Source organism: Magnolia sinica, chromosome 15 (genome assembly GCF_029962835.1).
Source record: "Magnolia sinica isolate HGM2019 chromosome 15, MsV1, whole genome shotgun sequence".
Taxonomy (NCBI): Eukaryota; Viridiplantae; Streptophyta; class Magnoliopsida; order Magnoliales; family Magnoliaceae; genus Magnolia; species Magnolia sinica.
The window spans coordinates 675,661-736,986 of record NC_080587.1 but is presented as its reverse complement, the minus strand read 5'-3'; the positions used below and the strand labels follow the sequence as shown (position 1 = coordinate 736,986).

Below are 61,326 nucleotides of genomic sequence, written 5' to 3'. Positions count from 1 at the left end.
ACAGTGGAGATAATGATTTCCACCGTTGAAACCTTGCTAGGCCCTGCAGTGATGTTTATTTATCATTCAACCTGTTCATAAGATCATAAAGACATGGATGAAAGGAAACCACAAATACAAGCTTGATCTAAAACTTTAGTAGCCCCAAGAAATTTTCAACATTAAACATTCAATTCAATTGTTCCCGATGGTGTCGTCTATTTAAACATTTTACATGCTTTATTTTTGGGCTCAAGAGCTAAAATTATCCGTTAGAATGGATGGACGGAGCGGGTAAAATAAATAAATCATGGTGGACCTCACAAAGTTTACTCAGTACCAATCCGCTTAGGTGCGCAAGGATGCCGGAGGGGCACTTGAGTTCTGGATGCACCTCATTTTTCGTCGCATTTCTTAAAATGAGCACTCAAAACGGATGAACAGGGTGGATTTCTCACAAATATCTTTGTGGGCCCCACCTAGCATCCTTGCACAGGAACTCCTTTGGCAGGAAATCCGCGTCTCCATGCGCGGGAGTATCATCTTATAAACGGTCTGGATTATAGAACCATGGCCCCACATTCGGATAAAATGAAAAACCCGAGTGTACCATCCATATTTCCGGGTCGAGGATCGTAGGAGGGGAAAAAACCCTAGAAGTTTTTTCTCTTTATTTACAGCGCCCCTCTCTCTCAGAGAGACGAGTCTCTCTCTCGAGCGCTAGGGTTTCGTTTCTCGGTACGTTCTCTCATGATCGCAACCTCATCTCCTTGCTTTACTGTACATGGTCCAATGACTCTTTCTGGCCTGAAATCTTGTAATCAACCGCGAGAAATCGACGACATCTTCGTTCTCTCGTGTTTTGATCGTGTCCTGGTTTCTCATTTGCGTTTTTTTCATGTGCAGATCTTTGATATCAACTGATTCTTTTCTTCTTCGATCGATTATTATTATTATTATTTTAAAGTTACAAATTTCATTTCTGTCTGTCTGGATTCGTCATTGCAACAATCCTTCTGAAAGAAATCAGACAATGCCATTGACTGTTATGAACAGATTCGAGTGGATTAGGATTTTACATGTTGAATGTATGTCGCAGATCTTAGTTGATATTGAGCGTCCAGGGCCTGCCTTTGATGATTCATATAGTCCGTTCACAAAAAATGCCCTAGATTTAGGTGATCTTGTCCGCCCGCGAGCTCCATTGATTAAATCACAACCATTTAATGCCCCGTGATATCGGAATGTCGCATGATGGCCCACAGTAGCATTGGTTTAGGTTACCAGAAGGTGGGACCCGCCCGTACCATTTATTGGTTTAACAAAACGATCAAGCATCATATGGTACCCTGTGAATAACTGAGGTTTTGAGGGATATGCATGTTCTTTATTGGCATCGAGTTAGTTGGGTAATCTATTTATGATGCCGACATCTTGTTTTTGTGTAATTACAGCAGTGCTGCTTATATTTGGAATGCTAATGTGGCATTTGGATTGCTGTCTGGATCCCGTAATTATCCAATTTTGGGTGTTTTAGTAGGATGATTAGATAGGTATTCGGCATTGTTGACTCATTAATAATGTGCAAGAGTGGTCTTTGCAGGATTGTGACACATTTGAGGGATTATATGATCCTTGAACCAATGATATGCAGTTTTTCAGGTTTTATAGGTGGGGCCTATGGTTTAGTAACTAGACCAGTTGTTTGCTTGGGCCAACACCATGAGTGGACCATGGTCCAAAACCCCCCAGCTTGAAAGATTCTAGCTGTCACGCTCCAAACTCGGAAATCAGGCTCACAAAATTCCCGATCGCCGAATCCGGCGCCGACAGCCTCCGTAGAACCCCATTCTCGGCTCCCAGCGCCCATTCGCCAGGTTCCGATCCTGGGATGCTACGAGGAGGATTTTTAACATCAGTTTAATTCGTAATAAGCATAACCAAAGGCATAACCCACAACAACAACCAAAAACTTCATCACATTTCCCCCCTAATACATCAAATGGGCCTCAACCCATGGGCCTTACATATATATCAAAGTGGGCCTCAACCATGGGCCACAAGTAAAATGAGATGAGCCTCCCACCACCAGAAAATTATATATAATATAATATAATATATATATATATATATATATATATATATATATAGTACATACAATATTATATATATATATATCTATACACACACGTACACACACACACACGCACGCACACGAACACACCCACCGTCCCTGGACGGTGGGGATAGAACACCAACAACACAGTGAGCTCCATCGTCCGTCTGGACGGTGGAAGTGAAATATATAAATCACTGTGGGCTCCATGTGGGGCCCACCATAATGTTTATACTCCATCCGATTCGTTGACAAGGTCCTACGGACCCAAATGAATAAGGAGAACAAATCTCAGCTGGATCCAAAACTTCTGTGGCCTAGAAAAGGAGTTCCAAGGGCAGACGTTTATTTCCACTGTTTCATATGGTGTGGGTCACCTGAGCTTTAGATCATGTTGATTTTTGGATTGGGCCCACTTCAGAGACTGACCCACCCAATGAACGGCGTGGATGACAAATATACATCATGGTGGGGCCCACGGCAAGGGCCGTGGGTTGCAGCTCGCCCGCCTGCCCGTCGCACACAGCAGCAGGCGTTGCCTGCGGTATTGACAACGGCAGCAGCCTATTTATTATTATTTTTTTAAAAACATGATTTCTTACGGTTTTTCGGGTGTGCGGCCCGCATCGTGCAAATCCACTCCAGCCATTGGTCTCTACAGACTATGACAAGTCCATCGAGCCCAATATTGGACATTTCTTGGCGCGTAAGAAATTTTAAGTAAATTTGAAAGGTGAAAATCACCGTTTTTAATGCTATGGCCCACCAGATACTCGGATCAACCTCATTTCTCGGCTCAACGCCTAAAATAGTTTGAGGAAAAGGTTGGACGGCTTGGATTAATGACCTTCATCAAGGTGGGGCCTGAACAAGTGGTCCACCCAAAAAGCTTGTGAATCAAGCTAATATTTTTGTTTCCCTTACACGTCCAGCGTCCTTGGACGCTGGACAATGTTGCATAGCACTTTAAGGTGGGCCCTGTTCAGGTGGGCCACCAAATGATGGATGGTGGTCACAACATATATGAAAAGTGGGCCCCCACCTACAAATGGCTTGGGATCAAATACATGCTTAATGGTGGGGTCCATTCAAGTGGGCCATACAACCATGTTATGATCACACATAAAAAAAATGAAAATAGAAAGGGAGAGAGATATAGAGAGTGGGACCCGCGTGATGGAGGGACCTCGGCATATGGGCCCTCCTTTCAATGATCTACAACATAAATCAAGTGGGCCCCTTTAAATCGAAATCCAATGGTGGAGATCCATTCTCCACTAAAATAGATGGTCTAGATGACCCTAGGTATGCAAGGAAAATAAACATCATGATGGGGTTCATGGAGAATGGCCCCATCATAGAATAATCATGATGATCCAAGTGGGCCATCGGCCACATCTTAGGGTCCAAAGTGAGATCCAAACCATTGATCGGTTGGCCTCACTTGGCCCATCTTAAAAACATCAAAAACTACCCTATCAAAGCACCCACCACTTGATCTTCTTGCTCCCTTGGCTTCCTTAGTTCCTTGTGCTTCTCTTTGATGGAGGAAGATGAGAAATGGATGGCTAAGATGGGAGATCTAGGGATGGAAAGGTGGGCCACACTTGTAGCTTGGAAGAGTTGGAGAGCTCATACGTATGGAACTTTTTTTTTTGCTTGGGAGGGTTTGAAAATGAGAGAGAGGCTTGTAAAGGGAGAGAGAGAGAGAGGGAGTGATGGGTGATGGAATGATGGATGTGGTGGTGATGGGTGTAAGAGCCCCTTTTTGACTTTTGTGGCAAAAGTTGTAAGAGACGGTATGAGCTTGTAAGATCTTTTTGACTTTTGAGGCTTGCTTGGGAATGAGTGAAAGGTGATGTGTACTTGACATGATGGGATTGATGGGTTGATTGATTGATGTGACATATTGTAGAGATTCCCTCGGGATTCGCACGCGCGGCGTTTTCCTCACACCAAACGTTGGCCCACATCTCCCAACCAGGGTATCACCTCGGCATGCGAGTTGCGGCATCGGATCCCAACTTCTGTCACGCCCCAAACTCGGAAACCAGGCGTGACAGAAGGTGATGTGTACTTGACTTGATGGGATTGATGGTATCAGAAGTACACATCAATCAATCAACCTATCAATCCCATCATGTCAAGTACACATCACCTTTTGTCACGCCCCAAACTCGGAAACCGGGCCGCGAATGGGCCTAGCATTAAAAACGGTGATTTTTACCTTTATATATATGCGGCCCAGCAGGATCCTCAGTCATCTGGAGGAGTCGTTGAGGGTATACTTCCAGTATTTGCATGCATTGCACGTGTGTTGCTTGATTCTGGTGCATCGCATTCTTTTGTGGCTGAGAGTTTTTGCCGATTGACTGGTTTGCCATTGAAGTCTGCTCATGAGGGGTTGACAGTATCGACTCTCTTGGGGAAGACTGCAGTGTTGGGCCGATTTTGCTCGTCTTGCCCCGTTCTGGTTGGGGATATCTTTTTGCCTGCCGACCTGTTTGCTTTGCCTATGTCCGAGTTTGACGTCATCCTAGGCATGGATTGGCTTGCCGAGTACCACGCTATATTGGATTGTTCCGCGAGGACAGTCACGTTTTGTATACCTGGCTTGCCGCAGTTCTAGTTCATTGCTGAGCCCAGTGGAGAGCCGTTGTATTGTTTGATGTTATGTGCCATAGAGGAGCCCATAGCGGTGAGCATCGACCAGTTGCCTGTGGTTTGCGATTTTTTCGATGTGTTTCAGGAGATTTCGGGATTACCGCCTCGCCAACTCACCGAGTTTCAGATTGATCTCGTGCCCGGTACTGTGCCTATTTTGAAGGACCCGTATTGTATGGCACCGTTGGAGTTGCAGGAATTGCAGAAGCAGTTGGACGAGTTACGCGAGTTAGGCTTTATCCATCCGAGCAGTTCGCCATGGGGAGCACCGGTACTCTTCATAAAGAAGAAGGATGGCTCGTTGAGGCTTTGCGTTGATTACCGCGAGCTCAACAAGGTCACGATCAAGAACAAGTATCCGCTCCCGAGGATTGATGATTTGTTCGATCAGCTGCAGGGTGCACAGTTCTTCTCGAAGATCGACTTGCGTTTCGGTTATCATCAGATTCGGGTCCGAGAGGAGGACATTCCGAAGACAGCATTCAGGACGCGTTATGGTCATTTTAAGTTTCAGGTCATGTCCTTCGGACTAACCAATGCACTCGCGGTCTTCATGCAGTTAATGAACAAGGTCTTCCGCCCTTATCTCGATAAGTTTATTGTAGTCTTCATCGACGACATTCTAATTTATTCGAGGACCCATGAGGAGCACGAGCAGCATTTGGAGGTTACGTTGCAGACCCTCCTCGCACACTAGTTGTATGCGAAACTGAAAAAGTGCGAGTTTTGGCAGGAGGAGGTGAAGTTCCTTGGTCACGTGGTGACGAGGAAGGGTGTCGCAGTGGACCCCTCGAAAGTTGAGGCAGTGCGTTAGTGGGGACAGCCCATGACTGCGTCCGAGATCCGCAGTTTCCTTGGTTTAGAGGGCTACTACCGGCGTTTCATTGAGGGCTTCTCTCGTATTACAGCCCCGTTGACCAAGTTGACCCGGAAGGGTGCAGAGTTTATTTGGAGTGACGCCTGCGAGCGAGCATTTACGGAGTTAAAGGACCGCCTCACGTCCACTCCTGTCCTCACTCTTCCCTCTGGGAGTGATGGTTTTATTATATTTACTGATGCCTCGCATATTGGTTTGGGTGCTGTCCTGATGCAGCACGGGAGACTAGTGGCCTTCGCGTCTCACCAGCTCAAGGTCCATGAGCTGAACTACCCCACGTATGATTTAGAGTTAGCTGCAGTTGTCTTCGCACTGAAAGTGTGGAGACACTATCTCTATGGGGTTAGGTTCGAGCTCTTTTCTGACCACAAGAGCTTGAAGTACCTCTTCTCGCGGTCTGAGTTGAACATGAGATAGAGGCGCTGGATGGAGCTCCTGAAGGACTATGATTTCGATCTCCAGTACCACCCGGGTAAGGCAAATGTGGTAGCAGATGCCCTCAGCCGTCAGCCACGAGGCTTGGTGGCGCATATGATGATTCAGGAGTGGCGGATGCTCGAGGATGTAACAGAGTACGACTTGTGAGTTTGGCTTGTAGTCTTCTATTGTGTAGTTATCGAGCTTATCGATTCAACCCTCTCTTGTCACAAGGGTGATCGAGGCTTAGCAGCCTGATGAGTCGTTACAGAGTTATAAGGCTGAGGCGGCATCTGAGAGTCAGTCAGATTGGCAGATTGGTTCAGATGGTGGACTTCTCTTCAGAGGCCGATTATGTGTCCCGGATATTCCTGAGTTGCGCAGAGATCTTATAACCGAGGTACATCGATTGCAGTTTTCTATCCACCCTAGCTCGACGAAGATGTACCGTGACATGAGGCGATATTTTTGGGTGAGGATGAAGCGCCAGAGCCCGCTTTGTGGCCGAGTGTGACACGTGCCGGCGTGTCAAGGCCGATCATCAGAGACTCCCTGGTCTATTGCAGCCGTTGAGTGTCCCGATGTGGAAGTGGGAGCACGTGTCGACAGATTTCATTATGGGCTTGCCGATGACTCAGCGCGGTCATGACGCTATCTGGGTTGTTGTGGATCGTCTGACGAAGTCGGCACATTTTATTGCTATTCGTGCGACATGGCCTTTGGACCGGCTTGCGAGAGTATTTATCGAGGATATTGTGAGACTGCATGGCGTTCCAGTCTCGATCGTTTCTCACCGAGACCTGAGGTTCACGTTTCAGTTTTGGGGAAGCTTCCAGAGAGCGATGAGGACTGATTTGTAGCTCAGCACCGCATACCATCTGCAGACCGATGGCCAGACCGAGAGGGTCAACCAGATCCTTGAGGATATGCTTCGGGCCTGCGCGATTGATTTCGGGGGTAGCTGAGATTAACATCTGCGATTGGCTGTGTTCGCATACAACAACAGCTATCAGGCGACCATCGGCATGGCTCCTTTCGAGGCACTATATGGCAGACCACGCAGATCACCGAGTTGTTGGACCGAGGTTGGAGAGCGTCGTCTCCTAGGTCCCGAGCTTGTGCAGGAGACGTCAGAGGCTATTGATATCATCAGGCAGAGGATGCGCACAGCTCAGAGCCGGCAGAAGAGTTTTGCTGATCGTCGGTGTCGTCCCTTGGAGTTTGATGTAGGGGACCATGTGTATCTCAAGGTCTCGCCCATGAAGGGTGTAGTGCGATTTGGAGCAAAGGTCAAGCTTGCCTCGAGATTTATAGGACCTTTTGAGATCACTGGGCTCGTTGGCGCCGTGGCCTATCGGCTTGCCTTGCCATCTCAGTTGTCTGGCGTCCACAAAGTTTTTCATGTCTCCATGTTGAGGAAGTGTGGGTCAGATATCGTTCCTGTTATCGATTGGCAGCCGTTAGAGGTTCGTGAGAACGCTTCTTACATCGAGCAGCCAGTCCGTATCCTTGATCAGAAGGAGCAGGTCCTCCGGACTAAAGTCATTCCGTTGGTGAAGGTTCACTGGGGTCACTATTCTGTTGAGGAGGCTTCTTGGGAGCGCGAGGCTGAGATTCGAGAGCGTTATCCCCATCTTTTTGATGATTGATTGCGCTGTATGTTGTATGTTATCTCTGATGTTGTATGATGATGAGTATGTTTTTTCTTCCTTATAAGTTCTGCTTAGTTGCGATGATTATGTAAATTTCGAGGACGAAATTTCTATTAGGAGGGGAGAGCTGTAAGCCCCGTATCCTAGACCGTACCGTTCCTTAGGCTTCCGCGGTCTTTCCGGTCGAATTTCGGCAACCTTCGACCCTTAACCGGTATTTGCGCGCGACCCTGATTCTCATGCCGTCAACCCGAGTCGACTCAACCCAGGACTTGTACCTTAGCGACCGCGTCGTCGCCGCGGTTCCGATGCCGCGACTCGCGCGCCGAGGTGATACCCTGGTTGGGAGATGTGGGCCAGCGTTCGGTGCGAGAAAAATGCCGCGCGTGCGAATCCCGAGAGAATCTCTACAATATGTCACATCAATCAATCAACCCATCAATCCCATCATGTCAAGTACACATCACCTTTCACCCATTCCCAAGCAAGCCTCAAAAGTCAAAAAGATCTTACAAGCCCATACCTTCTCTTACAACTTTTGCCACAAAAGTCAAAAAGAGGCTCTTACACCCATCACCACCACATCTATCACTCCATCACCCATCACTCCCTCTCTCTCTCTCCCTTTACAAGCCTCTCTCTCATTTTTAAACCCTCCCAAGCAAAAAAAAAAGTTCCATACGTATGAGCTCTCCAACTCTTCCAAGCTACAAGTGTGGCCCACCTTTCCATCCCTAGATCTCCCATCCTAGCCATCCATTTCTCATCTTCCTCCATCAAAGAGAAGCACAAGGAGCTAAGGAAGCCAAGGGAGCAAGAAGATCAAGCGGTGGGTGCTTTGATAGGGTAGTTTTTGATGTTTTTAAGATGGGCCAAGTGAGGCCAACCGATCAATGGTTTGGATCTCACTTTGGACCCTAAGATGTGGCCGATGGCCTACTTGGATCATCATGATCATTTCATGATGGGGCCATTCTCCATGGACCCCATCATGATGTTTATTTTCCTTGCATACCTAGGGTCACCTAGACCGTCTATTTTAGTGGAGAATGGATCTCCACCGTTGGATTTCGATTTAAAGGGGCCCACATATAATGGCCCACTTGATTTATGTTGTAGATCATTGAAGGGATGGCCCATAGTGCCGGGGTCCCTCCATCACGCGGGTCCCAATCTCTATATCTCTCTCTCCCTTTCTATTTTCATTTTTTTTTTAATGTGTGATCATAACATGGTTGTATGGCCCACTTGAATGGACCCCACCATTAAGCATGTATTTGATCCCAAGCCATTTGTAGGTGGGGGCCCACTTTTCATATATGTTGTGACCACCATCCATCATTTGGTGGCCCACCTGAACAGGGCCCACCTTAAAGTGCTATGCAACATTGTCCAGCATCCAGGGAGGACGTGTAAGGGAAACAAAAATATTAGCTTGATTCACAAGCTTTTTGGGTGGACCACTTGTTCAGGCCCCACCTTGATGAAGGTCATTAATCCAAGCCGTCCAACCTTTTCCTCAGACTATTTTAGGCGTTGAGCCGAGAAATGAGGTTGATCCGAGTATCTGGTGGGCCATAGCATTAAAAACGGTGATTTTCACCTTTCAAATTTACTTAAAATTTCTTACGCGCCAGGGCATGTCCAATATTGGGCTCGATGGACTTGTCATAGTCTGTAGAGACCAATGGCTGGAGTGGATTTGCACGATGCGAGCCGCACACCCGAAAAACCGTAAGAAATCATGTTTTAAAAAAAAATAGGGTTGCTGCTGCCGTTGTCAGTACCGCAGGCAGCGCCTGCTGCTGCGTGCGACGGGCGGGCGGGCGAGCTGCAACCCACGGCCCTTGCCGTGGGCCCCACCATGATGTATATCTGTCATCCACGCCGTTCATTGGGTGGGTCAGTCTCTGAAGTGGGCCCAATCCAAAAATTAGCATGATCTAAAGCTCAGGTGGCCCACACCATATGAAACAGTGGAAATAAACGTCTGCCCTTGGAACTCCTTTTCTGGGCCACAGAAGTTTTGGATCCAGCTGAGATTTGTTCTCCCTATTCATTTAGGTCCGTAGGACCTTGTCAACGGATCGGATGGAGTATAAACATTATGGTGGGCCTCACATGGAGCCCACAGTGATTTATATATTTCACTTCCACCGTCCAGGCGGACGGTGGAGCCCACTGTGTTGTTGGTGTTCTATCCCCACCGTCCAGGGACGGTGGGTGTGTTCGTGTGCGTGCGTGTGTGGGTGTGTACGTGTGTGTATAGATATATATATATATATATATAATATTGTATATACTATATATATATATTATATTATATTATATATAATTTTCTGGTGGTGGGAGGCCCATCTCAGTTTACTTGTGGCCCATGGTTGAGGCCCACTTTGATATATATGTAAGGCCCATGGGTTGAGGCCCATTTGATGTATTAGGGGCCCATGGTTTAAGGCCCATTTGATGTATTAGGGGCCCATGGTTTAAGGCCCATTAAAATGTGTTGGGGCCTATGGGTTGAGGCCCATTTGATGTACATGTGGGGCCCAATTGGCGAGGCCCATTTGATACACATAAGGCCCATGTGATTAGGCCCATTGTGATGTATCTTAAGGCCCATGGGCTATGGCCCATTGCAATGTACATAGGGCCCGTTGGTGGGATTCATTAATGTGGCCCATTTGATGAATGTAAGGCCCATGGGATACGGCCCATTTGATGTATTGAAGGCCCAATGGGATATACCTAAGGTCCATTGCAATGTGCAATCCCAACATAGTTTATGTAATGATGTTTATAACAGTCGTGCCTTGGGAGCAATGTTGGTTTGACGTCCACATTGTACGTTTAAATGTTGGTTAAACGTCCACATTACGACTCTCCCTAGGGCCCATTGATAGGCCTATACTCGTTGTGTGTAGGCCGTCTAGGCTATCTGCGTTGTAAGGATAATGCATTACTTTATAACATGTGTAGTATAGCTCCATAACTCATGATCATACGCATCATATGTATGCTTGATATGAGAAGTGACTGATCATGGCATATGCCTTCGGGCAGATTGTTTAGGGGCTCCCTGATAGGGGGTGTTGCCCTACATGAGCGCACGATACGCGCAGGACTACTGCATGACTGGATAGTGTGATCCATGCATTCGCATTGTATTTCCCTTTATGCTCATTGTACTTATAAAGTTTTTGATCATAGTGGAAATGTGATGGAGTTTTTGGTTGTTGTTGTGGGTTATGCCTTTGGTTATACTTATTACGAATTAAATTGATGTTAAAAATCCTCCTCGTAGCATCCTAGGATCGGAACCTGGCGAATGGGCGCTGGGAGCCGAGAATGGGGTTCTACGGAGGCTGTCGGCGCCGGATTCGGCGATCGGGAATTTTGTGAGCCTGATTTCCGAGTTTGGGGCGTGACACTAGCCACTAATCTTCAGCCTCTTTTCAGTTCAACGTGGACGTTATTTTTCTGGGATTGTCCTGTTGAGGAGATTTTGTGGTGCATGGTCCACCAAAGGTGGATCCCAACAAAACAATGGTCTCGACCACTGAAAGTCTGAAACATGTGCCCCTCTTGTCAAACAGAATGCAAGAGTCCCTAGGTACACTGAATATCCTCTAGTTGAGGATCATATAATTCACTGACATTTGTTAATTCTTTTTTTTTTTTTTTATCCTTTCCTTTTTGAAGATTATTGTATTGTGTTAGAATTTTTTCTTACAAGGTTTTGTTGAAGGCGCCCCAATTCCACATTTGGAATCTGGGCACATAAGCCTCATGGCATATCTGTTCGACCTCATGAATGGCCTGATGCTTTGTATTTTGTGCTGCGTAGTACTTTGGATGTAAAAAAAGTTGCTATGTTCAATCTTTCACACACACACACACACACACACACACACACACATATATATATATATATATATATATATATATATATATATATATATATATATTGAGGTTTTTTTTTTGGTTTTTGAGTTACTTTGTGATCAACCTGACATGAATGCTTGCACGTGCTCATACATACACAGAAGCTTTCCGTGAAATGGTAGGTATTTGGGATTTGATAAACTATTCCACGTCAACAGATTTTTTTGTTTTTGCACAAGTACTGAAGCTCCGTGGTGTTTATGCTCTCGGTTGCTTAATCTCAACGTGCCAAAATAATTGGGGATCCGCTTTGCAGCTTCAATTAAAAGTATTTTTGCTGCCTGTAATGCTCTGACACTCTTCCCTTGTTCTAGACAGAAGTTTTTTGCCATTCAACTAATGACAGTCTGGGTACATAAGCTTCATGGTATCCCCGTTATCTGTTGGATCTCATGAATGGATTGATGCTTTGTATTTTGTGCTGCATAGTGCTTCCATGTCACATACTTTGTATGCCAAAAAGCTGCTATGTCTAATCTTTCGTGTGTGTCCATATATATATAGAGAGGTTTTGTTTTTGGTTCTGAGCACTTTATGATCAACCTGACATGCATGCGTACATATATTTTGAGGTCTTGTTTTTGTTTCTGAGTACTTTATGATCAACCTGACATGCATGCGCACGCATACACAAACTTTCTGTGAATTGTAGGTATTTGGGATATATGATAAGCTATTCCATGTCACCAGTTTTTTTTTTTTTTTTTGCACAAGTACTGAGGCTCCATGATGTTTATGTTCTCGGTTGCCTAATCTCAACGTGCCAAAATAATTGGGGATCCGCTTTGCAGCTTCAATAAAAAGTATTTTTGCTGCCTGTAATGCCCCAACACTCTTCCCTTGGTCTAGAATCAGTTTTTTTTTTTTTTTTTGTTTTTGCCATTCAACTAATGGCATAGCATGCAAGATAGAGGTGGGAAGTTGAAGGATAGATCTCGTGGATAACATCACACCATTCTAGAGAGATACTTTCCGTCTCTAGATTCTTTTTTAATCTCTACAAAATACATTTTAGAGAAAACTCAAAATAGTTTTCAATTCCATAATAATAATAAAATCTCTAAAATTCACCCCTTTGTATTGTTCTATCTAGTTTTCAAGCTTGCCTAAGCTATGGACCCCAGATTAATAACTGAGGCTAACTTGCTCTACGTACCAAGCTTAATAACTAAGGCTAATTTGCTCTAAGTACCAAGTTTAATAACTGAGGTTAATTTGCTCACCAAGTAAGCAAAGAAAATTTTAGAAACAAAGAATCATGAGCAAAGAAAACTGTCACATTCGTGGCCAAGTAGCCTGATCATATGGTTTAGTTTGTTGGGCCAGATGACATGGACTGTGAGTTCATATGATATGGCAATTTGGACCAAACAATTGACCTATGGATTTTGGGGTCCAATCTTCTTCTTGCAATATGTGCACGCTTGGATCGGGATGTGAATTGCACCTCTAACTTCTTTGGCCCCTCTTGACATGAATGACTAATTATATTGGCTATCCTCTCATAAGGATTTTCTTGTCTTGGAATGGCACAGATTCATCCTATTAAATTCCTAACTCTTCTATACATAGGAGGGCTTTTTTAGTGGTCTCGATATAACTGTTGTTGCCTGCCATATTTTTGTATTTTGATTGCTTTTTTGCTCATTTAGGTTGAAGCAGCAAAGCCCTTTATTGCAGCACTGAGTTAGCTATGGTTCTCAAGTACGTGACCCTATTTTCTACATGTATATGTGTAGTTATAAACTTGCAGGAGGCAGCTACGTTTTTTTTTTCTTTGCTTTACGTGTGTGGATTGGGAAACCCATATAAACTAATTTTTATATGTTCATTTGTTACAATGGCAACTTGCATTTTAATATTGTGATGGAGAAACGGGAGCGGCTTGGGTGTTACCCAGGTAATACATAAGTGGGTTTCCCTGACTGTGGGGCCCACTTTGATGTATGTGTTGTAGATCCACGCCGTCCATCTGTTTTTCCAGCTCATTCTAGGTTTCTGGTGGAGCGGTGAAATGCGTAGAGATCGGAAAGAACACCAACGGCGAAAGCACTCTGCCCCAAAAAGCAGATCCAAATCTCAAGTCGACTACACATTAGGGATTGAATCCCAACATTGAAAACTTCTTGGGGTCGCCAAAGTTTTAGATCAAGTTGATATTTGTGTTTTCCCTTCATCCAGGTCTGTGTGATCTAATCAACAGGTTGGATGACAAATAAATGTTACGGTGGGCCCTAGGAAGTTTTTAATGGTGGGTATTCAATGATCTCTGTTTCCTGTGGTGTGATCCACTAAAGATTTCTAACTACTTCATTTTTGGGATCATGTCCTAAAGTGAGCTGGAAAAACTGATGGGTGGAGTGGATATACAATACATACATCAAGGTGGACCCCACGGTGAAGGAAACACCTACTAACATGTTACCCGGATAACACCTAAACTGCTCCCTGGGGAAACAGTTATTGTACTTGTAAACTATGAATCTTCAGAAGCCTGAAGCAAACTCCAGCACAAACAACCCATTTCTCCTACCTTTTTTTCTTAGTTTTTAAAAATTAAATTAAACTTCATTACAGAAAGGATGAAAAATGTCCAATGGTATAAGTGAAAAGTGATCTGCATCAAGGGGAATGGAGGCCTGAAGTTCTGTGCTGGAATCTACTGCTTGCTTTGCCTGCCAGAGCCCAGAGGACATGCATTAAAGCTGCATGTAAAACTGGCTTCTTTTTAAGAAAAATTTCTGCCCAGCTTGTTGTAAACTGGAATTTCAGGACCCCTATCATTGCACGAGTTTTGCCACTTTCCGAGTCCGTTTAACTTGAAATTAAACTTGCATTTAGCCTATACAAAAGAACCTGAATTTTGAATGGGTCTTATTACAACCCCTGGTTTTTGTTGGTCCTTTCATGCTTTTGGCTCCACCTGCAATGGTAGCATAAGATTATACTAACATTGATGTTATGAAATTTTCAGGACGGAACTGTGCCGTTTCAGCGGTGCTAAGATATACCCAGGAAAGGGCATCAGATTTGTGCGAGCTGATTCCCAGGTAAACATCCTAAAAGACTATGAATTCAGAACTGAATTTTTCTTGTTTTAATCCTGAACTCCCTTTACTCTTCGTTCTCACAGGTGTTCCTCTTCTCTAACTCAAAATGCAAGCGCTATTTCCACAACCGGTTGAAGCCTTCCAAGCTTACCTGGACGGCTATGTACAGGAAGCAACACAAGAAGGTAATTTTGCTTGGCAGAATTTTAAGTTTAGGATCCTAATGCAAAGCGCGTTTACTAATTCTTCCAGTCTTTAGCCTCAGCGATCACAATAGGAGGTGACAGTACTACATTCTAATCTCTAACAACTCTACTGGCACCTTAAGTCACCGGTGCCTTGTTTTTTTTTTTTTGAAAGAACCTCAAGTCGCCGCTTGTTGGCAAAAAACCTTCCAAATTATGTTTCCATCTTACCAAGACTAGGCTGAGACCACAAAAGATTCTCCATGAATGGCCAGCCTCCTGGTAGAAAGTAAATACCCTGCAATTGCCGGATTTGAATTATGGTTTGACATATTGTTGAAATCAAGCTGATTTGGGCATTGGTGGAGAATGAAACTAGTCATTGGGAGAGTCATAACTTGAAATCAGACTGAATCAGAACAAGTCTGAAATGAATAAATTAGGGCAAGTCATATACCAACTTCAGTCTCCTGGTGATCCACACTCCGAAACTGCAATTTAAAACAATGATTCCAGTAGCAGCTGCTTCAAATTCCTTACAGGGATGGACCCAAATGAAAACATGTGCTTCAATTTATCAAAGCAACTTCGAGCAGCTTACTCTGTGTTTGCAAATATTTAACTTAGCTGCCTTCATTGAACAATTGTTCACTGAATACACTTGCTCAAAGAAAAAAAGAAGTCTTCTCTTGACAATGACATGCATTGAATATTGTTAACTGATCTTCATAAAAGCAGTACTCTATCCTATGCGACCTGAGTACCAGTATGGGTATCGGGTTTGGCAGGGATCAGTTATGACAGATCCTGAGAATTCGATTTCTCTGGATATGGTCATGTCAAGGATCGGTCACTACTCATATGTATACTCGTGTTAAAACACATCCTCACAACATCATAGGCTGAATTTGGTGCCCAGTTGGCACTATTTGCCACAAGTTCTAAATAACTAATAAGGCTAGAGTTCAAAATCCCCACTCTGGAAAAAAAGGATTTCTGGTCCTGGGAAAGTGGGATTCTTATTCTTGCACTTACCCAAGGATACAGGCATCCAACTTGGGTACTCCGTACTCCAGTTCATCGAAGGATCCAGGTAACATAGGTACTAACTGAACTCCAAATATTCTTAACAACTAGTATAAATTTTTGTGCCTACAATTTTTTTTTTTTGGGTTCATGACTCAAATTTCCACCAGCTCTATTAAACAGTTTTTTGGCTTCTTATGATTTTGATAGGCAAATCGATGGTCTTGATTTTGAGAACTTAACGATCGCTTCTGTTAATTGTTATAGCAGTTTGTGGAATCTCTGTTATGGAAGATGATGTTATCTTCATTGATATGTTCTTTCCTCTTCTTATGTTTTTAGGACATTCATGCTGAGGCTGTGAGGAAGAGGCGTCGTGCCACCAAGAAACCATATTCCAGGTCGATTGTAGGTGCTACTCTGGAAGTCATTCAGAAGAAGAGAATGGAGAAGGCCGAAGTCCGTGATGCTGCTAGAGAAGCAGCTCTCCGGTAATAATCTCTATTAATACCAAATTCCCGATTGCTGACTTATAAGACACTTTGAAAACCTCTACTGCAAACATGGCTGAAGATCCCTTTGGCATCTTTTCTGATTCACACAGCATAAAATGCTATAGGAATTCTGATGCAAATGGCATAAAACGCTATAGGAATTGCCTCTGCAAGAAAAAAAAAAAAAACGGAGAAAAAAAGAAAAAGAATCAGCTTCATCTTCAGCTCATATGAAGTAAGGTCTCTCTGCAATATGCATGAAAATCTCCATATTGACTGGTCTTCTGATGGAGTTAAGGTGAAGAATGACTGGCAGAGATGGGTTAGGGAAATGGAATCAAGATTGGAATGTATTCTTGTGGGAGTTTATAAAGGGATCGTTCGAGTTGTTTGGAAGGCGGCAATAAAAATATAAAAATGAGTGGAAACCAGAATATAGAAAATTTTGGTTCTGCCTTTAATGGACTTCGTTAATGACTCCCATTTCTTTGAGACCATTTGTATTTTTCCTCAAACCATACAATCATCCTAAGGAGTTTCTATACAACTCTCTGCCTGAGAGTTTGCAGAGTATGATCAGGTTTTTGAGTTTCTACAGTTGGGGCTACATGGTTCGGTGATCCAAAACCATTGATGTGATGGCCCCCATTTTGGATGGCCATTCCCCCAAAATCATATCAATAGCTTGCATCATGGAGAACAATTGGGCCCCACTTGCAAACTGAAAACCTGAGTGTACCGTAGAAATTCTTGAACCTCCCATTCACCCCCTGACATCTACTTCTTTACACAGCTCGTGTATATAAAATGCCAAGCAAATGGAAAGTCTCTGTTGCTTGCTAATGAGTGGGATTTTTATAACAGTGAGGTCAAAGAAAGGGTGAAGAAGACAAAGGATGAAAAGAAAGCGAAGAAGGCAGAGATGACGGCTAAGTCCCAGAAGACCCAAACCAAGGGTAGCATGCCCAAAGCAGCCAAGGGCCCCAAGATTGGCGGCGGCGGCGGCAAGCGATGAATGCTTCCTGTTTCCATGTAGCAGCTTTTCTTTTCTTTTTTTTCATTTTTATTTGTTTTAGGAAATTTTGTTTTTGAGGTGCTTTGTAGGTTTCCCTTTGGAGCTTCTTTTGCTTAAAAAAAGTCACTAAAATATTCTTAATCTTCTTGACTTCTGGATTGCCTATCTCCTCCTCGAAGATGTAAGGTGGACGTGCCATGGAGCCAAGAACCCAAAAATCAGGCTGTTTGTGGGGCTTATTATGTGGGGGCAACACATTCACGGAGAAATAAGGGGAAGTTTGAAATGGCCTGGGCACGGCACTGACCTGGGTTTTGCTGTGCACCCACGCATGTGCCCCTATCTGTGTATGCAAGGCGTTAGCTGATGGAAATTTGTTGTTTGCGATCTTGTGGGTGGACCATGTGCATGTGCGCCGATTTGTGTATGCAAGGCGTTGGGTGACGGAGATTTGTTGCTAATGCATCTACATTGGGTCCACAAAATGAACGATCGCTTCCCAAAACGGTAACATTTATCAAACATTCTTGAGATTAGGAAATCAGGAAGGAGGAATCAATTCATTTGTCCTTGGTATCTTACCCAGTAAATCAGAATGTGTGGTGATTGGAGCCCATCAATATCCAATGGATGGGTCACCAGCCAAAATGGCCATCTTATTCGTCCAATCAAGGGCCAAATATAAGCAAGAGACGTGATTATGATACGAGGTTCGCTTGAAGATATTCGTGGGGCCATGTTCGATTACATCGAATATGTTGGCCTGACTATGAAGATCCTGAGCTTTCAATCGGTGGCCCACAAGTCAGTGGTTAATGATGGTCCATATTCAGAGCAAAACAGTTGAATGATCGAAGGGGTTCTATCCATATACAGAGAGGTCATCGAGTAGACGGTCGGGATCACCGAACATGATCCCAGATCCAACGGTTAATAGTCCTGATTTATCCTTCCTGTAAAACGACCATGTACGTATGCGAGCGTACTTCTTGTGCCTGACATGTCCGTACTGGCTTGTGCGATGCGCATTAGGTGGCGTTTGATGGAGCCGATGTGCTGTCAGCTTATTTCAGGTTATGTTCCAAAAAATGAAGCAGATGGGCCGCAAGAGTTTTGAATCAAGATAATATTCGTTTTTTCATTTCATGTAGGCCTTTGTGACCTTATCAAAAGGTTGGATGGTCAATAGAGATTACGGTAGGCCCTAGGAAGTTTTGAATGGTGGGTGTTCCATAATCACTGTTTTCTGTGGTGTGGTCCACCTTAAATTTGCATCTGCTTCATTTTTTGGAACGTATACTAAAATAAGCTGGAAAACAGATGGACGGCATGGATATACAATTCGTACATCGAGGTGGGCCCTACCATCAGTGTCCCATCCACATCGCTGGCCACGCCGTTGGATGAACATAGAATATGGGCCAATATCTTTTAACCGTCCAATTTTCAGGACCCATACAACTTGATGAGACTGCTCGCTTCATTCATGGGCAGGGACGCGGATTGCGTCCTACCCCGCCGGGCTCGAGCTGGTAACGGGCAGGATCTTTGAGTGGCTACCGTGATGTATGGGTCTTATCCACACCGTCCATCCATTTTTTCCTATAATTCCAAAAATTAGGCAGATCCAAGACTCGAATGGACCACACCACCGGAAGCAGCGGTGATACTGATTCTCACCGTTGAAACTTTTCTAGGGCCCACCGTGATGTTTATTTACCATCCAACCTATTTATAAAGTTACGTAGACCTGGATGAACAGAAAACACAAATATCAGCTACATACGATACTTCTGTGGCCCCCAAGAAGTTTTCAACGGTAAGAGTTTAATCCCCATTGTGTAGTCCACTTGAGCCTTGTATCTACCTCATTCTTGGGCTTATACTCTAAAATGACACGAAAAAAATAGATGAACGGTGTGGATATGACCCATACATCTAGGTGGCCACTCAAAGCTCCTGCCCGTTCCAAGCTGGAGACACACTAGTGGGGACCGCACTACTTAACGGCCAGGATCTCGCCCCCTTATCTTCTCCCTCGTCCCTTCCTTCAAAATGACTGAACTAACCCCCATCCACGCTACAAAATTCCATTAATGCCCTTAATGGTATGATGGAGTAGGAGACGTAAATCATCCGAGAAAATGACCACTGTAGACAAAACCCTTTATCCAGCGGTTTTTATGAAGGAATACAAACTGAAGTTACCGACTTAGACTAGCACGTGCGGACAGCGACTTTGAGGACGAAACTACCCCTCCTTTTCACTGCGAAGACGAGCGCTGACGCTCCTCCAGCGGAGAGTTGTAGGAACGGTTCAAAAGAGGTCAACGTTACATGGGCCCCACAGTTATGTATTTATTATATCCACAACGTTCATCCATATTTCGAGATCATTTCGGAGCATTATCCAAAAAAAATCATATCCAAAGATCAATTGGACCTTGTGGGGAAATTGATTTTCACCGTTAAAAATTTTGTAGGGCCCACGATAACATTTATTTTCCATCCAATCTATTCATAAGGTCACAAAGGCCTGGATGAAGCGGAAAAACAAATTTCATAATGATCCAAAACTTCTGTAACCTCTAAAAGGGTTTCAATGGTAGATGTTCAATTACCCACTGCCTTTTACAGTGTGGTCCATTTGATAGCTAGATTTGTCTTATTTTTCATCTCAAGCCTTAATACAAGTTCTCCAAATAGATGGACGGTTTAGATATAACACATACCTCATAATGGGACCCACAAAAATCAGTGGGGAATTACATTGGAAAAAGGAAAAAAAAAAAGAAGGAAGAAACAATGTATTGGGGTGGGCAGGACTGGGCCTATAGCTACGGATTATAACCGTAGTATAACTGTAGCTAAATACTTTTTTCACTTTTTATTTTTTACATGGAGGGCTTTATTCTACCTACATTTTTCTCTAATATATTTTTATATAAATATGTATGTGTGTGTATATATATATATAAAAATTTCTCTCTCTTTTTTTTTTTTTTCATTTCTTTCTTTATTCATTTAACAAGAATATCTTCGAAACTAAAATTAGTTACTTGGCGTATCACATATGATTTTGGGGTAGGAGAAGCTACTTTAGCCAACCAACCTAGTTATTTTCTAAGATTCCATCAGGTCGATGGTCGAAAATACATTTCATTCACTTCGCAGTCAAACTAGAATTTGAGTAAGACAAATATGAAATTGAGCGAGGCAACGTAGAAAATGAGTGAGGGAACCTAGAAATTGAGTGAGGGAACCTATGATTTGAGTAAGGCAACCTAGAAATTGAGCGAGACAACGTAGAAAATGAGAAAGGGAACCTAGAAATTAAGCGAGGGAACCTACGATTTGAGCTAGGCAACCTAGGAATTGAGCGAGAGAATTAGAAATTGAGCGAGGGAAGCTAGAATTTGAGCGAGGGAACCTAGAAATTCAGCGAGGCAACATAGGATTTGAGCGAGGGAAGCTACAAATTGAGCGAGGCAACCTAAGATTGGAGCGAGGCAACGTAGGAATTGAACGAGGAAACCTAGAAAATGAGCGAAGCAACGTAGAAATTTAGCGAGGAATCCTATGAATTGAGCGAGGGAAGGTAGAAATTAAGCGAGGGAACCTAGAAATTCAGCGAGACAACCTAGGATTTGAGCAAGAGAGGCTAGAAATTGAGCGAGGGAACCTAGAAATTGAGCGAGGCTACGTTGAAATTCAACTAGGAATCCTAGGAATTGAGCGAGGGAAGCTAGAAATTGAGCGAGACAAGGTAGAAATTCAGCAAAAAAACCTAGGATTTGAGCGAGGCAACCTAGGAATTGAGCGAGGGAAGTTAGAAATTGAAGGAGGGAAGCTAGAATTTGAGCGAGGGAACCTATGATTTGAGCGAGGGAAGCTACAAATGGTGCGAGGGAAGCTAGAAATTCAGTGAGGCAATATATAAATTGAGCGAAGGAACCTAGGACTTAAGCGAGGCAACCTAGGAATTGAGCGAGGCAACGTAGAAATTCAATGAGGCAACCTACGAATTGAGCGAGGGAAGCTAGAAATTGAGCGAGGGAAGCTAGAAATTCAGCGAAGAAACCTATGAATTGAGCGACACAGTCTAGGAATTGAGCGAGGGAAGCTAGAAATTCAGCGAGGCAACCTAAAAATTGAGCGAGGAAACATAGGAATTGAGCGAGGAAACCTAAGAATTGAGCAAGGGAAGCTAGAAATTGAGCGAGGCAACCTAGGAATTGAGCGAGGTAAGCTAGAAATTCAGCGAAGAAACCTAGGAATTGAGCGAGGCAACTTAACAATTGAGCGAGACAATGTAGAAATTTAGCGAGACAACCTATGAATTGAGCGAGACAACCTAGGAATTGAGCGAAGGAAACTATAAATTGAGCAAGGCAATATATAAATTAAGTTAGAGAACCTAGCAATTGAACGGGGCAACGTAAATATTCAGCGAGGCAACCTATGAATTGAGCGAGGCAACTTAGGAATAGATTGAGAGAAGACTTAGGAATTTAGCGAGGCGACCTAGGAATAGATTGAGAGAAGACCTAGGAATTGAGCGAAGGAAGCTAGAAATTCAGCGAGGCAACGTATAAATGGAGCGAGGGAAGCTAGGAATTGAGCGAGGCAACGTAGGAATTGTGATGGAGCAATTCATAAATTTAATGGAGATATCATAAAAATATGATGAGGAACTTCCACGGATTCATGTAATGTAACGGAAAATTTTATGAACCACTTGGTCAATTTCATTAATTGCTCGGTCAAATTCACCGAAGAGAATTTCTTGTAAAACTTGGTTAATTTCATTAACTGCTCGGTCAAATTAACTAAAGAGCAAATTGTTAGGCTAGGTCAATTACATTTAAAGTTCATTCCAATTCATGTTAGCCTTACCCAATTTCAAGCTTGCCTCGCTCAAATTCATGTTTCCCTTGCTCAATTTCTCGGTTGCCTCGCTAAATTTCTACATTGCCTTGCTCAATTCCTATCCGATCGTTTTTCGGATCAGGTTCGAATAATGGTATATCCGGATAGAACTAATCCGAAAATTCGGACCGAAAGGGTCCGAACCGACCCGACCCGGGATGTAAATATCCCTTTATTTTACAAAATATCCCTGTATCTTTGGCTTTTCGTTTAGCGCCAAAAAAACCCGCCCAACATACACTTGAGCCCCCAACTCTCTCTCTATCTCTCTTTATATCTGTCTCTCCCTTGCTGTTGAAGATGAATGTGAGTAGAAGACTAGTTGTAACAACCCTTTTTTTTTGTGGAAACTAACCCCACCGTCCGTTTGCGTGTGACCCACCTGAGTTTTGGATCAGCCTCATTTTTGGCCTTATATCTTCTCTTGGCCTGACCGAGATGGTGGACGGAGTATATTTTTATTATTGTTAGTGAGACCCACCATATCTTAAAAAAATAAAAATAAAATAAAAAAATAAAAATAAAATCTTCCACACAACTAAACCACTTTCTCCACTTTCATTTCTTTTTGTACGGTAATGGCCGCCGAACCCTCCCACGAAAAAAAACTGCCCACATCCCCCACTCTTTCGCCTCATTCCTCACATCCATTAAAAAGAAAGGAAAGACATAAACAAAGTTTGAATGGTATCATAAAGGGAGAGAGAGAACCGGGTAGATCAAGAGAGAGAGGGAAAGAGAGAGCTCTGTAAATCGAGAGAGAGAGAGAGATTAGAGCGGAGGCGGATCATCAGACTTTTAAGGTAGGCGATCTTATCCTGAAGTTATCATTTTCAAATATTTATTAGGAAATTTATTCCCAAATTTTTAATTGGAATATTATTGCAGTTGATTATTATGTGGGTGATTCTCCTCCACTTATGAACTTTTTGATTTTATATATTTTCTGAAATTTATTTATAATGACTTTAATAAATATTTTCAAATTCATTTATACATGATATCTGCTTTTCTGAATTTTAGTAATTACTGAATCTAGTTAACTTGTAGATTAGATCATAATATCTTTTATTTTTAAAATCAAGTGTTAAGATTTATACCATAAATCTGAGTTAGAGTAATTAATCTAAATTAGTTGGTTTAGAATAAATACTAACTAAATTATTTCTAAATTTAAGAATATATATATATATAATAAATAGATAAAAATAATTTTACTAAGTGTGTATTCTAATTTAGAAGTTTTAGAATCCCTCTTGTCAAATTAAATCGTTATAAGTCTAAATTTTAAGCATTTAGGGATTTATATGATTTAATTTAGATGATTATTTAAATTTTTTAAATCAAAATCTTAACCCGATGTTAAATTAAGCTTTTAATTCATACTAATTTAAAGTCTAATTTTAAAAAATAATCTAAATATAAGGTCCATATAATTATTTTGTAAATTATGAAAATTAGAATTCAGAATGAAATAATTAGCTTATATCCATATATAATTAGATAAATAAATAAATTATGATTTTAGGATATACATGGTATTCCAACATTCTCTAGCGGTATCTACAAAATAAATAAATAAATAAATAAATAGATAAATAATAATAAAATCCTGAATTTATATTTAAAATAATCAGATAAATTTTTAGATTAACTTAAATTATTAAATAATAATTTAATTACATTATTAATGTTGTATTATAGAAATCAGTATAATATTTTTGTCTCTATAAATATAAAAATTCAAATTTTAAATTCTAAAATTTTAAAGAATTAATAAAATTAAATTTAAATGAACTTAAGCTTAAGAAATTTTTCAAAATTTTAGAATTGAAACTAAAATTTCTTGTACATTATTTCATAAAAATTTCTAAATTAAATAATACTAAAATAATATTTTATTTAAGTATTTGAATTTTTAGAGTTTCAATAAATTTTAAATTTAGAATTATTAATTAGAATTATATCGTTGATATTCTTTTATTGTGTAATGATTATTCATCTTACATGTATGTCTACCATTCATTGAGCATCAATTTTATTATGTTGGATGTAACGTAAGCAAGTAGGGCAATCATGTCCCTTGGGTGAAAGACCCTAAAGCCAGCAAGTAGGGCAATTGTGTCCCTTGGGTGAAAGACCCTAGAACCCACTAGATCCATTGGAGTCTCTTTTGTATACGGCGTATGAGTACAATTGTGTGCGTGGACATACGTCAGAGGTACAGCTGAAGCAGTAGTCTGACCAACTAACGTATAAATGGGTCCCTCACCATGAGGTACTAGTGCGTGGGTGTTAATGCAACGTGACCATCCGCTTGGGTACGGTGTTATAAGAAATAATATAAATGTTACAAGTATTCATGAAAATATTACATGCATTGCATTTTCATAATTCTGTTGTTAAATTCCATTGTTTGTATTCTATTTCCTTTATTATTATAAAATTGATATTATCTGAACGTGTTAATTTTGAGTAAGAAATGATCTTACTAGCCCATTATGCTCACCCTACTATAAAAATGCACAGGTGCAGAGCTGATATACTATATGCAGGCGGGCCTCTACTATTAGTTTTATTTTCTAGAAAATTAGGTTTAGTTTTAATTCAATTCAGTTTTTTTGTTATTAGGTTTAGCTTATGTTCAAATTTCGATGTAGAAAGGACATCAAAAGAATTGAATTTAATAATTATTTCAGCTGTATTTTCTTTTAGATGACGTTGAGTACTGATTGAATTTGATTAAATCAACTGGATTGTAATTAATGTCATTATATTATAACTCACTCCTTGGGATTCGGGTTCCGAATTTCGGGTCGTGACATCCAAAACCTTTATGGCTCCCGAAAAGGTTCAAATGATGTGACTGGTAGCAAACATTGATTGAAGAAGGTCGGCGTAACAGGCGTCGTGTTGACAGCCAGAACCAAAGACGGAAGTGGATTGGCTAGTGTAACGTTAGCGAGTTATGTGGCTCTAATCACGAGGTATGCGTTATATCCAAACCATCCATCCATTTGGCAATATCATATTAAGGGTTGGGACAAAAATAAAACAGATCTAACCATTAAGTGGACCACGCTAAGGAAAGCAGCGAGGTATTGAACGTCTACCATTGAAACCTTTTAGGGGTCATGAAAATTTTGGATCGTTATGAAATTTGTTTTTCCTCTTTATCTAGGTCTTTGTGACCTTAAGAATAGATTGGATGGAAAATAAATATTATGGTGGCCCTACAAAAGTTTTAGCGGTGAAAATCAATTTTCTGCTGCTCTCTGTGGTGTAGTCCGCTGCAATTTATGGTGTGGTCCAGATAATCTTTGGATCTGATTCATTTTTTTTGGATAATGCTATAAAATGATTTCTAAAACTAGATGAACGGTATAGATATGATCAATACATCACTGTGGGGCCATGTAACTTTGATCTCCTTTGGACCGTTCGTACAACTCGGAGCTCAAGGAGCGTCAGTGCTCGTTTTCGCACGACACGTACCTAGAGCAGGTACGTATAGCTGGCGTGAGCTATATAGCCTATATTAGGCAGTACTTCTTGGAGCGCACTGAGTTACTACGCTCTTATCATACTGAGTAAACTCAATTGGGCCCACCGCGAATGCATGTAGTTCATCCATGCCATCCATTCGTTTTGCCAAATCATTTTATGGGTTCAACCCAAAATTGATGCATATACAAAGCTCAAGTGGACCATACCATTGGAAAAGGTGCAAGTATTGATTTCAACCGTTGAAAATTTTCTAAGGCCCTCAATGATGTTTATTTGCCATCCAACCTGTTCATAAGATCAAAAAGACATGGATGAAGGGAAAACACAAATATCAGCTTGATCTAAACCCTCTGTTGTCACCAAGAATTTTTCAATGGTATATGTTCAATTCACACTGTTTCCGGTGGTGTGGTCCATTTGAGGTTTGGATATACTCCATTTTTGGGATAATGCCCTAAAATTATGTTTCAAAAGAGATGGACGGAGTGGATACAATGCATGAATGCCACTGGAGCCCATGGAGTTTACTCAGTACGCTTACCATAGTGAGTTACTCAGTACACAATCCACTACCCTTCATACAAAGCTTCTTTAAGAAGCTGATTTCGCAGTGAGATATTTTATCTATTGAGAAAACTATGTGGGGTTTGGTTTATCCACACCGTCCATCAGTTTTTTCAGATCATTTGAGGGATTGATGCTAAATTTTAAGTATATCTAATAATCAAGTAGATCTCACCATAAGAAACAGTGAGAATAATGATTTCCACACTGTTGACAAAAATGGACGATTCGAACCTTGTCCAACCCGATCCGACTCGGTTTTCCTGACCGAGTCGGACTCGAATCAGTCCAGGTCAGTAAGGTTTAGGATCGAATTGGGTCGGAGGACTTGGACTCGGTCCCGGATCTGACCGAGTTTGGGTCAGGCCATGCAGAACTCGGACCTGGTCGAGTTGGGCCCAATCCGATTCGACTCAGTCCGATACCCAGCTCTAGCTAGAGTTATGCTACGGTTATAATCTGTAGCCATAGGCCCAGTTTTGACCCTGACCCGGTTGACCCCAACACGTTGTTTATTTATTTTTTATTTTTTCCCTGGTGTAATCCTCACTGATTTTTGTGGGTCCCATTATGAGGTATGTGTTATATCCAAACCGTCCATCTATTTGGAGAACTCGTATTAAGGCTTGAGATGAAAAATAACACAGATCTAGCTATCAAGTGGACCACACTGTTGAAACCCTTTTAAGGGTTATAGGAGTTTTGGATCATTATGAAATTTGTTTCTCCTCTTCATCCAGGCCTTTGTGACCTTATGAATAGATTGAATGGAAAATAAATGTTACGGTGGGTCCTACAAAATTTTTAACGGTGAAAATCAATTTCCCCGCTGCTCTTTGTGGTGTGGTCCAATTGATCTTTGTATATATATATATATATATATTTTGGATAATGCTCTGAAATGATCTCAAAATATGGATGAACGTTGTGGATATAATAATGGGGCCATGTAACTTTGATCTCTTCTAAGCCGTTCGTACAACTCTCAGTTGCAGGAGCGTCAGCGCTCGTCTTCGCAGTGAAAAGGAGGGGTAGTTTCGTCCTCAAAGTCGCTATTCGCACGTGTTAGTCTAAGTTGGTAACTTAAGTTTGTATTCCTTCATAAAAATCGCTCGATAAAAGGTTTTGTATACAGTTGTCATTTTCACCGGATTGGAAAAATAAAAGACACGTTCGACCCCATCTCAGTACATCAACACCAAAAAATTTGACAGATCCACCCAAGAAATCTCGATTCGATTCCAGAAATTTTCATCACAAAACCCTAACCTTACTTGAGAGATCAGCTCTTCCTCAGGTATGTATTTATGTTTGTTCTTTTTTCCAATTTGTAAGAAACCCCCTCGATCCGGAGAAACCGAAAACATTTAAGATATGTTATCCTCTTTTTCTCTCTCTAAAACCCTAGAAATCGGCTCTTTGAAGAATGATTCGATCTTTTATGTTTTCTATTCCATGGATTGAACGTGAAGATTCTGAAATTTGATTTTTTTAAGCTCTATCTGAAACGATTTGAAAATCTTTCAATTGGAATCTGGATGCATTTGGGCAGCGGCTATATACACCATTTTCCTTACTTGGAACTGAAACAATAAACTTTTGTACTTTTCCATTCCAGGGATGGAAGTTGAGTGTATCCAAATCAATCAGGCTGGGTGCATATGACAAATTCCTTTACAATATTTATTTATTTATTTAAAATTTTTTTCTGCGTGGTAACTATAGATCATGTATTCTGATGTTTGGGTCGAATCCAAAATGAGGAATGAATAGCAAAGGCATGATTTTAGTTTGGTTATTGGGATGTGAATTGCATCCTTTTCGGGCACTTCCTGGTCGTGCTGTTTTGGCTGCATATAGATGCAGAAGTGAATTGAATGAGGAAAAATATGTAAATTAATGAAATTTCTGAGGAGGTACTGCTTGGATTAGAGTTATGTTCTATTCAAGTGCAAAGTAACCCAATTGCAAATTTTTATGAATTGTAAGGAAAGAAAATGCAATTTGGTTATTTCCAAGTCCTTACACTGGAAATTGCAATTCAATTTGATACTGCATTCAGACACCTCCTTGGTAATTTTGTGGAATTTCTGTTGAGGTTACTGGTTCGCTCCTTGGCAGTGATTTTTAATTCTCAATTGAAAATGCTGTTCAGGAAGAGATGGAGAGGATTGTTGCGGTTTTTGTGGCGCTTTTGTTGGCTGTGGCGCAAATTTCATGTGGATTTTCATCTCCAACCACAGCTCCTGCATTTCTGTGGTCTTCTTACCATGATGGGTATGGTATTATTATTCTTTGTTCTTGGATTTTATGAATACTGCACTAGGAAGAAGAATTGAGGGTCATTTTCATGATGTTTTTATTCTCGTTTTACTTTATTTTGAATTTTATTATGAGGTTTGCTAATTACACCTGCCTGTTTAGCCCAGCTCCTCCACACAGTGCAGCATGTGCTAACTTGTCAGTTGTCACACATGTGGACCACCCGAGCATCCATCAGGTGGTTCTGTACCTTGTAAATGCCTTGGCTCTTGAATCAGGCTTGTGGTGTGCCAGTGTACTAAAAAAATGATGACTGCAGAAAATATTGGGCTACTTTGCTTCCACATTCCGCAATTTTCATACACCGGCCCACTTGATTCATTGATCAGCCATAAAAAAATAAAAAATAAAAATAAAAATAAAATTATCTAGGGCATGTGCTTGGATGTTTTACAGGTATGCCAAGTTGTCAGGTGTGGCAGCTGCATTCCTGTGGGGGAGTACATCTTTTGGCAATTAGAAAGATCTCCTCTCGAAGAAGCGATAAGGCGATGAGGCTTTTAGAATGATTGGTTATCTTGTTGAGAACCGATCAGGCACAACTGATTTGTGTGCTACAACCCTCTCTCTCTCTCTCTCTCTCTCTCTCTCTCTCTCTCTCTCTTTTAATAATTATGAATCAACCAAACTTTTATTTTGAAGGAGAAAACAGAAATAAAAAGGTGAATAAATTTCTCTGCATCATCCCGCAAATGGTAAGAACAGTAATAATGCCATTATCTCCTATCAACTGTGGAGACAGACTCCCTTATGCCCCCTTCATTTGCTAAACTATCTGCCACTTAATTCGCCTCTTGGAGCATATTAAAAAAAAAAGAACACCTGGATCAGACAGTTCTTCAATTACATTGGCCAACTTCCAGGGATAGGAACCAGAGATTGGCCATCCGATGCTATTCGTTTAGTCACCTCAAGAATGATGGGGGAGAAAGCAAACTGCACAGAACTTCACCCTTTGGAGGAGAGCTGCTGCTTCTGCTTAATTGGAACCACAATCACCATGATCATTCTGAATGAAACTGCCTATCCGAACAGGTCCAGGATTGCCCAGGGAACCCCCATCAAAATTTTGCTTAAAAATTCCGGCAGGGGGATCTTTGTCGCTCTTCTGCCTTTGATACCTTCCATCCAAAAAATAAAATGCCTTCCCAGTTTGACCAAAAACAGATAATTTGTAATTCCTTTTGAACTTTTTTGTTTGTCTTCCCATTCTATCATCATCTCCAGAATTTTCTTACAACTAAAAAATCGGTGCCAGATTTACACTTTGAAAATCCTGCGAATTCTTTCCAGTCACATAGCCCAAAGGGATACTTGAACAACGACTCCAGAGGAATCTTCTGATTGGATCCAGGGTGTCAGTTTGACTCAGTTCGCCAACCCACCCACCCCAATGGATCCTGGCATAATCCATGCAGTTCCAAATTTAGTACCAGGCAAAGGTAGGACATCGCAGCAAATGATGCACTGATTTCTCAATTTGGAGGGCATAATGCATCAGTTGGCCAACAAAATGTCCCGATCTTTTAAGGCACTGGAGTATTACATACTCTCGCAAATGAAACCAGAGAGCGAGGAGGCTGCAAAGAAAGGGCTGAAAAGAATGATCACGCTGAAAACCTTCCATCAACTTCAAGTTCCAATTCCAACTTTCTGCACCATATCAGGGGGATGTGGACCTCCTTAAGCAATGCCCACAAATCAATGAGCGTAGGGATCTCCTCATCTCTGAGATCATGTCTGAAAATTGGACTGCAAGTTTGCATCTGAAAATCAGATTTTTGACTGGGCATGCTGTCCAAGGTGGGTTGTTGCAGACGTGACCCACTTTTTAAGACTTCATAAATTTTTTTTTTTTTTTTTCACTTTTCCCCTTGAAAATATCATATATTTACAAATGCAAGATGTTTGTTGGGCAAATTAACATAGTACTTGTAGGTTATCAGTCCTCTATGTTGTTTGTGTGTTGATGTACTTTTGTGTTTAAAGGGTTTTATTTTTGTGGTACTAGCTGCTGTGTAGCTGCCTTTTCAGCGCTCACCATCTTCTTATAATGTCAAGGGTCTGGAAATTATGATATCTTGAGGATTTATTCCTGAATTCTGATTGGTGGGTAGAACTTCATAAATGGCTTGTTTTGCTTTTAGCTTGTACCATCTTGTCAGCACTGATTTAGAACTACTGTTCATGGGAATGGTTATTCTACTCTATTTTCTATACAAAAACTTCAACTTTTGTTGGTCTTTGTTCTTCAAAGGGCTGTTTCAACTCCGGTTGCCGAAGTGATTTTCATTCTCTCGGTTGTGTTTCTACTTGTTACAAATGTGTTACAGATTGGCTGAAATAGATGATACAGGGTCCAATTCATGTTACGGTATTCAATAATCGTACTGGCTGTAACGGCCTTTCTTTCCCCCGAAAAAAACCTGTATTGGCCATTTTTTTTCTGTAATGGCTGTCAAGGCCCTGTGACGCATAATGATTCCCACCATTAAATTACGTTTTTATGCACCTAGTGTGTTTTAATTCGTAATGTCAATCGTTATTAACATAGAGATTTATACTTTGATTTATGCAACGACATGCAAATAGGCAAATATTATTACAAGCAGGAATTATGATAATCATTTTTGTCTTTTCATATCTGAATTACAGCATCAATTCATATGTAAAACTATACTGTTAACTCGTGCATGTACTGACCCACATGATCCTACCCCTAGCGTACCACTCATTGGAGGAAATAGTGTATCGTGTACCATGCATCCTTTCCCATATTTTAAGGCATTGAGAAGCTGTGTCAGCAGTCGTGGATAGAGTCAAAAAAGATTTGATTTTGTGGGTGATGAATCACATAGCTTTTAAAGGTTTGTTAATCGAAGACACTTCCTCCTGGCCTGTCATTCTGTGGGAGAGGCATTTCGCAATGTCGAGACTCTCGTAGTGAATCTGAGAAACAATCCTTCAAATTTCAGGGTTTGGAATAAGGAGAGTAGAAAGGATGGGGTTAAAGGAATTTTATTTAATCCAATGGGCAGAATTGTTGGGCCTGTAGTAGCTGTTTGTGCTACTCATGCCTTGTTGATGGCCCTGAAGGAGACTATCAGGACTTCTCCTCTTGCTTTCCCCCGATTGAGTTAAATGTTTATGGCTTTGCTCTAGGTAGTCTTGCGATGGGCAAAATGAGTGGGTTTGCTCCCTACAGGTGTGGGTTCGACTCCCCTCCTCGGCATTACCCGATACACGTAGTTGTGTGTGATTGCGCGTATCCGCAAGGAATAGTCTCGACTCAAAAGGGGTGGGGACACCCCGTGTCTTAAAAAAAAAAAAAAAGTTTTCAGGGAAATTATAGTAATTTCTGTTGGGTTAAACACTTCATTTTCTCATAAGAACTTTTGACTCTAGTAATACTGTTGTTTCCTTAGTGTGGTATATGGGTCCATGAGACCTTTTTTGTATTTTGGGAGTTCGCTTCCCTCCTTTTAATTAATGCAGTTTTAAGTATTCCCTGTATCTCTCAAAAAAAAAAAGGAAAATGAAAGAAAGAAAGAAAGAAAGAAAGTGTACATGTTCCCATACCATGCACTGGTTGATTTGTGGTCAAGGTAACCTTGATCCAACTTGGCTGAGACTCAGTGAGTGGGACCTCTTTTGTATTCAGCCTTCCGGTTTTTGTTTGCCCACTACCAAAACTATTTGAGGTTTCCTTTCTGTAGTTTTTTGACCTTAAATAAATTTATTTTATTTTATTTATTTTACACATCAAAAATTTTCTGCTTTGTAGAAATAAGTGACAAATCTTGTTCTTAGTGATATCTTGTTTCCGGGATTTCTTGGTATATTTTCAGATTTTGAGTTTTCCAGGATATTATTGGGAAAATCTCGATGAGAATATTCAATTAAAAATATTATTATAAATTTAATAATCATTTTATTTTTTTTAAATGTGTATGATTATTAAAAATTTAAATAAGTTTCATGTTAATATCACGATAATTTCACAATACAACCGTGGAAAATTTCGAACTGCCAAGATTTTGAAAATCTCGTGATACTAATGCGGTAATGTTGTTTGATTAATTTCCTTAAAAAAATTGTTTAATCAATATTTCGTAAAATGTTGAAAGATTTTAAAAATCTCTGTGATATTTGTCACTGTGGTTGTGGATTCACATTCAACGCCGCCTCTTTATAAGAGAGTGCTTAACCAAAAATAATTCTACTGCCTTCTGACAATACTGTTATGCCTCTTGGCATTGTAAATTTCTCTTCCTATCTGGATTTGATTCTCATTTAACTTGTTTCGGAAGTTATTGGTAATTTTGTTGTTCTTATGTTAACATCTACAAGTTCTTGTCATGGACTTTTTATATCTTCTGCTGTACTCTGGTGCTCTGAACGCTTGCTGTTGTTGTGGCAAACAATAAGCCTTGTATAAAAGCGTCTGCAGTCCGACATCTAATATCATTTAATTGTATGCTGCAGGTCGTCAGTTAATAACGTGGAGGACATTATTAATTACCAAACCATCTCGCCAAAGGATTTAGCTAAGACTGTTCTGTCTAAAGGGGGATGGTCAAACATATTGGTAATTTTTTCCATTTTGTGAATTTAGTCAGTGTTTTGAGTTGGAATTTCTTCTCAAACGAAAAATCAGTGAACCGTTGAGTAGTCCACTCTTCATTTCTTTTAGCAGCTACTCTTTAATTTCTCATATCGTGTTTCTTTTACTTAGTGCTCTGGAGAGAATGTTGAGCAGCCTGTGGATATTGCACTCGTTTTTATTGGTAGGAAGGTATGGCGCTTCATTTCATATTTACCTTTTACAGTCACAACTTGAGAATCACACTTACGGTAGACAATTTCACCGTCCCTGGCACTTGTCTCCTCATTATTCTTGATTTTAGTGTGAATCATGAGAAAAGCTTGGTTTTCATGGCAGTTGCAATTTCTCCATCCCTTGTTAAGTGTTGCCTGAATTACTATTTGTGAAGACCAACACTGTTTTTGATTGAATGTAGCAATTACTTTAGAAACGAGCAGATTCCTGGATTTCTTTCTCACCTATTTCACAATCTTTGGCTTTCTTTGGAAATTTTCAAAATTCTGGGGTTTCTCGGGATATGTTAAGAAATATCTCACACGAATGACATACTAAAATAAGGATAAAATAGAGAAGTTGCAAACTAAAGAAAGAAGAATAAAGAAATCACTTTATCAGGAAACCGTGATATTGTGATAACATGCGGCATTGTTTATGGTATCCTCATCATCATTTCTTTGTCCGAGCTATCTGGAGTACATAAATGTTAAATTGAAGTTTTTCACTATATTATATTTTTTGTTTTTATTTTTTTTCTTGAAAATACAGCAAAAATTGTGATATTTTTAAAATATTGCTGTATTTCAGTATTTGTCACAATATGCAGTTGATGCCTTACAAGATTTTGAGCCCCACTCTGGAGAAGCCGAATAATACTTGCCACTTGCCAGTCATTCACCTTGGCATCTCAATGTGAAAATAATTGGGCCTTTACTAGAAACCACTAAGTCAAATAAAAAGTGATTCTAACTTGGTCTGAACCAGAGTTTGCAGCTTGTTAGCTGAATCAGTTGGCTATTACACTGTGAATGTATGACTTAAGCATGTTACTCCTTGTTCAAGCTGTCCTTATAATTGGATGCTTTTTCTTTTCAGTTGGAATCTTCAGATATTACGAAAAATAAACACGCTGAACGAGGTCTTGTAGACTTGCTCAAGGTAACTAAGCTGGAATTTTCAACTGTCATTAATATGCATGATCAGATCATGAGGATCATTTGATTTGGATTAAGTCTTTGTATGTTCTCCAGGGTTGGATTTACCATTTCCTTTTCTCACCAGGTGTCATTCATGAGTTCCAACTTTTCTATGGCATTTCCATATGTCGCCGTATCAGAGGAAAAGGAGACCATGGAAAAATCTTTGATCTCAGCGTTTACTGAAAATTGTGGGGATCACTTAGTGAACGATATTGCTTTCTTGGAGTCGTGTTCTGTAGAGGGTGATGACCTTAAGAAGCTCACAGGCCTCCATTCAGTACATGTAATTCATCTCAAATAATATCATTCTACTCTTTAAATTATTCTATTCGGAGAGATCTATGATGACTGATGCTGAATTTGCTTAGAAACACAGGAGTATGTAGGTTCAAGGATGCAAATGAAGCAGAAGGGGCAGACAGGTTTGGTTGTGTTCTGCAGTGGAGGCTCCCAGTCTTCTGAAGGATCTGACCGTACACAATCAGAGGGTACGTGAGTTCTAAATTTATGTCCATTGACTTCCTGATTCAAATCAGTGTTCTGGATTTGAGTTTTGATGTGACATGCAGGCGAGATTTTCTCTGAACTAATTACTTCTCTGAAGCAGTCTGGTGCAACGTACACTGTTCTGTATGCTTCAGATCCATATAGATTGCTTCGTTATCCTTCTCAACGAGCTTTGGACAGGTTTCTTGCTGAAGGCACCCTGGGACATGATCCTGCCAATTCAACCCGTTGTGATGGAGTTTGCCAGATTAAGTCATCACTTTTGGAAGGAGTTTTTGTTGTAAGTTACTCCTACCTCTTCTACTAAGATAGTAGTGTGGTGCCTTGTTTTACTGGAGTTTATGTTGCTAATGGCTAGACAAGTTTTAATCGCAGACAGTGATGAACTTGTTTTACAGTAGTTTCTTATGGCAATGGCTAGATGAAGAGGAGTATTTGATTGAAGTTTAGTATTCATTGCCGTTGTTCACTTTCCTCGATCTTGATTGAGCTTGTACAATCATAATATTTTGAGGACGTTGCTAAATTGGATCTTGTGATAAGAAGGATAAAATAAAATAAAGAAACAAAACAGAGGCATCATGTGATCCACAGTCTATGCATAGTATTCTCGGGCCACACATTTCAATGTGTGACCCAATGTCCCGTGATCCAGCTAGATCTGATGGGCCTGATCATGGGTGGAAAAGGCCCTACTCTCACCCTTGTGGGACTGTGGGACAGTCCTAACCCTAAAATATATGATTAGGAAAGAATATGGCAATGTTCTGCATTCATTTGGAGATGTGCCAAACATTGAATGCCTGGGATCTTCCAATTTGGGTACGATGCATCTTTGCTTGGACCAATTTTATCATTAGAAAACCATCACTTGCTTTTCACGACAGTGTATTCAATTTGTAAAGTTGTTTTTATTGACTTAAGAGTAAGCATTCAAATCTTTCAAAAACAAAGAGTAAGCATACGATAGAGACAAGTGTGTTCCCAATTATTGTAGGCTTGCACTAGGGGTTGGCATTGAGCTTGTCCTTTTTCTTTGAATGGTAACATAAACTTTCATTGAAAAGAAGAAGACCCGAGATGGCACAAGCTACATCCCAAAAAGCAAGAGTACAGTAAGTTTATGCCTTTTCAAAGCATCCAAGACAAAATGCTCATTCAGCTACATGAAAAAATTGCCCTACTTGTGATCCATTGCCGCTTGCTTTAACTTTGGAAGCACCATACATTTCTTTCTCCCCAAATCACCCACAAAACTAGCCAATAAGCAAAGCCTCCACAAGACCTTCACTTCCTTTTGGAAATCCACACCATGCCATGCCATGAAGAGATCCCCAATTGCGAGGGGCATAGACCAGGCTAAATTGAATCTTCTTAGAATTTTATTCCACACTTGGTGTGCGAAGGGGCAATGGATAAATAGATGATGAATTGGCTCAGTATTAGACATGCACATAAGGCAAATATTAGGAATTACCATTGATCACTTTTGGAGATTATTAACAATCAAAACTCTTTTCCTTCCCACAAGCCACCCAAAGGCAGCAATCTTCTAAGGAGCTCAATAACACCACACATGATGCGTCTGCCCAAGCTCATCTCCCCTCTTCGCGAGCATGAAGTAGGACTGGACCAAGAAGCGACTTGACTTGTCTTTTACCTAAAACATCTTGTCATGGTCGTCACTTGTTGGGCGACAAAGATGCAAACACTCCATTAATGACACAATTTCATTCACTTTCATCACGCAGGTTCCAACAGCAAGGAGACCACACGACAGACTCTCCACATAATGAATAGTATCTAGCAACCACTATACTGCAGTTTGGGGCAAGGCACGCCATTTTTGGGAATCTAACTTGGAAGGGTAAACCACTATACTTGAGCCTGGCATTTTCCATTGTTTATGGAGAAGTTAATGAGGAGTTTGCGGGAAGAGATCCCAAGGTGTATGCTATGTGCAGATGAGATAGTTTGGATTGACAAGACGAGGGCATGAACACAAAGCTAGATTTATAAATGGGTACTTTAGAATCTAAAGGATTTAAAATTATTTGAACTAAAACAGAGTATATGGAGTGCAATTTTAGTAATAATGGGAGTAAAAACGAGTAAGTAGTTAAGGTTGCTAATTCATGAGAGTTGAGAGATTGAGAAGGATGCTACCCATAGAATTAATGTTGGGTGGAAGAAATGGAGGTGTGCCTCTGGAGTTCTATGTGATCGGCATGTACCAATCAAACTGGAAGGGAAATTTTATAAGATAGCTATATAAGACCAACTATGCTTTATGGGACAGAATGTTGTGTAGTTAAGGAACAACATGCTCATAGGATGAGTGTAGCTGAAATGAGGATGTTGAGATGGATGAATGGTAAAATGAGGAAGGATAAAATTAGAAATGAATACATTCGAGGGAACTTAAGAGTGGCACCAATAGGCAATAAGATGAGGGAAAGTAGGCTTTACATGGTCTGGTCATATGCAACGGAAACCAAGAACCTCGCCGGTTTGGAGTGAGTTGGTACAAGTTGAATGCTCTAAAAGGGCACGGGAAAGGCCCAAAAGGATGTGGATGGAGGTAGTAAGAAAAGACTTGATGACCTATGGTCTAACTGAAGGTATGACCCTTGATAGAGTGGAATGGTGGAATACCCAATTAATTGGGATACGGTTTAGATGATGATGATGATAATATAGTCAGTTTGTAAAATTCCATATCATTTCGATGCTCTGCATGGAGTATCTGTAGAGTAGTCTGACATATAAAACCCAAAGAGCTGCCGGGAACCTTTGGCCGTTCCAACCAGGTTATCTAGATTGGGCAGTGGGGTATATTACCTCACTGTTCTGTTTCTTTGCACCAGATCGGGTGGTCCTTCCTCAGAAAGGGAGGGATGACCCTGACAATGTGAACTTTCGGTTCAGCATCAGCTTGAAACTTTGTTCCTGACTCGTGCAGTCCCTTCATATCTGCTATGCTTTCGGAAGCAAGTCCCGCACCTACTTATTATTCCATGGGGTGTGGGCATGGGGAGGATTGGTCAGTTGGCAAGAAATTGTCTGTCCATGGATCTCGGAAATTATAGGTTTTCATTATGTTACTGCTGCATTCAATTTTTACTTCAGTCCATAATGTGAAACTAAATAATGCAACTGGAACTGAGGCAAGACTAATTGAAGGAAATTTGAAATCTACATATCGGATTTGAAGCCACAAATAACCATCGAGGAGGTGATGACTCTGTGGAACCACTCCACATTAGGCCTGATGGAGTCACACCAACAGCTTTCTAGGGAATCACACAACTAGAGATGAAATCCCATCATGGGAAATCAATAAAAGAAAGCAATTTTATTCTAATAAGCACCATCAGTCATCCAATTCTTATCCCAATTAATTGGTATCGGCTACATGGATCGTCTTTTGCCATTCCACTCAATCAAGCACAGAAATTTTTTTATTCTTTATGACTTGCATGTCTATTTGTAGACCAGTATAATGGTAATCCTTAAATTCAAATTAATTCGTCTCTCTTCCAACACAACATTATAACAGATCCTAGTCACGATCAAATACTAATTAAAGAATATAAATGAACTAAACCAGGACTTCAATAACTTGCGCAATCAAGGCACGTAATGAATGATTAAGGACACCGATGTAGCGTATCCTGTAGTGTGATGTGTAGTGCACCCATACACTATTAAGGAAACCTGCTACAGCCCAACTGTGTAGTATAGGTAGATCATGACATGTGTATGGGGTCTTGAATCTGATTGGACTACATGTGGAGTCCACCCTTCTGATTTGACTGCGAACGAGACCTACCCCTTTGATCTTTAATGTTTGAGGGCTGATTGCATCACTAAATTACTGTTACTGATTAAAATAAGAAAAAAGAAACTAGATTCCAAAGCTCTAAGCAATCATATAACCACACTGCATACATGCAGGATGTTGTATATAATTTTCACCACCTCTGGTTAATATTGAACTGCGAGCAGGATTTTAGCAAATACTGGTGCAATTAGGCCTGTAAATGGGCTGGGTCAACCAGTGTGCCAACCAACGCAATGTTCTTAAAAGGGTTTGGGTCCAGTTTATCAGATTGCATCAGGGTAAGGAGGTCAACCTTCTTAAGAAGTAATGTTCAATGAGTAGGTGCTTGCTTTTCTGGTAGTAGCTTGTAGAGCTTTGCATAAGGTCTCAGGTTTGATTCGTACAAATATGTCTTTTATTTTTGTTTTTGTTTTAAAATTTTCCCCAGATCAAGCTGAGCTTGGGTTTTGGAATCTGCTAATGGGTTGGGCTGACTCATCCCATCTCAGGTCAGGGGTTGGGCTTGTACCTGAACTCTGTCCCCTTTTCGTAAATGGGTCGGGCTTGGACTGATCCTGATGGCATGGAAAATGGACATTCGAGTGGATAAACAAAATAGGTCCCATCATAATCTTGAACCATCCAATCCTATAGATTCCACTTCGTATTGCTTATGATTCCAAAGTAGCACATTAATGATTCTAATCATGCCATCGATGACTGATTAAAAAGCAGACTATTGTATCAAAATGGCCTCATTCATAGGGTTAGGATCATCTGATCAGCTCGACTTTTGCACCATGGCTTGCTCCAATGGTGCTAACCAATGAACGGTCCCGATTGATGATCTGGGTCCCATGTGTCAGTCGAAGGATTTGGGGACATTGCTAATATCCCCATGAAGGTGGGGATGGTAGCAAAACCCAAATTTAAATTACAACTTGGTCAACACTCAACGGTAAGTGTGCAAACCATAACTGAAAATAGCAATCTGGATTGGAAGTGACCCATAATTTGGAATGTTGATTCGGAATGGAAATTGTAGAGTGGTTGGCAATTCAGGTGACATTGAACCAATGTATGGCAGCATTGCCTTTTTGCTAGTTGTAGAGGGTTGATGTATATTATTCTTTCGGTTGGTTTATGTACTCAAAACATCAGGATCTTCAATTTCTTCTCTCCATGCATTCTAATACTATATATTTGAACAAAGCTTGTTGTTCTAATGGTATCTTGAGAATCCTAACATTATTTATGCTTGTGGCTTTCAGGGGATTGTTCTGCTTATAATCCTACTATCAGGACTATGTTGTATGATGGGTATTGACTCTCCGACGAGGTTTGAGACTGCACAAGACTCTTGATGTGCAGATTCCTCAGGAATTTGGAACCGAGTCTACCACAGCACTCGAGGCATATCAGTAATAGGTTCGAATGGGGCTGTAATGTAATCATATATCATTCGTTTTCTTGTCTTGTTGTAGGCGCCTTTTCATTTCTACTCAATAAACCACCACCACCACCTGAGAGGGGCTATGCCAGTTATAACAGTATTTCTTCTTCTTCAAGGGCCTCTTATGTTGGTAAATTGAGCATGGTAGTGTTAGGCCCGAAGTATGTTTTGGAGTTTTTGACAGAAATGTACTTGTTATGTTGATTGATTTGTTGTTTTTGCTGTTAGTGTCTTCATCTTCATTATATAGGAGGAGGTGAGGCCTGCTTGTTTATTAAGGAGCAGTTCGTCCCCAGTACACAACACCTGGAAGGTGGGATGGTGGATCTGGACTGTTCCTAAAGGAGATCCTGCTCTGGATGGCCTGCAGGTGAAAGTTGCATCTGATGGATTATCCTACCTTAGGAAGAGGTGAGGCCTGCTGGATAGGAGTGAGTTGGTATGAGTTGAAGGTTCTAAGAGGGCTAGGGAAAGTTTCCAAAGGACTTGCTGACCTATGGTCTAATTGAAGTTATGGCCCTTCACAGAATAGAACGATGGAACAGGATTCATGTAGCTGACCTCAGTTCGGATAAAGCCTAGATGATGATGATGACCCATATGGGTGGTGGCCTCCAAACAGGTGGTCCGAATAAAATTTTATTCAACTGTAATCGTCTATTCAGTGTGATTTTCAACCAGTGGCCATTTAAGGATAAGATCCACTGGATGGAGGGCCTGGATCCAGCTTCCTGCCTGCTGCGTGTCGGGTATTGAGGGTCCCGTGTCCCTTCCTGATCCAAGGTGGCATACTTTCAAGAGCATCAAGCTGATGTTTTTCAAGCTGTCCACCTGTATCACATGCTGAGTGGCCCAGATCAATATTTGGAAAAGCATGTACAATGTCGACCAACCTGATTGATGGATTGGATCTCTCACCCATGTGCCATGCTGGCATATGTGTGGCATGTACATGAGCTTTATTGCACGCCCGTGACTCTTGGCAAAGCTCTTGCTAAAACCATGCATTATTAAAGTACATGAGAATGGTTTTAGGCAGAAATAAATGACAATTAGGTAATTAATAGATGAAATTATGAGACATTTTTACATAAGACAAATTTTCAAGGCAATCCAGATCGTTGAAATCAATGTAACCTAACAAAAACACTTGCTGTCGAAAGATGGTAGTTATATGTTTTTCCACTGGAATTTGGACAGCTATGCTTTTAACAATCCAATTGGATGGTTAAGATTTCTTGATCAGTAAGATTTTGGGGATGTTATCACTGTACGGGATTTCTCACCCTATAACTCTGACTGAATTGATGTACATGAATGTCACGTGAGGAAGATGAGTCACCCCATTTAAAAAAAAAATGGTTGAACACCTCACTCTCCCCACATGCATTGTATGTGTCATATCATCTTGTATTTAATAAAGGAAAAAGAGAAAAAAAAAAGGGCAGTGGAGTGCAGTTATTTATGCTTGTGATGATTGTTAGCTCTACTGTGCTGATATAAAAACTGAGAATTGGGTTTCATACCATATTAAAACACTCTTACGTACATTGCCACTATCATATTCAGACACTCAGTACATAGTTTTGATGGATTGTAGCTATTGCGCGACAGCTCTGGTGCTATTCCTAATAGGAATGACATGATTTTGATATATTTATTTTTGAAATTTAATTTAATTATAATTAATTTAGAATAAATTTGATTTCATTATAATCTTTCTTCTTAAGAATATTCCTTCCATATAAATTCACCATGGGATGGCACATGTTTCAAAATTCAGACCATTTAATAGGTAGGGTACAGTGTAAGATGCTTCGACTAGAAATAATTTTGGTCCACCAATCATGCAAGTCAATGGAAGGTTGGAGAAAAACCCAACTCTTTAAATTTTTTTTTTTTTCATTTTATTATTTAAGCAAGTCTACCAATGAGGCAGGGGTTTCAACCCAAATTCAACCCATGTGTGGCTTACTTGATGAGTGTACTGTCTTTATTTTTAGTAATGGCATGCTTACAGAGAGTACTACCTAGTGAAAGGACGATCTCTGACACGCCTCACATGAGACCAGTCATGCATAGATTGCTCATGATGCATTATTATATAAATCAAGGTTAATTTTCTCAATGTGTAATGGTCTAAGTTTTACAAGTTGATGATAAATGCCCCAACAGATATATATGAGAACTAAATCACCTACAAGCTTCTGATTGCAGGACAGGATGTTTTCAGTCACAAAATGCAAAAAAGAAAAAAAAAAGCTATTTTTTTCTCCTTGATTTTTTTTTTTTTTTTTTGGGTGATTTTTTTTTTTTTTGGGTGCATCTTGTGGCTAAAGACACCCCCATATTGCATGTAGTGGTACATGCGGCTGTAGGTGATGGGTGGTCAATAAATAAATAAAGAAGAATATCCATAAATGAAATGTGTGTTAATTATTACTTTTTAACTCCATCTGACAGAGAATGTAGTGGTTGGTCTCCACTTGAGTAAAAGAGGGTGGATGTTAACTAAGCAGCTAGTTGAATTTTTGCCAAACACTTATGAGATTTCCTCTTGTATTTTCTGGTAGGCCCCACACGCAAGTAGCCGCACAAACTTTTCATCTATCGGAATTAAGACTTTTTCTGTACGCGGAGAGATGAAAAGGAAGGAGAGAGAGAGAGAGAGAGAGAGAGAGAGAGAGAGAGAGAGAGAGAGAGAGAGGCCTACACAAATGGAGAGAGATTGAATGGCTAAAATTTACAGGCTTTTCGCTGTAAAACTCTTAGCAGTAAGATGTCAAGCAGGCATATTCTCCAAATTATCAAAATGCTCTTCAGTTCAAATGCCTTCTCATATCTTTTCAATATCAGCACACTAAAAAAATTGATTATAAAGGGACAACTTCTAGCATTATATGTGATAGAGATACATTTCAAGATTCTCCGCACTGTGATGCGGACATTCGTGTCGCTTTATCCACACCATGACAAGGACATTTGTATCATAGTGCCACATGAATTCATCGTAATGAATTTTGAATATGATACACTCAAGTATTTTAAATAGTCAATGTCGTGATTCAATGAGGGGCCCTAAGCACACAGACAAATCTTGTTCCCTAAAGGGATAAGACTCATAGGAGTGGAAGTTGGCATCTATTAGATTTTTTATTGACAGGAGGAGCTTATTGTTTGCGCAATTCAATCAAATAGGAGAACACAAGTGTAAGCAATGGCTAGTATTCAATTAACGTGTGTGATTAGGAAAGTACGTTCAATGTCTGATTGAACGTTGGTGACCCCCACAATGAGATAGACAATTTAATGACGCAGGGGATTCGAGCCGTAAGACCGAATCCACTAACTTCGCGAGGACTCAGAAAGAAAGCTAATAAATTCGAAATTGATTAATGAATAATTGATAATTTCATTGTCTCCTTAGCCATTGACGATTGTAATAGCGAAAGAAAATCTAGGTGATTTGTGGCTGAAAGCGCCTGGGGACAGATTAGTTCTAAAGATTGATAGGTTGTGCGCCCGTAATGATACCTGAATAATTTTTGCCTGCTAGGAACGTGTCTGTGAAACCTCTACTTGAAAAAACTCATCCTCGAGTTACGCAAGAGACTTGGCACATGAGTCCGAGATAACTTCTGACGCCGTATTAGCCACTTTTTTGTACTTGGCATTAAGCTTTTGATACGATACTTTCCTTAACTTGACTAATATCGATTAATTCCTTCACATTTGTCTTCAAGATGATAATGTGGGAAATTAGGCGGACTTGCCCCTGCGATGGGATCAACGTAATTTTGCATATCTCGTATGGGAGGTAATTTATTAGGGAGTTCATTGAGCACAACCCCCTTGAACTCCTGCGATACTGGTTCCAAATCCTTTAGGATATTCACAGGCTCCACATATTTTTTTTCTTCAACTACTGCATATATGTCTCCCGTTTCCTCAGATTGTTTAACAAAGGCCTGCTCAGTCATGAGAGATTGTCCATCCACTTTAGAAGTCTTGAGTTGGCTCACCGTTCCCATAAGGGTCACATGTTTTCCACTGATGAATCTTGTGGTTTGTTGCAACTCCGTTTTGACTTGGTCACCTCTCGCAGACAAATAATAGGATTTCTCTGCATAACCCTTTAATGATTGGTTATCTTGCCAATAATTTTGATTTTGTTGGAATAATACCTGATCGTAATTGGTAGGGAAGAATCGCATGCACAATGACTTCTTCATCCGCGACCACATGCGGATTGGTGCCTTCATCCGTCTCATTCGCTCGAGTTAAAGTTGCTCCCACCAATCTAAAGCTCTGCTCGTCAACTTGTAGGCCACGAGTTTAACTTTCTTTTCTTCCATTATATTCATGTAGTCAAAGAAACGTTCGACTTTAAGCAACCAATCGAGGAAGTCCTTGAAGTAGAGTTGACCATTAAAACTAGGAAGATCGACTTTTATCTTGAATTCTTGGTCCATCCGATCCATCTGATCAATGGCTTGTCTAGGATGCTGTAAAATCATGTCGCTAGATCCCACTTTATCAGGAGTGATCCTGTGGTTCACTGATAGCGTCGCCCTACGATCAATATGATTACGAATTCTAGCAATTGTTGATGGTGGATCACCACCATGAACACGGAGTTGCCCTAGGGCCTCCGCCAAACGATCCGCCATGCGATCGATGGAAGCCTGCAACCCTTGCATAGCTTGTCGATTCTCTCGCCGTGCTGCTTCGAAAGCTGCCGCTGTTAAAGGTAAATTCCCTGGAGCACCGCTCATGAGATTGTTGTTTGTGATAAATCCCTGTGTCCATCTGTTTTGCGACGCAGGGGAGGACGTGAGGTCGAGCACCGTCTTCCTCAAGAGGATAACTATTCCGAATCCACGGAACTTCTCTGGACTCCTCACAGAGACTTCTCGAATCCACGAGGAAAGAAAGCAGAAAATAGAAATAAATTCTAATAAATTTGAAATTGATTAATGAATAATTGATAATTCCCTAATGTGTCTCCTTACACCATTAATATAGGAAAAGAAAAAAACTAAAATTCATAATTACCAAAAATAACAAAATTCTAACTCTAATAAAAATCCTAATTCTAATAAAACTCTTCTAAGGCCTAATTTCTAAAAATAAAAATTGCAAATAAACTTTCTCTAGAAGAGTCCTAGTATAACTAAAAGTTATTTCTAAAAGGAAAGAAAATCTAAAGCTCTAAAAATATTTTAAAAATCGGAATTACTAAAAATAGTAAAATTTTTCTAAAAATTCGTTTTTGAGCTGAAAGCGCGCATTTTTTGACGAAACGGACAGATGCGACCCACTTTGTGAGTCGGTTCACCTCGGATGGCCCATTCCAGTAAAGATTGATAGGTTGTGCGCCCCGTAACGATACCCGGATCAAAAGTTATAGTCAATTCACGGTCCATCTTCTTTTGGCTCAACCATGCTAGGAACGTGTCTGTGACAGGTTCTACATCATTTAAGACCGAATTCTAGGACTCAGCTGTGTTCATTAGCCATTGACGGTTGTAATAGCGATCAGGTGATTTGTGGAATGGGGGTTAGTTCTCTCTCATGGCTTCTTTTTGCCTTGTGTCTTAAGTACTTGTTCTCTTATCATTAATTGTAGATAATATATTTCTCAAAAGAATAAAGATGGACAAACTAAAATAAAAAAAAGGATAAAAACAATGTTAAATTTTTATTGATTCATAAATTAATGCTTATTATAATTGACAGAGTATTAAATAAACTAGAGAAAAAAATAAAGAGATAAATATCTAAACTGTTCGTATGGACAAACGATCTAGCCGAATGGTTAACATGATGCGGCCAATAATATTTAATCTTCCAAGTAAGGATTCAGTTGATTGGAATCTAGTGACGAAAGGTTGTGAATATTTATCCTACTTCCACGTCTTGCAACAATGACGCTGAGTAGTAGCAATTTAATCTAAACCTTAGATGTTCTGCAATTAAATAAAAATAAGACTAAAAGCTATGCTAGGCTAGGCTCGATTAAGATAAAAGAGATAAAAGATAGCAATTGTAAAGATAAAATGTGTTTGGCGTAGGCCTCGAGCTCTTTATCATATTCTATTTTTATAGCTTTTGAAGGCAATAAAACCCTTTTTGGGTTTCCTTGTTAGTCTAGGATCCTTTATAGCCACAATTTTTTTTTTTAAATTTTTTTAATAACTAATTTAAAATATGCTCTTTGCATGAGAGACCCTTGTAAATCTGAAACTGTTTCAACGATTTTTGTATATCAAAAATCATTTTCAGAGCTTTGTCTCATTAAATCCGATCTAATCATGGACCATTTTTAGATATCCTCTATCGTGATCGTGAATATTCGTGGAACTGATGAAACCGGTCCTACTAGATTTAGATCAGCCAAATCCATTGGTTCCTATCCGCTCAGATAGTGATTTGATCTTTGAATCTTCATAATCACTGCGAGAGCGAACGTCACTTGGGAGATCTCCCATTTTGAAAGGATTGTGAGAGACGACCTTTCCGAGCATATCCGGATCTATGATAAGATCCTAGCCTTGATGGGTCTTTTTATAGATGTGCTTGGCCACATGCTACATGAATTAGGGCTACGTGTCATTCGCCACTTCATTTTCTCTAGATGCGTGTGTACGGTTCTATGCTACTATATTTGTAACAGGATGCGTATTGTTTAAGGATAAGAACAAAAGATATCCTCGAGCGCAAGTACAATTATGTTATTATTAAGCGCGTAGTGCTAACATGTGGCAACATCTTATTGATGCATGTAGGCGTGTCAAAAATGAGTGTAAACACTTGCTAAAAGGGCAAGCAATTTCTCGACATGGGAATTTCTTGAGATTTTTAGTTTTCTAATACTTTTCTCACACATCATAGGTTAATCTCACTAAAAATAAAGTTATAAAATATATGCATTATACATTAATAAATAATTAAAAAAATTTAAGTAAATAGATATAAATGATTTATTTTAGATTTTTAATTGATTTTTTTTCTTTTCTTTAGATTCACAAATAATTTGAGAAGTTAAAAATAATTAAGATTTTGATGATATTCCCATGGTACTGGGCTGATTAAAATTCCACAAAAATATGATGAGCTTTAAAATCACGACCATATTTATCACAGTTCAGCCTAATTTCACCAAACATGGTGCTGCCCTTACCGTGGGGCCTACTTCAATACATGCATTGCCGTGTATACAGTTTGGCAGATCCTTTTAGGGTATAAGCCCAAAATTGAAGAAGATCCACATCTTAGGTAGACCATACTATAAGAAATAGTAGTGATGAATGCCCTTACATAAAAAACTACCTAGGGCCCACTGTAATGTTTCGATAATGTTTATTTTCAATGCGAGTTGGGCATCAAGTATGTCGAACCAAGTTAGAGTTAACTCGATCTAACCTGGTTTTGAAATAGACCTGACCCGAACTTGATTCGACTCGGTATTGAGTCCAACACGCTCGACCCGATTTGAGTTCGGGCCTAGCCTGGACTAACTCGGACCGAGTTCGACTCTGTCATAGGGACCGAGTCGTGTCAAGTTGACATTTTTTTAGGGTAAGGTTTAGAAACAACTCAGCTTGAGCCAACCCGACCGCACCCGAGACAACCCGGAGGCACCACAATTAGCTTGGACACACCCGAGCCAGCTCGGAACAAATACAAACACTCAACTCATTTCAAATTGTCCATTCAACCCTACTTGACCCCAATTCACCAAACACCCAATTAGTTAATTGGAGAGTGGAGCGACTATTGAGAGTCAGTGGCGAGTGGGTGGGCCGGATGCATGCGGACAAGTTGCTCAGTTAAGATGAGCGGCCGAGCTTATATATGAATGTCGGGTCGGGACCGTTTGTTATGAGTGATGAGGGAGGGAGTGGAGGATAGAGGGAGGAGGAGGGTGGCCTGGTGGTGTTGGGCGGCTGTTGGGCTCAGGAAAGGAGGGAGGGAGTGGAGGATAGAGGGAGGAGGAGGGTGGCCTGGTGGTGGTGGGTGGCTGTTGGGCTCAGGAAAGGAGGGAGGGAGAGAGGTTGGGTTGAGTGCGGCGGGTATTATAGATTAGATTTAGTTTATATACACACACACACGCTCCGAACTTGAGTCGAGTCAAGTTAGTGCCGCGACGGATTTTGGGTTGAATTGAGTCGAGTTACTAGGTTATTCATACTCAACTCGGTTTGATTTGGGATGGGCCGGGCCAAATCTACTCAGTTTGGATTGACTCACCCACTCAATTCGAGTCGAATTGGGTCCAAATGAGTTGGACGAGTGAAGTCCCCCGAGTTAAGTCGTCTAGTGCCTAACTCTATTTTCAATCCAACCCATTAATAAGGCAATAAAAACTTAAACGAATGTGAAAAACAAACATAAGCTTGATCCAAAACTTGTGGCTCATTGACGTTTAGTCGCCACTGTTTTCAATGGTATGGTCCACCTGAGAATGGAATCTACTTTATTTTTGGCCTCATGTCTTGAAATGATCTTAAAAAAAAATGGACGAATATATACATGATGGGCCCCACAGTAATGGCCACAGTTTTTGGTTGGGGGAATACCACTGAATCAACCATTGGGCGCTGCAGAGATCTAGTAATTTATTAGACATTGTATAATAAAAATAGTTTTAGTCTTTTAATCTAATGGTCTTAAAGTTATATGAAAAAAAATGGATGGCTAGAAAAAAAAAGAATGTAATGTGCGCGTATGTATCAATTGAACAGTCTACCACCCCATTTTTGGTATATGGAATTTTCTCAGTGCCCACTATCTAATGGATGGCTCGGATCAGTGACACGTGTGACATCTGACGTGGAAACCAGGCCTTCCGGACCTGCCATGCACTATCAAAACCCTCTATTTTTCCTAGATTCCAACGGAATATTGCTGTGTAACAAAACTGAGGAATACCCAAAGTGGTGCTCCACTGAGAGTTCCCAGAGAGACCTTTGCTCGTGGATTCTTAAAATTGAGGAGTATCTTGGACCGTACTCGTGCATACAGTCACTTCAATCGTGGCATAGAATTAAATAAATCTGGACCGTTCAAATTGTATTACTTACGGTACATGGGGTATAACCCATGAATAAACTAATTGGGAGATCCTAAACAATAGATTTTGTTAGCGGACTTTTCTGTTTTGACGGTCCATTTAGTTGACCAAAAATCAGACGAATAGGATTGAATTAAGTATCTGAGCCACAGTAGGACCTTGGACTGTCTAGATCCAAGCTTGCTGCGTACGGTGGATGATGGGATGATGGCTGCATGAGTATGGTACACATCAGTCTGCCAGAATAGGACAGGTCTGGCAGCTCCAAAAGCGGGAGCGGATTCGGTCAGGCCGAGGTAATACCGACTTCGGTCAGGCGTGACAGTGGGGCCCACCTTGATGTATGTGTTGTATATCCACTCTGTCCAGACGTTTTGACCACTCATTTTATTGCATGATTCAAAAAATAAAGCACATCAAAGTCTAAGGTTGCCCACAAAAAGTTTTTAAATGGTGGGCATTCAATCAACATTGTTTCTTGTGGTGTGGTCCATATCAGATATCTAGCTAATTTATTTTTGTGTCTCTGATCTGAAATGAGATGGAAAAAACGGATGGACGGCGTGGATATATAATACATAAATCAGGGTGGGCCCCACGGTCACCCTGACCGAATCGGCTCCGCCCCCCAAAAGCATCACTCTCCAGTCTCCACACACATCTCTATCCGTGTACACGTGACAACGTGGCGTGTGGGACACATGTCTGTGGCCCCACCTTAAAGATGACCTGGTGCAAAAATCAAGCCCGTCCACTCGTTAGGGGGGCCACATGTACTGACTGGTGGGGTCCACCTAATGCATGGCTCAAAATATCCCACATTTGCAATATCCCACATTTGCCAGTATGAGGTGCGTGTGGCCCTCCAACCTTTGTTTTCCTACGGGCTTTGCTACGCGCACATTCGTGTGCGATAAAGCTCATGTACACGCCACACATGTGCCATTCTGGCACATAGGTGCGAGATCCAATCCATCCATCAGGTGGGTCCGTCCTTCTACATGTTTCCCAAAAAATAAATCTTGTCCACTCAGAATGAAAGCCGATATTGAATACGGGTGGATGGGTTAGAAAACTTCAGCCAAGCTTGTCATAGCCGTACATTTTTTTTGTAGAATATGGCCTACCTGACAAGTGAATGGACCTGATCCTTCGGCAAGGTTATCAATACACCGGTGCCTTTCTGATGGATGGATTGGATCTCGGACCAGACGTGCCATGCTGGCACATATCTGGCGTGTACATGCACTTTATTGCACACGCCTAGAATTTATCCGGGAAATACTCCAATGGTCCATATCATGCATGGACCGTCCTTATAATCAATCTGGACCCTCCATTTGGTCCAGACCCACTATTCATGGGCCACCTTGAAAAATACATATCACGGATCATCCTCATTATCTGATAGGTAGCATGTAAACATAGATGGACAAGATTGTTCATAAAGAATGGGTCCAAACATCAATCTCAACCGTCCATTCATCCATTAGATGGGACCCACCTCGAACTTTTTATGGTGGGCCACATACAAGTATGGTCAGCTTCATCTGGTTGGTGTGATATTATATTAATGGAAGGTCCAGATTGATGATATGTATGCTCACATGTCCAAATGCAATCAGCTATTTCTTTTTCAATTATACAATCAAGGGAAATGATATGATAAAATGAAAGAGAATCTGGAACACACACGTGGCAGGAGTTAAAAGGTCGATCGGGAAAGCCCACCTAGTGGGCCCACCATGAATGATCAATTTCTAAAAGGTCACACAGATTGGATGATCCTACACGCCCGATTGGTGGTGTTCAATTGGACAATAGAAAAACAAGGTTGGTTAACGGTTGAAATCCATCAAGAAGAAGTTGGGAAAAATTGATGGCTAGGATTCTCTGATGGATATAGTTTTTGAACCATAGTCCACTCATACTATGGCCCACCAGATGGATTGTCCCGATCCACCGTTTCCATTTACAAATATAGCATACAAGGTGATCTGTATCACATTAATATAAAACCATTTCTATAATATCCCTTCAATCCATCACTATCAACTTCTCTTTCTTCTCTGTAAATGGGGAAATATTTATTAATGGTTTTTAAAATTTCAAAATTTCAAGTAATTATTAGGTAAAAAATATATAATAAATCACCTAATGCTCCTAGCTGCATTGGGACACTTATACGGCCTAATAGGTCAATCTGTACCGTCCATTTCGTCCATCACACATTTTATGGGCCATCTTGTAGAAGATCACATGAATCTGACAATAACAGCCATCTAATCAATTGCCACAAATATGGACGGTGGACATCTTTTACACAAAAAATAAGTTCAATCAACAATCTGATCCATCTATTTGATGGGCCCATCATGGATTGCTTATGATTCTAAAGAATCACTTTTGGTAGGCAATCCTAACCATTCCATATAATCCAAACAATGGCTTCACAAACAGACGGCTACTAAAAATAAAAATAAAATAATGATGGAGTGGATCGTCCGACCACTGATATTTTTGCATGATGGCCCACTAAATTCTCTCCGGCATTAATGGAAAGTTCAGATTGTTCGATCAGACCATCCAAGTGCCATGATGCCACGTGGAGCACTATAACTTACAGAATGCTCAGAGAGCACTGGATCATTTCTCTTATCTGACCCATATCTCTATCACACCTATCCCAACTGACAGTTCCAATGTGTCTTATGGGATTTCAGAAAAAGATTAAAAAAACCAAAAGATTTTTATAATTATCCCAAAAATAAATCTGATTCACTTCCTTTCTATGACTAATATTCTATTCATGATATTGATACAAAGCCCTTCTCTCTCTCACTCTCTTTTTTGCTGTTATTGAAGTTGTTTAGTTGGTTTTTAGCTGTCCATTTGTTTCATAAAATGTAGTCCATGTGATATGTGAACATTCCTTATTTTGGGTAAGGGCCCACCTCCCAGATGGCTTGGATCTTGTACCCATCTTCCACATTGACATGTGTGATAGTGTGCATGCTTGCTTAGCAGTATTAGTAATCCAATTAAACATATACACACACCTGCGCATCTTCTTAGGTGAGCACCTTTACAAACGTGTCATGGACACAAAATCTGAACAGTCCACGTGATGCGGCACCCCTAGAAACTTTATAGATCCAATTTCCAGACTGATCCAAAACTCAAGTGGACCACACCATAGAAAACAGTGGGTTCAACAGTATCATTATTCTCACTGCTTCTTGTTGTGTGGTTCGTTTGAACTTTTGATCTGCCCCATTTTATGGCTCATGCACTAAAATGATATAGCAAAATGAATGAGTGGAGTGGATATAATGCATACATCATGGTGGGCTCATGGAGTTTTACCTAGAAGATTTGGTCCGGATGTTATAACATGTAAATATCTTATAATGAGAAATTTTCAAAATAAATAATCATGACTAATTTACAATTAATTATATGTAATTATCTCAAATCAACGGTCAATATCTCATAATGAGAAAATTTCAAAAATAAACAATCATTACTAATTTATAACTAATTATTAGTAATTACCTCAAATCAAACAAGCCCCTACTTCTTTTTATCTCTTACTCTTTTATATATATATATATAGAGAGAGAGAGGGGCATGAGAGAAGGGCATCCTCATCAGCGCACCACAGACATGCACACAATTTCACACGTGTCATGGGCGTCTAGTCTTACTGGTCCATGTGATGCGGCATGCCATGAAACCCTAAATGACCATTTTTCATCTGGATCTACAACTCTAGTGGGCTATAGCAAAGAGATATGCAAATCAAGGGAGGAAATTATTTTCTTTTTTCATATCCCACCAAAGTTTTGTATCAAAGTAAATTTTTGGCATTTCATGGGGTGCTGCATCACCATGTGCAGCTTTGCACACATGTCATGGGTGTCCAATCTGAACTGTCTACATGATGCAGAATCCTATAAAGCCCCAAAGTAAAATTTTCACAATGATATAAAATTATGATAAACCATAGCAAAGAAAAATGCAAATTAAAGAAGAAAAATGTTTTAATTTTTCATGGTCTGCTAGTGTTTTTGGATCAAAGTAAAAATTGGGCCCAGGTATTTCAGGGGGTGCAGCTTCACGTGGAGTCAAATCACATGGGATAAGTTTTCAAAAAAGTTTGCACAAGCTCCATGCAAATTGGTGAGCAGCTGAGAATTTGGCCACACACACACACACACACACACACACACACACACACACACACACACATATATATATATATATATATATATATATATATAGACACATGCTCACACCCCACGCACTCACACCACATAACCACTTTAGATTTATCACCACAATGGTTACTTGAACCCATGACCAAAATATTGAAAAAACGTGTATTTCATTAATGATTCTTGAAAATTTATGCTGGGTTTGAAAACTTACCATGGAGTATTTTATCTCTCTCCGTACATGCATCATGCATAAAAAGTGTGAAAAAAAAGTATATTTCATCAATGAAAGTCCCTAGAAATCTTTGTTTGGGTTTTAAAATTCACTGCCGAGGAAGGCATGACGTACTTTTATCTTTTATTCAACTGTACACATTTTGATTTTATTAATGCTAGCTTGCTTGTGTTTCTCTATTCATGAAAAGAACAAGGTAAAAAGCACATTTCTTTGCTCAAAATGAAAGTTCCAAGAGATCCATATGAAGAGCTTTGATTTAAAAATAATAATAAATAAAAAGTGCTTATAATATAAGAATTAGATTCTATAATCTGAATTCCAGTCTCTTCCCCCACCAAAAGAGCAGAAAATCACTTTTCCCATCTTTAAATTGACATTTCCTAGAAATGTGTCTGACAGGTCCTAAAATTCATTGAGTCACTGATATATTGTTTATCATTTTAAATTTTATCTATTATTCACATCTTTCCATGTGTCACACCATGCTTAGTAATCTAGACCTATATTTTTTTTTTTAAATTTTTTTATTTTTAAATAGGATTTTTCATCTAGTAAATAAATGGTGATTAGTCATTCACCATACACATGGCATACATTTAAGTCCATCCAGGCCGTCTGAATCATTGGCCCACTTGAGGAGGTAGCAAATCTGAAAACCCAGCTGATCAGATGATCCCAGACATCCCATTTTGTCCATTGAATTTTGACTATTGGCCATTTTATTTATAATCAGCAATTCTATGGCAATGGCTTTAAAAAAATAAAAATTTATTTATTTATTTATTTATTTTTTTAAACAATGGGCCGTGTGATTTAGACGGTATAGATTGGAGTGCATGTATTCCACCTGTACAGCAGTAATCTAGCCCATCAGATAAAAGGCCATCTGATAGAAGATATTAAGAAAATTAACCAACCTTGGCTTAAAAATCATATTTTCTAGGACTAATTTCATTTGGGATGTGAAAATTCGCACAAAGATGGGTTATACCCTGAATTTGACCCCACCCACATCATGCAAGTAGCCAAAAGTACCTTTCTTTATCCAACAACTGGGCCCCACACTACCTTTTATGCTCCTCACTCTCTCTCTATTTTATCTCATTCTCTGTTCTTCTCCATCAACTTGCACATGTCCTCTCCATTTCTTCTCCATCTTGGTTTCCTATTTTCTTCTACACTTCATTTTCAGCTCCAAAAAATGCAAGGTTTTTTCTGGACATCTGTTCATCCTGCTGTAAGAGTTATGGGCCATTACAGACTGAGGGCCACTTCAAGATAAGGTGCAAATGAGGGTCTTTACCCACAATGGTATAGAAGGATTGCACCAAGGAAAGGCTCTAGAAGGGACTGTAAATTTTCAGTCCATGTTAGCAAAAATGTGATTTTGATGAAGAAAGGGGCATTGTTTTCTTCTCTTTTTTTTGCAAAACAAGGAACATGGGCTGATGGGCATTTCTAGCATGAAAGAAAGAAAAAAGGAATGAAATGATTTTTTTTTTATAAGGGTATTAAAGCAAGAGCCAATCCTACTACAGACAGTCCTTGATTCCCGAGTCCCCTCTCTTCCCCAGATTAAACATATCCCTGCATCTTACACTACCCTTTGTTATCTATACATCTGTCTTTCTTTCTTTCTATTTTTTTTAATAGTTTTTTTACAAGTCCATCACCCACAAATCCCTCCCCTCCTGCAAATGCATTTGATAAAAAAAAGAAAAGAAGCCTTTTTATCCCATTCTCAATAAATGCTAGGTGAAATGTGATATCTACACCCTCTCATTTTGATGCCTTCACCCCTTTCTTTCAATGTAGTTTGGTAGTGTGTACCATTCTAATAGCAAAGGTAGAAAGAAGGGTGTGTGTATTAAAAGCATTTTCATGACATTGTTTCTCTATTCTTGGGGAGGTAAAAACAAACACACATTTCCACTATTGGAAGAATAAAGTATCCCTCTCTACCCTCTTTCTATTTATTATTATTAATTTTCCATTGTTCTTCTCTGCCCTTTGGAGAAGCTGTAAGGATACTGTAAAGGTGAAAGAGAATTATACCTGCACTACAAGACCCACTAGTCACAATATCACCATTGAAACTAGCACCTCCTTAAACTCCCCCACTAATCTATGATTTTTTTATTTGCATTTTCATAGAAGTAAGAGAACTAAGGTAAAACTAGAGGAACCTTGCCAACAGTTCTTTTCTTATCTGTCTCTTAGTTAGGAGGGAAAAAGAAATTATTAGCTCTTAGTCTCTATGATTAAGTAGCCAAATATTAATTAGTGCTGAAATGATAGAACTTATATAATTTTCTCTCTCATCTGGCAATTCTGAAAATGGGTTTTAACACCAATGAACTTCAAGGAGAAAGTAAGAAGAGTGTTGTTAGTCCATCTACAAACTTAAATGGGCAGTTCTTTTAGCATCTAAGTTACAAGGGAAAAGAAAAGATTAGCTCTTTCATCTCTAAAATTAGTTTTGGTTAGTGTTTCGATCTAGGATTTGTCGATCCAACCACTGGGGATTAGAACCCCTTTTAAGATATAATAGAAAAATGAGAGAATCACATATGGTCAGGAAGAACGCTGTCCACTGCGATTCTCAGTCTTGCGACACTCTCCTCCTCACTTGGGTGACGATTGAAGGTCCCGATGTTTGTTTATTTCATTGGTATCAGAGCAGGTTCTTGGTGGGCTTCCTTTTTTTTGTTTAATCTGATCATTGGACCTTCATAATCACATAGCTTCCTATCCAATTAAGTAGATTCTGAAAGTTGGTTTAGTCGCTGATGGGTTAATCTTCTTCGGTAAGAGAAATTGGGTCTGATCTATCATTTAATATAAAATGGGTCTAATCTCTAATATAGCTCGGGATCTTAGAATTTCGTAACTTCCTCTCTAATTTAATAGATTATGGACCAACAGCTTAATCTTTAGGGCTAATCTCTCATTCGATGGAAAACGGGTTTATCCGAAATTTTGGTGCTGAGATGTTAGAATTAATTAACTTCATCTCTACTTAACAGATTCTGGAAGTGGGTTTAATCTGAAATGGCTTAGTCTTCTTTTGGTAAGAGAGAGAAGCAATATCATATCCCTTAGTCCAATGCAACTGGTAGTATTTGGAAGATAGAGAGTGACCTTATCACTTACTCTTTATTCTATTGGGCCAAAACTAGATCCTTCTAGGACCTGTCCTCGTCCCCTCGATTGAAGATAATGCATCAAAATGCTGCATTTCTGCAATATTTCCATAATTTCATAAACTACTTTCCAGTGAAATCTATAAAAAGCCCTTGACCTCCTCTCTTTTTTTTTTGCAGCCCCTCCCTTTCTGTTGTCCATATATTCCCTCTTTATTTCCAGCCCCTCCTTTTCTCTTCCTTGTCTCTATCTCTCAATGCCTGTGGAGAAAAGCTAGCTTTTGCAGCTTCAACTATCTTCTCATCTATGGCCTTGCATGTTAGGGTCAGGAAGTATGGTGCAGCCAAGGATGACTTGCCGACGGTTTGTAGATCATGATCTCTTTCACGGAAGGATTGCAGATTGAAAGTTGGCAAGTTGTCTTTGGCTACATTTTTCTATCTAATCCTCATGCTAGGCTTATGATGATTGTATTCAGTAAGGTGAAAATACATGCAACATCAAACCATCATGTTATTGCTGGGACCCGAACAACGGTAATCTGTTTTACAGCCTTCTTTTACATGTTTTCATGTTGAAATCATATGTATATTCTTTCACTATTCTTATTGATGTTGTTGTTTTTGTTGTTGTTATCGTCATCATCATCATCTAATAAGCAGGAATTGTTTTATCAGCATTCAGAGCTTCAAGCGTTTCTTGGTGGAAATGATATCCAGACCGTCGATCTGATCAGCCCAACTGTGGAAAAACTATGCTGAGAAAATTTCCCAGATTGGAAGCTACCAACCATGAAATCGTTGGCCTTTTTATTTTTATTTTTTCAGTTGAAAGTGGACCATTGCTGTATTTATTTTTTATTCATTTTGTATTTGCAGGCTACCAATGGAAGGGTTAAGATGGTCCCATTGAGGAGATTCTAGGCCATGGACCATCCAAGGGCTATCAAATCAAAGGTCTGTATCACCAAAAAATTGACCCCACTTCACAAATTAAGCAACTAAGAGCATATAATAATTTCTTAATGTAATCTCAGACTCCTCTCCATTCAAATGCATTGGTTACTGCTCTTTGATTCTCCTTTAGTTCTTGCTTCCTCCCATAACTTCAAAAGCTCCAATTCCTCCAGTACTTCCATCATGGACTGAATTAGAATATACAAACTCACTATAACGAACGGATTTTAATATCGGAATTGAAATGTACACCCATCCAGATTGATTTGCATATTCCCATTTTCCCATTTGGGGCAATGAAATAGTACAAATATGCCCAAACACAATTTTCATTTTGGGTATGAAATAGTACAGAAATGTACTCTTTCAACACCAATCCAAAAAAATATAACAAGGGTAGATGTAAATCGATAAAGGCATGTGTAAATCATAGTTAAGAAAAACTCGCGGAGCCGACTTGAGCCGATTTCATCAAGACTCAGGAAAAACTCGATTTCGTGACAACTCAATCAAGACTTGATAAAAAGGAGAAGAAGAAGAAGAAAAACTAAACTCGATTCGGCAAAACTCGACAGACATTTGCGTTGAGGCGAAGTTTTTGAATTCTTAAACTATGGTGTAAAAAGAAACCTTTTAATCTTCTTTTCCTTTTACTCAAAATCTATCAAAGCTAGCATCATTGAGGCTGTTTAGGCCATGTGGGTGGTGACTAAAAGTAGCAAATTCATCGAAATCTGCATCTTCTTGAGATTTGGTTTCATCAAATGACCACCAAAATGGTGTGGCCACAATTCATTTGGGTGTCATCAGGCACTCTTGTCTACCATTGATTTTCAGTGATCTCATCCTTTTTGTGGTACACTTGAATAAGATAAAGTGTTTCACCACATCTGATGATGGATTCTGTGATTCCTACATTGTCTGGAGATAGAGAGGGTACTCTCCTTCCCAAAAGTATATTGCTTTCTGATGCATCCCATTAACTGCTTTTTCTTTTTCCCTTTTGGAGCTGATCACCTGCAGCCAGATGTATGTTAACTTGTCATACAGCCCCATCTTTCCCTCCAACATGGGACGTATGTGTAGGACATTGGCATCATGCAAACATTAGCCTGTTGAGTCACACCGTTGCTTGTCCTTTGATTCCAATGGTGTGGCACACCTTATGAGTGGACTATCCCGACCTTTGATGCAGGTGGTCTTCACGCTCGGGCCTGCCATTTGCATGGTTTGGATGTCCTATACAAGCGGCATGTTGGTGGGAAATGGGGCTGTATGACAAGTTACTATACATCCAGCAGTATGTGATTAGCTCTCACCTACCAGGATCTTCTTATCCTTTCCTCTCGGGTCTTTCCTTGGGCAGGCCTGGGCCCAGAAAATTCAGTTTTAGAATAGGGATGCCAACAGGCCCACCCAACCGGTTCAAAATCCCGGCGCAAGACCATCCCAGCCCCAGCCCCAGTAAGCTAAATAAATAGGCCAGGCCTGGCTCATTCTAGGCCCAGACCAGGCCCAGGACCAGTTCAGCCACTAACCAAGGACCTAGGCACACATAGTATGAAGTAATTTGGGCTTGACAAGCTTTCTCATTGGACCCTAGTGCATATCCAGGCCCAGAACTGACCCAATTATATATTGGCCCACCGGAACATATCTCTCTCTCTCTCTCTCTCTCTCTCTCTCTCTCTCTCTCTCTCTCTCTCTATATATATATATATATATATATGTAAATGCGAACGCCCCGTGCATTGCACATGGCCCGAGGATCACGGTGATCTTACGCAATGGTCAGATTGGACCGAAGGTGGGCCTTGCAGCATTTTCTAACCACATGTAAATGCATGCAGCAATGCACATGCTAGCACTGCATTTTCGCACCAGCAATACAGCATATAACTAGATCATCAAGCTTGTTATAATGCGTCAATTTATTTTATTAAAATTTTAATTTTTTACTTTTATTTTGGGGTGATAGTTAAACTTTGGATAGAACTGTGACCCAATGTCTGTCTTCTTTACTGATGTTATGCATCAAGCATCTACATGTGTATAAGGGTGTGTTTGGTTGGACCAAATATCATGAAATTTCATGATATTTGGTGCAACCAAATGCACACTAAAGTAAAATTCAATTTATGAACCGCTTATGATGTGGATTAGTGCCGTCAATACGGAAATTGGATTACTCCCCCTGCAACCCCAAGATCTTGCATGCTGTAGAATTCACATGGCAACATGTCAAGGTGTGTAATGGCTCCATACAAGCTTATGAACTGATTGGGAATGTAATCTACAAGGTGTCATTTATGGTTGATCTGTACCATCACCATCATTATTGATGGTTGATCTGATGATGAGGAAGATGGTTGATCTGTATGGTTCTTCTAATTCATCACTGGTAGATGTCAAGCAGTTTGTCCATATCGATTTCATCCCTTCGATGGGTTCTGAGCTCTTGCGACGCGGAATTTCGGTGGCTACTGCGAAAACAATTTCTCTGTTCTTTGACAGCTAATAGCCCACATAGGCCTGTCCAGGAAAAAACTCTTAATTCTCAGATTTTATAACTAGCCGAAGGGAAACCGCCCTAACTGAATTCACGCAATTGATCCATTGCCCTCAATGTGATTAAGAAATCGCGTTCTTCAGATATGCGTATAAATAAATCCGTTGCACTATCATCTCTGTTGGAAAATACTTGTCTGGCAAGTGAAAAGCCAGTTAGCCATGGTAGAGTATGGTAGCATCAGAAATTGAATAGATTACAGTTTTGGAATAATCTCCTTATCCCTCATCGAAATCGAGTGGGCCGCCACATATCTTTGGCACATACCCCGCTATCTTTAACTGTCGATTAATCTCATATAGAACTTCATATATCCTCTTAAACTCTGAATTTGAATCGTCACCCACAATAAACTCATGAACTGTGCCATTCACCTCGATAGAACTGCCTCCTGGCATCTTCTTCACCCCTCTGTCTCTCATCAACTTCCTCAGCTTGCCAACATCATTCCACTTCTCATGGGCTGCGTATATATTTGATAGAAGGGTGTAATTCCCACTGTTATGGGGCTCCACCTCAATGAGGTGCCTCAGGGCTCGCTCCCCAAGCTCTACATTGCCATGGATTCTAGAGGCAGCTAGCAGAGCACCCCATATAGCTCCATTGGCTTCAAACGGCATCTCCCTCACAAGATCTTGTGCCTCTTGCAGGTAACCTGCGCGTGCAAGAAGATCGACCATACATCCATAGTGCTCAATTTTGGGTGCGAGCTGATACCGTGAACTCATGATTTCAAAATACCAGCGGCCTGCATCGACCAATCCAACGTGGCTACAAGCAGACAGGATGGCAATAAAGG

At 40.3% G+C, this 61,326-nt stretch overlaps 3 protein-coding genes across 4 annotated transcripts in view; 2 read left to right on the top strand and 1 right to left on the bottom strand.

Moving 5' to 3' along the window:
* Window positions 1–607: 607 nt before the first annotated feature.
* LOC131227364 (large ribosomal subunit protein eL24) lies at window positions 608–17,585 on the top strand. The gene is made up of 6 exons (XM_058223150.1): window positions 608–717; window positions 13,303–13,354; window positions 14,625–14,700; window positions 14,784–14,885; window positions 16,254–16,402; window positions 17,270–17,585. The coding sequence occupies exons 2-6, from the start codon at window positions 13,344–13,346 to the stop codon at window positions 17,418–17,420; spliced, it is 489 nt and encodes a 162-aa protein (XP_058079133.1). The 5' UTR covers window positions 608–717; window positions 13,303–13,343; the 3' UTR covers window positions 17,421–17,585.
* Window positions 17,586–27,576: 9,991 nt separating this feature from the next.
* On the top strand, window positions 27,577–40,535 carry LOC131227144 (uncharacterized). 2 transcript variants are annotated; one of them, XM_058222868.1, is made up of 9 exons: window positions 27,577–27,717; window positions 28,580–28,697; window positions 33,228–33,330; window positions 33,478–33,537; window positions 34,441–34,503; window positions 34,627–34,827; window positions 34,921–35,032; window positions 35,114–35,331; window positions 40,146–40,535. In XM_058222868.1, the coding sequence occupies exons 2-9, from the start codon at window positions 28,582–28,584 to the stop codon at window positions 40,236–40,238; spliced, it is 966 nt and encodes a 321-aa protein (XP_058078851.1). In that variant the 5' UTR covers window positions 27,577–27,717; window positions 28,580–28,581; the 3' UTR covers window positions 40,239–40,535. The 2 variants fall into 2 exon arrangements, with proteins under 2 accessions (XP_058078851.1, XP_058078850.1); XM_058222867.1 differs by having other exon boundaries at window positions 28,576–28,697.
* A 19,419-nt stretch (window positions 40,536–59,954) lies between these two features.
* The window catches only part of LOC131227806 (pentatricopeptide repeat-containing protein At5g56310-like), a 2,634-nt gene continuing 1,262 nt past the window's right edge, over window positions 59,955–61,326 (bottom strand). Inside the window, exon 1 of the mRNA XM_058223631.1 lies at window positions 59,955–61,326. This exon is cut by the window's right edge and continues 1,262 nt beyond it. Coding sequence (XP_058079614.1) covers window positions 60,746–61,326 — 581 coding nt within the window. The 3' untranslated portion in view covers window positions 59,955–60,745.

Excerpts from the sequence above, each read along its gene's own strand:
- LOC131227144 (XM_058222868.1), top strand. The coding sequence starts at position 28,582 with ATGGAGAGGATTGTTGCGGTTTTTGTGGCGCTTTTGTTGGCTGTGGCG. Across the intron at positions 28,698-33,227 it reads TGGTCTTCTTACCATGATGG|GTCGTCAGTTAATAACGTGG; the intron begins GTATGGTATTAT and ends TGTATGCTGCAG. Across the intron at positions 33,331-33,477 it reads GGGGATGGTCAAACATATTG|TGCTCTGGAGAGAATGTTGA; the intron begins GTAATTTTTTCC and ends TCTTTTACTTAG.
- LOC131227364 (XM_058223150.1), top strand. Across the intron at positions 14,886-16,253 it reads ACAGGAAGCAACACAAGAAG|GACATTCATGCTGAGGCTGT; the intron begins GTAATTTTGCTT and ends TTATGTTTTTAG. Across the intron at positions 16,403-17,269 it reads GCTAGAGAAGCAGCTCTCCG|TGAGGTCAAAGAAAGGGTGA; the intron begins GTAATAATCTCT and ends TTTTTATAACAG.